The sequence below is a fragment of the Lepeophtheirus salmonis genome, chromosome 9 (assembly GCF_016086655.4).
Source record: "Lepeophtheirus salmonis chromosome 9, UVic_Lsal_1.4, whole genome shotgun sequence".
NCBI lineage: Eukaryota > Metazoa > Arthropoda > Copepoda > Siphonostomatoida > Caligidae > Lepeophtheirus > Lepeophtheirus salmonis.
This window is the reverse complement of record NC_052139.2, coordinates 12,649,080-12,721,168: the sequence shown is the minus strand read 5'-3', so window position 1 is coordinate 12,721,168 and position 72,089 is coordinate 12,649,080. Positions and strand designations below refer to the sequence as shown.

Below are 72,089 nucleotides of genomic sequence, written 5' to 3'. Positions count from 1 at the left end.
TGCTGCTTTAATGCAATACCCTGCTCCATTGGTAATGAAAAACTTCACTATTTTGTCACTGAAATCAGAAGCAAGAACGTTGCTCATAGTTATTGCAGCAACACATGTAATCATTAAATACATTGTATCGGATGGGTGTGATCCACCGCGTAAACCTTGTCACCCTTAAAAATTATAATTTCTGGCTTCAAGCACGATCCCTCATGCGGAACAACGTTACCTTCCTGGGATTTTATTGCCCTCCGGGTCAGGAAACTCACAATCATTCTTTGAATCAGATTGTGACTTTCTGTCGGCGCATTTTTTTTTTTTTTTTTTTGACATGTATGGAGGATATGAGCCAGGTTTTTTTCTTTTTCCGGGCATAAATTGAATTTATTGCCCCCTTCCAGTGTCCTGAATCTGGACTGTTTTGCTTTAGTGCTTACGGATCTGGGTATTATTTGTACAGCAGGGGCAAATTCTTTGTATGAAACATTCATATGCCGTGTCATCAAGAAAGATAACATATAATATTCATCACTGTTTATAACCCTACTTATACCTTCACCATGGCTCCTCATCGTTACTCTTCGTCATTTATGGGTACACATATTTGTTTTTACACTTCTTATTCATATTTTTTCTTCTCAAAGATGAACGAAAAATGTGAACAGCTTTAGAAAATAATAAAATTATGCTCAGGTTACCAACATCAACAGCAAAAACTTATACTCCTGTGTTACGGCTTTGCAGTGCTGGCTGACAGTTGGCATTGAGGGCCTTGGTATTTGGATGACGGAGACTGCAGGCCTCCCCTCGACATGCACTCAAAAGGTTTCGTACATGCTAACAGTGTAGACTGTGGTCCTGGAAATGCCCTAATGGTGTAGTCGAGGGGGTTAGCATCAGGACTGGAGGGGGGCAAAAGTATTAAAAAATGGTTCAAAGGAACTCTAAGGACTCATTCAAAAGAGTCTTGAAAGGCAGGAGATGGGTTTCTTTCATTACTGGTGTCAAAAGTGGTCTCTTTCCACCTGATCGCTCTCTGGACAGTCTGCTGGGAAAACCCGAGATCTCTTGCATGGGTCTCATGGACTTGAAGGGATTGGTCTGGGATGTTATTTTTTACTCCTATGGGTCCCATGGACTTGAGGGGATTGGTTTGGGATGTTATCTTTTACTCCTATGGGCCCAGTTGGTTTTTTTAACAGAACCCTTCTTCCTCTCCAAGGTTTCAGACTTGCTGACGTCGTAGACGGTGGTCCTGGAGACACCCGACTGCTTAGAGTGTGCAAATGAAAATTCGTTGATCACGTTCAAGTGTCATTTTCTGGAATTGTAGTAAGCTAGAGAGATCAAGTTTATTAATAACTCAATTACTAAGTGTTCAAATTTCAATGGACCACCCGGTATATGAGCCAACCAGTGGTAAATTTACTCCTGATCATGAAGAGAGAATAACTTTAATCATAATTATGATTAATACCATGATGTATCTTCTTGTCAAGTCCTAATGAATAAAAAGTTAAATATTATTGAAGTAAATCATTTTTGTTATTTGCTTATGTCATTCATAAGGCAACAGAATAGTTCATAAAGATCAGAATTGGCTAAAATTTTGGAATGGTATATCTTTACTTTTATGGAAATTATATCATTTAAAAATTTGAGTCATAAATTATGAGCAATAATATAATTATTGAAAATGTATTAGATATTTATTGATCATAATTCTTTCTACATACTCGTATGTAGACACTATATATAAATACTGGCTGAATAGAAGATAGTATTGTTTATTTAACGTCCATTTTAATCATATTCATTATGATACTGATGAGTGATGAATGAATGAATTATTATAATATATTGATTACTTGTTACAAAGAACAATGAAACTAAAAGGAAATATAGTATAAGTTTGTTGATTGGAAGTCTATTTTAATCCCATTCATTATAATACTGATGAGTGATTGAATCATTGTAATATGTCATAATTTATTTCTTATTACAATGATATAACAACTAAAAAAAGAAAAGTAGTGCAAGAAGAGATACGATATGACTTATGAGGTAGCCTATGGTTCATTTTATTCCCACCCACATAAAGCGTTGGGCTTTATTGACAATTTTTTAAATAGTTTTTCATTTATATATGCTCAATTTGACTAAGGACAGTTTTTTGGAAGAGACTAACATTTTCATTTAAATTTAGGAGTTACAATGTTTGGGATTTGACTAATTTTTTTTTTTGATAAAAGACAAATTGAAGAAATTTTTTAGTCGAAAATTATTATATTAAAATTTTTTTTTAGTAAATACATAATTCTTTATTGCAATAGGTATAAAAATTTTCCAAATTGAGGTATCAGTGGGCCCTATGGTTTTGTGGTTTCGGCTGAGGATGTCATGGAAGGGCTGTAGCCTTCCAAATCATGGAGTTTTTGCTTTGTAGTAGAATTTTTTTTTCGTTCAGGATGAAAAACTTTTAAGTCAAAAGAGTCATTCGATCAAATTATGCGCCAAAGAAAAATTAAAATTTCTAAAGTTTTTGCGGAAAAATTCCAAAAGCCAAGCTTCAATGCAAAATTGATGACATATTTTAGTATGGATCTTTGTTTTATTTATATACACTAAAAAGAGCCCACAACCTCTTTAGAATCTCGCAGAATGCAGTCCTGTGACATCTACATCATAAAGGTGCCATTTCTGGCGTTGGATTTACACAGGAGTTTGTGATGCAGTTGGTGAGTTATCTTAGGGTTGTTATCCGACAGTATCAAGCCATTCCAGTGCATGGACTCCAGAGGTAGAACTTGGCTTATTGATCCCCATATTTTGAAGTATAGCAGTTTATTGGGATATTTTCCTTGCCAACTTGATCTCTTAATCTCACAATCGCTCGAAAGGCTAGCTATTCCTCTTTCTAATCAAACGACAAACCCCACTGTTTCCTCACAAGTCCTCTAATCTCACCAACAGTCAAGGTAGAATAGCCTCGTGAGTCATAGTTTGTATGTATTTCTGGCATTTTTTTATTATTTTCTAGGAAAACTATTTGAAAAAAAAACACACCTATCTGAAATATAAGATTGTGTAAATATATTACCCCCCTGTTTTGTGTATTCAATGACGATGTTCAGTCATTTTTTGTTCTTAAAGCCATTTCATGGATATGTATTGGAAATTTGTCCATATCATGTTGTAAGCATATATACTTGGAGTCCCAAAATGGATTATCCTTCAATTATGATGCAATTTATTACCTCAATAAAAAACCCTCAATACAAAGAAAATATCCAAGAAATGATAATTTGATAAACATAAGAGTCTAAAACATGTGAGACAATTGATAATATCGTATCATATATACTAATTAATTAAATGTACAGAACAGGTTATGAAGATCATTTTAATCATTATCAAAAAAATGACTGCATATCACCATGCAACTGCATTTTTGCTCACAGGCTAAACCCCCCTTGTGTTATTGTTATTTAAGCCGTAGAACACGAAAATGACAAGTAAAACCTTCAACTTCTACAAGTTTGCCCTTTAAAACCTAAAGGCTTGCAGTGTCTTTCATCTAAACACAGAGTCCCTCAAAGCCACTGCTAGCTAGCAATGGGGCGCCATGAAAAAGGACTATATCTGCAGCAGATGCCAGGCCTTCCACTAACTCCATTTTCTCATTAGAGGAGCATAAGATTCAACCGCTTCAAAATGCAATTACCTTGGTTTCTCTGGAGGCAATGTGCGCTTCAAACAGCCACATTTAGCTCATTTTTTATGATTTTCCTTAACCATCACAGGGTTTACTGTACTTTGAAATGACCTTTCAATTACCTTCAGCTGCTTTAATACATCAGTTGATAAGTATAGACTCCTAGCTTTTGGACTTATAGGCAATTGCTCCACTGTTCCTACTCTTATCTTTACTCTCTATTGATATGCGAAGTAAAACAGCACCATCGATATTAATTTTTTCCCCATTCACTGTTAAAGCTTAATCCTGAACTTTTATAAGGTCTTGCATGCGTAAGCCCGCCTTGAAAAAATCTTTTCTGCCCCAAAGGCAAAGTTGAGCCTCCGTATCAGATATTGCATGGATCATCACTGGACCCATTTTATGATATTTGTGTGATACATTTTTGTAGTCCATTTTAAAGGTAAATACCTTTACTTGTACTCTCGGTTGCGACATGGGTTTTTTATTTATCCATATTTCGTTCCTGAATACGAGGTGGGCTTTTGATGTTGGAGAAGTAAAATCTTCCATATATGAGCCTCTTCTTTATTATCTTGGTTTTGTGAAATTCCTGACACGTCTTGCTTATCTTGGTTTCCAATTTTCCCCCGACATTCTTTGCACTCTTTCTGAGTTTTGACATAATCCTTCTGGCCATCAGTAAACAATTTAAAGAATTTCTACAATCTGTACATTTTCCTGTACTTGAATCTTCCTCCATTTATTGATTAATTCTGGACTTGTTTTAAGCAAATCCAGGTCCAGTGAAGCCTTACAGCATTCAAACAATTGGTCTACTCTTTCCCGAATTTCAACTTTCGTAGTTCTTGTAAACCATTCCCATCTAGCCATAAAATTATTACAGCCCTCTTCTGTTGTTTCAAAACCAATTTTGGGTCTCTCACTAGGCGGTGGATTAGACTTACGACCTTGTTCTAAGTTTTATGAAAGTGGTGAGTTATGAATCAAACTACGAGAATTTAATGAAACAATTGCCACTGCCTCTGAGTGGCTCTCGATAACATCATCACAATCTGGGAACGGGCATTTAACAGCTGTTTGTACTTTAGTCATTATGGGAGTACCATGATATCGATTAAATAATGTAAAATGTAATCTTATAATATATAAATATAATTCTTTTCAATTTCTAACATGTGTTATCTATATCACATAATTTAATATAATAGTAATACTGAGAGATGCTCTCTGATGTCATAGCATTGTTAGATTAGGATGAGCCGATAGCTCACTAACTGAGATCTTAACGTCTATCCTCACACCCCCTTTCGAACCCTTAGTCAATCTGATAGGGTAAATTTATTTGGAGACTTGTCAGTTTGGCTGTTATCCTTTAGGGTACTTTCCTAGTGAGGAGTCGTAATAATGTCCTCGCGATTTTTAAGGATACGGATGAAGCGTAGGTTTCTACATAGCGTTCTGCCTGATGGAAGGAGGAGAAGATATTCTCTATCTTGTTTCTTGATTGAACAGTGGCTGTCCGATCCCAGATTTTAGAAGTTGGATACTGGATCCAGACCTTGGAGCCAGTAGGGATGGGTTTGAGTTGATTTGCTGTCTTGTCGTCGTTGTTCTTTGCGTACTGATGCTGCTTGGTAATGCAGTGGTAATGTTCCTTGAGGCGTTCCTGCCAATCCTGGGCAAATGATAGGCTGTGAGAAGGGAGTCTTGATTTCATTGGTCTTCCGAAGACGATTTGGGATGGTTACAGTGAGCCATGTCTAGTGGTGTGTTTCTCAGTTCGAGTACCGCTCCTGAAAGGCTTCAGATTCTGTGTTCTCACTTTTAAGGAGCAAAGTCTTAATTGACTTAACGGCTGATTCTGCTAGTCCGTTTGAGGGAAGTGTGGTGATGATATTCTATGCGTGATGCTCCAGCGAGCAAAGAAGTTTTGAGTTTCTGCTGCTGTCCGTCTGAGAACATTCTTAATGGTCTACCGAAGGTGGCGATGTGGTAGAGGAGGCTGCTGATAAGGGACTTAGATGTTAGTGCTGACGAGAATTTCTCAACGAGAAGGAAGTTAGAGTATCGGTTCACTATTCCCAAATTGTGCTTGCCTCTAACTTCAAAAAATTGGTTGCAATCTCCTCGAGAACATCTATAGGGGTAGGGTCCGATTTCAGAGGTTCCTTGGGTAGGCTTGATCGACAACTTTGACATTCTTCAAAAGCTTTGATGAGGTTGTGTATATCTGCTGTAATTCCAGGCCAAAAAATAGTTTAGTGGGCCCGTTTCAGTGTCTTCTCTCTCTCCCCTGATGACTGTAGTGTAGTCGCTGGAGGATTTGGTCCTGTTTCAATCGTGAGATGATGATTATATCATCAAAGAGGATGAAATCGTCGTCAATGGTGAGATGGGGAAGAATCTTTGCGTATGGATTTAGTACAGGATTGATATTTTGTTGATCAATTTTTCTAAAATATTATATTTTAAAATTCGGAAGATGGGATCGTTCTGAGATGCTTGAGCAATTTTTTCAAAGATTAGCTCACGTGCAATGCCCTCGGGGGTGATGGGGTTACACTCGATTTGAGCTATATCTGAGTTGTTAAGAGTGTCTAGGAGATTTGCTTTTATTTTGTGGATTGATCAATACATATATTGGAGGAAGTCATAGTTCTTAATCCTAGCGATTTTATCTCTAGGGAATGTTGGAGGGCTCCTGTCCAACCTACCATACCTCTACGGAGTCCTTGAAGTCGTCCATCGGTTCTGTGACCGGCTCCATCGACCTTGCGGAGGTCTCAAAAAATACTAAACATGAAAAATATGAAATATTAATATAAACATAGAATGTTATATCAAACTCGTAGATGCAGGAACAGTGTATTTTTTTTATTTGTAGACAAACATATTAGTTCATTTTTTGGGTAAACTTTCTTTTTGATGACACCCTCTTATGTAGAGCATCTGAATGATCCCTCATCAAACTCCAGGAGTAATCAGCCATCATATGCAAGTCATCATAACCTCAGAAAGGTTGATCATTTGTATTGAAAACAATCACCATTGTGATCAAGAGCTTTTACAAACTACTTCATAATACCGAGTTTGATGTGCAATAGTGGAAGGATAATGTTTTTTCGATCAACTAGTGGTTCATTAATGACATTCTTCTCTCCAGGTACCAACGTATGCCTTGATGGCCATTCCATTCTAACCCAGTGATCCTTGTTAGCTCTACTGTCCCAGTAACAAAGGAAACAAGGGTATTTTGTGTAACCTCCTTGTTGACCCAAAATGTAGTTCACCATTTTTAAATCCACACAGATTAACCACTGGTGATCGAGGTATTTAAATTGTTCAAGTACTATCTTGATGTTTCCATACTCCTCCTTCATGGAGACTGAATGTCCAATAGGGATACATCCATATTTGTTATCATTGTGAAGTAAAAGACACTTTAAACTTCTTTTTGAGCTATCAATAAAGAGTCTCCACTCACTTGAATGATACACAGATAATCCCATAGCCACAAGAAGCCCTTCAATGCCACTACAGTACACAAAGTGATTGTCGGAATCAAAGAACTTCCTGAGTTCTGCATCTCTGTTACGATAGAATGTGACACTTGTGCCCTGAGCAAGCATGTTTCGCTCATGCAGTGTGGAAGCCAACAACTCAGCAGATTGTTTAGGTAAATACACATCCTGTATAAGGTCATTCAATTCAGGTTGACTATACAGAAAAGGTTGACCAAACAATGCAACCAATGGTGTGTAATTTGCATCTGTATCTTCTTCATCATCATCATCGACTGAAGTATGTGCTTCATCATCAATATCTGCTAACTTGGTGAAAACGGGTACAGTTATTTCGTCCGAATGAGGAACTGGCCGTATTGCAGAGGAGATGGTGGGGTATGTCATGTATCGCTTATTCTTTTTATTGAATCTTTTAACATTTACAAGGCAGAAGTAGCAATCATCTAGGTGGTTTGTTGGTTCTCTCCAAATCATTGGTACACCAAATTTGAGCTTAGCATTTTTTCCTTGAGACCAAGATCTCAGAGTTTTGTGACAAGTATTGCATACTATGTGAGGCGCCCATTTTTTGTTTTGGTCTCCAAGCGGTACTTTAAAACAAGCAAGGTCACACTCTTAACGAAGTGAGTTATGTTCCGTCTTGAGGTGATAAAGTGAAGCATCCACAGATGTAGCAGAATATATCTGGGTCGCTACAGCACTTTCTTCTCCGTGAGGATGTGGGTATGCCTAGCTTATGCACTTATACAGATGTGTTCGGATGTTATAAACAGCTATGATGGTGATTTAAAAAATATTTAGTATATAATCTGCAACGTTTACTAAATCCAAATGAGAGCAACACAGTAGAATATCCAATGAAAGTTTTACTGGTATAGATTGGATTAAATAAAGGATATATTGATTGCTAAAGGAAGAGCTGGTGGCACACATCAAGATATATATTCAAACACGTTAAGTACTCGAGTCAAAGAGAGAGAAAGATACATACATAACAGGAACACGTGGTATCATTATAGGCTTTTTTATGTAAACATCCACAAATATTAAATATCAGATATCACAAAAACTTGATGTGGTGTGGCAAATTTAAGCATATATTCGGAATCAACAGCTGCCCTGTGTTATTATTCTTTCATTCGTGAAAAGAGAACACGACATATGAATTGATATAAATATTGAGAAGTTACGTGTAAGTGTGTGTATGAAAAACGGAGAGTAACAATTAATATTTCTTCGGGAATTATCTTCTATATTATTAAAGCACAATTTGTCTCATAGCTGGCGCCTAATTACTCCAAGCAATGCTGGGTACCACTACAAGTGAAAATAGTCTCTATTATCAAAAAAAATATTAAAAAGAAGGATTAAATGCAAGAATTATCTGGTCAATATGTATTTAGAGATAAATATTAATACATTATTTCAGCATCGGAAATACCAGAGTTTACCTCATGATAATTTCAATCCTTTCAGCTTCAATAAGCTTTATATAATTCTGTCTAACAAACTCAAGAATAAATTATTTATTAGTAGAATAATAATAAAAATTGTGTTTCATGAAATTAAATTCTTGGTAGCATTCTTAATCAGTTCTCAATGCATTTAAATCTTAAATCCCATATTTAATTAGTGTTACATTGTGTTCATTTGTAAAACTTTTTTAAATTATATTCTTTTTTTTTCTTGGAGTATGTTTTTTATACTCAAAACATAGGAAAAATTTATAGAAAATTTTAAATTTCACCTATTTTTAATTTATGAGAGAAAGGGTTAAACCCGACACAAAACTAAATGTTATGTAGTGTTTTGCTTTTATACAATTTATTTATTTTCTTTATGTGTAAGTAATGTAATTTGTACAAATGGGATATACAAGTATAATTAGGTGGAAAATAAACACCAAAAGAAACCCTTGAAAAAGCTATTAATATTATTATCAAAAATTGTGGTTTTCTTTGTTATAATATAAGAAAATAAATAAATATACAGTCTTGTAAATAAATATATTCAGATAACTTACATACTTTTGAGTATGGATATTACACTCCATACGAAATTAAAGTATACATGGTACATTTGTTACCTTTTAGGAATATATAATTTTAAAAAATGAAAATTTATCATCACACGTATAAATTTTTTAATAAAGAATGGATCCACTTGTCAACTTATCATTAATTTATACAAGAAAGGGATGTCAAAGTCTGAAATTGTAAAATCCCTTAAAAATTTGAAGAAATCCTGTATGACGTCAAAGGGAATTGGGGATAATAATATTTCACTTTTCAGAGTATGCAAAATTATCAGGAATAATCTAAAAAACTAACAGTATCGTTTGCAGAAGCGTCATATCTTAACTACAAACATTAAACGAAAAAAAATGAAGGGAAAAAAAAAATCTTCTTTCTTGCATTAGAAATTACACACTCAAAAATCTCATTTTCTGTGATGGTAAATATTTCCCCATCCAAGTCACACTTAATCTCCAAAATGACCGTGGGATTGGAAAGACTTTGCATCAATGCCCGCAGCAGCAAGAACACGCTATCCTTGTATATGAGAATGCAAATTCTCCACTTATTTTCATTCCGCAAGGGATCAAACTCTATCCAGAGACATGCCGGCAGCTAATATTTGAATCTACATTGTTCCCTTGTGTTCAAGAGATATTTCATAATAAGAAATATGGCTTTACTTAAGATGGAGCAGGATTATATAGCTCAAGATCTACCAAGGCTTGTTGTGAAAATAGTATGAATTGATTTTTTTATTTAAATTGCTGGCCTGCTTCAAGCCCAGAATATATATACCTTGGATTTTTCACATATGTCATTACTTGAAGTAAAAGTTATTTGTAGGGATCATTTAAATATTAATTCATTTAAGTACAAAATTGTGAAGGAATGGCTTGTTATTCCACTAAATACTGTTCGTGCCCGTGTAAAAGCTATTGCGAGAAGTTTGAGAAATATTATTACTGCAAAAGGTGGTCAAATCGAGTAAAAGTGTTTATAATGATTAGTCACACTTAAGGATAATAAATATGAAATTGATTAAATATATTATTGTCATTATATCTCAATATAAACCTGTTACATAATTTAAGTTATCGTCCTGTAGAACTATATAAATAAACGAATAATTATTCAAGGAACAGTGAAAGGGATTGTTTTATTCCAGAGTCTTATTCGGAAGATATACATAATATCTATATTGGATCACAAAATAGAGTAACCAGGTACATCATTGAAAATAAAGAAATATTTAAAACATATAATTTTTTTTTTTTTTACACACAACATAATGTGTTTTACTATGCCTTATTTTATTTATCTCCATGAAATATTGTCATGGAAAATAATTTATTGAATTTTTGATGTTTATACCTCCCTTAAAGAAAATGTGTGACTAATTATATCTTGTATATTAATAAAGCCCTGTTTGTCTTTCTGTCCGTATGAATATATGACAAGTCAAATGGAATACACGAGTATATGATGTAAATCATATATATTTTGATCTAAGAAATAATGTAGTGTTCCACGAACACCACCAACAGACGGAAGTAACAGACCGGAGTAAAGCCAATAAGAAGACCTTTTGATTTGGGGTACAATCATACACTAAATATATATTCTATAAGGGATTACACTTAAAAGGATGTACATAGACAACTATTAAAATATATCAACTCGTAAAACAAAAGGTACATTACTATCTATTTAAATCAAATCCCTACGTCATGATCTAAAAGTATAAAAAAAGGCAATACATAACAAATAACAATCGTAATCGTATTAATGAAATATTGCAAGAGTGTCCATATACCATGGAACGTGTATACAGGCAAGGACTCCTTGATACAGGACACACAGTATACATATAGTTCTCCCTGATGTAATTAATAAATAAATTTAATATAAGAAATAATAATGTATTCGTATTAATGAAATATTGCAGGCGTGTGAATGTTTTTACAAGAGCACTGTTTTTTTTTCGTAATTAATCTCTTAGGTATATGTGCACTTTCACTATATCTTAATATTTGAACAAAATATAAATATTGATATGTTCAATTGAATTTTGTTTGTTTTATTAAGACTAAAGTACCCATAAGGCATCCCTACATATTAAAAAAAAATCCCAAGTTCATACCATTATTATTTCATTCTTTGGAAGAGAAGACGTCATATGAATTGATATAAGCATAAATGTAAATCCAGTGTGTTTTTTAGCTGGCCCGGTAATTTGTAATTGGTAGTTTATAGAACGAATTTTATTTTCCTCAGCAGTCTGATTATATATAAATTATATCATTATTATTTTCTTAGATCAAAATATATATGATTGCACTTAGGGGAGACAAAATTTGTAGATACTATAAAGTAATAAGAAATTGATAGATTTTATTTGAAAGGGGCGATATTGAGAGCAATATAAGTCCCTTAAATCATATTAAAGTTCCCAAGTATAACATTAGCTATTGAGTATGTTGACTTATCCCATAAATTTAAATAATAGGATAAAAAATGGCTCAATCAAACTTTGGCTGTTTGTTTGAAACACATGAGCTGAAAAGTCTGAGGCTTCACACATAAATGAGACTACTTTTTTAAATTCATTTCCTTGTAAGTTAGGACCAATTTTCAAAAGACTGCTCTCCAAATTTCATGGCAATTTGTTCTTTAGTTTGTGAGTTATTGTACTATGTAAGATTTTTGTTATTTCCAAAACAATGAACCAAAAACAATTTTACGTTTAAATTTTACACTGCTTCTTAATGGGAAAACTACCCTTCCAGCTAAGCAATGGCTCGTAAAGTGTTATGGAAACCTATGATAGTTAAAAAAGACAATTAGAAATGGACAAGGGACATTTCAGACCATATATGAAGTAATAAAATTCGAGTTGAATGATCCACCTTTCTTGATTTTTGATCAAGATTGGTTTTATGTTGACGCTTTCTACATTTTGTATATTTTTATTGATATTTTTTTTTAAATTGAGGTTTTCATTTTATATGACAAATGATATAAGAAATAAATGAAGGATCACGTAAAAAAAGAACATAAATAAACACTTTAATTTATAATCATCCATCTCCTAAAAAGCTTATTCATCATTATACAAATATTACAGATAAAAAACAACTAAATAAAATACAGAATTTGGAACACACATACAAGTAAATAACAAAAAGCCTCTACAACACACATTACAGAGTCCAAATACTTTGCCAATATCGAAGGTCAATTCATAATAACATCTGTACCATAGTTCCATCCACATCCATAGGTGTCCGGAACCAACAAAGAGTAGGCAGAATATCTTGCAATAGTGGAGATGGTAACAGCTCTTATTTCCTCAGATGCTAAGGGTTAATCATTCGTAAGTTTGCAGCAACAAGAGCAGTGTAATTGAACGACGCTAATCCCAACGCCTTCGTCTTTCCTGAGGAACCCTTTCATTTTGAATGTAAAAAACAAACTGTGCTTTTGTATATTTTGATTCTGGATTATCCCGTCCCTTTACGTTTAAGGCAATATATTCGTTTAGAATTCAAAAACTAGGACAATCTACGAAAACATGTATGGAGGAGTTAAAAGTTTTTCTACAGTCCTCACATTCAACGTTATAAAAAATAAGGCTAACCAAGATTTGAAACTGTCCTGTAAATTTTTTGTCCACACAAATATATTGCACGAATCTTTTTCTATTTTTATCCCAAGATTTCGGGAGATCTAAATCTTTTCTTACGTTTTGGCATACTTCAGTAACATTATTATTAATCTCCCTCTAATATAACATTTTCGAATGCCATGGTGTAAGAAGAATTCTTAGCTGTCCTAAAAAGCGGAAAGCAAAATTTACCTTTCACAAATACTGAATCAGGGTATTTCATAAGGTCATGAAGAGTCAAAACAGAATTGCAAATAGTCTTTCTAGCTCCATATTTCTCAAAAAAAAAAAAAATAATAATAATAATTTCTCCTTTATTCACATCTTCATGAGGCCAATAAATGGTAACATTTTTCTCATAAAGAACCGGATTTCCAGAAGCATGTCTACGTTGAGTATATAATAATATAATATAAATTCAATATAAATTCATCCTCTACGTGAGACAAAACAAAATCAATAATCAATATCTAGCTCCTTATTAAAGACTAAAACGATAATATTTCTGGAGCTTGGACAAACGTGAATACCCTGAAAAAATGAATGGTTCAATTTCAGTGTTCCAAAGAGTATATCTGCTAATTCTATATAAGTGGCCGTTTAGGAGACTGATCGCCCTCAATCTTACTCTTCAAGGCTTTTGAAGCAAGATTTTTCCTTAGTTCATTAAGATAATTGCATTCAGGATAAGACACAGTTGATAATTCATTCGTAATTGTTTCTTATTATTCGGAATGAATTAAAATATTAAAAAAACAACAAACCTCCTGTAAAAAACGTAACACGATGCTAAAATTAAAAAAAGAAGAAGACAGAAGAGATCCATTAAATAATGCTCCTGAGTAGTATCTCTTAGATTTCTTCCACAAAAGAACATCCACGAACGTTAATGAAATACCAAAATAATTCAAAAAAGCACATAATTTCACTCATGTAAAAACTTTAACATAATCACAAGCACAACTGCCCTTATCAAAGCCTAGAGAAGGACGGCTGTCAACAAAAAGTATTCTTCTCTTTTCTGTGTAATTTTGTCCTTCTTTATTTTATATTCAAATTGATTTTTAACATCGCCATTTGTCCCTCAGAAAATAAGATATTTCATTAATTTATATTAAGTTCTCGGACACCCGGACAGGTTGTACAAAATCATATATCCAGGCAAAAGAGAATGGCTGGTTACTTTAATATAAATACAATCAAAAATATTTCTTGATAGTGTCTTCTCTATCTATTATTTGTTAAACTACTTCTTTGTGAAGATAGCTAGCAGGTACTGATTGGATATACATTATTTTTTCTGTATCATGAAAGATTAATGAAGTGTGTTCCTGCTGAAACACCTGGAGATTTATAGAGTATTCATTTATATTTATTTTATATTAATTATTCAAAAGACATATATTCGAATAATAATGGAAAAAACCTTATGATATCAAGGAAGCGAGAAAAGACTCTTGTTTAATATAATTTTAGGTGCTTCAAATGTTGTCCAATACATGCATTCGTTCGTCCCTTCCATACTGTTCTTAAAACTTTACAAAAGTGTTGACTCATATGTACATATTTACTAAAGTTAATAGAAATAGTGTTTCTATTAACATTGCATAAATACTAGTGTTGAAACTCGGTCCGAGACCGAATTTTTACCGGTTCGGTCTGAATTGATTTTTTCTTTACTGATATTTCCGTCTACCCCGTAATCCCAGACAAAAATTCAATCGTTTCCAAAACGTAGACCGATTTTTTTGTTTCCAAGATTTTGACCAAGATTTTTCGGACTCCATCTATGAACCAATTTTCTCTCCATTCCAGATTTATGAGTAGTATAAAGTACTTTATTGTAGTTGATTAAAAAATAAATAATTACGTCATGAACAATTCTTCTATAGAATCGGTCTGTAGCTAATTTTTTTTATGAAATCAATCAAGATAAAATATTCAATGGGACTTTTCTTCAAATCTAGTCCAGACTGAAATTTGTAAAATGACTGTATTAAAAATTATAAACGTCTTAGACCGGTCCAGGATTTTCTGATCAAAATCCAAGACTAATTTCTACGTACTTTTGTATGTACGTAGTGAACAATTTAAGGCGGATGATCCAAACTATCATTTGATATTTCGGTCCCTGATCTCAGACAGTCGAATGAAATTTAATAATTGACTGATTTTTTGAGTTGTACATGATGATTTATGCAACCCATTTCCCTTGATACGACATGTTTGTGCCGATGTTTACAATTTTAAAAAGGAAATGACATCATCAATAGTTCATCTTTCGACCCTACTAAACTAAATTTGAAATGAGATAGATGCAGACTGAATTTCTCATTTGAACCAATCAATACCATTTTTTCTTTGAGATACTTCTTTATAGAAGAACCAAATTAGCTTGGTCCACTAAAAACAGTAACGGTCTTTGACTTGTCTAGGATTCATATACCGAAGCCCAACAATAGTACGAGTATATACATACACAGTAAGGAATTACATATCAAGTACATAGTTTATATAAATAGAACATTTATGTAAGGTAATTTGCGTTCTATTTGCAGCCAAATAAAGTCAATGTTCTTGAAATTTCCCTATGAAATATGTAAAAAATAATAATTAATCTCAAGTTTTCTAATCTGAAATATATCAAAAATTATACTCACATGAAATTGTCACCAACTGAACAGTAAATAAGAATATTTATAGATGAATTAACAACTAATGCAAAATGATTGATAGGTAACATAATCATGAACCATACTGGTGGACAAAAATAGTCTCCGCATTCTTGTATATCTGATAACATCATGAATTCGTGTAGGTTTAGGATGAGCCTATAATTAAAAGTAAAAAACAAAAAAACAAAAAAAAAACAAGATACATTAAGTTTACTGAGTATATATTTTTGTAAATACACTCTTTATCAATGTATATAAATAATTTTGATGGTTATAGTGTGAGAAAGCAAAGTGTGAAAATTTTCAACGGCGCAAATCACAGCCTTAATCCAGGGCCTGAATCCCCTACACGTGTTTTTGACAAAGTCCACGAACATTACCTCTCATTCTTTCTTAATAGAAGCCTTCAAGTATTCAACAGTTGAGTGCGGGGTCGTACTCGCATTCTTCTCGAGACTATGTTGTAAAATGGGCTGTAGTCTGGGCTGGAGAGTGCCCACATTGTAGAAGGCCTAAAGTTGACCAAGTTGCTGGCCCACCATGTCTGGATTGTCCTTTCCTTTTGCTCAGGTTCCAAGTACTTTTGCCAGACATTGGTGTCCTGAGGATGTTTTCAGTGCAGTAAAGTAAATACCACCATTATTAGGATATCCAAGGTATTTTGTACCGATCCAGAGGTCCTTAGGGAACCAATAACGTGGTAATTTTTTGTATAAGATGCAACGACCCCAAGTATCGTGAGCGAGGCAGGTTGCTTTGTGGCATTGATGGTGCACCTCATAAGCACGGTAGCCAAGTAGCGGTCGTTTTGGGTGTTTTGGGACTGGCCCACTGTCCAGGGCTTCATGTAAGAGAAGTTACGTCCAATTGAGGAGAAACTTGCCCCTCAACGACCTTAAACCTTTTGCCTGTAGCTGAGAAAAGCTGGTGCTTTTTACAGACACAGGATAACGCCCCTAAGTCCTTCACGGCTATACTGATGATTTTTCGGTCAATACGGAAATTCTTTTCAAGGCTCCTCATACTGGTTGTGGGAGAATTCGGAATGGCAGCCTTGATGTCGTCCATGATCTCTGAAGTACTCTTTTAATTGTGGTCACCTGAACCATACTTTCTCTTAAGCCCTCGGTCCTCATGGTTCAGCGTCTTGATTTTGGATACGAGGGCGAAGGAGCAGAGGACGAGCTGAGCCATTTCAAGAGGGTCCCATTTCGGCATCAAGAAGAGATGATTCCATGCTTCTTTTGGCTGTCATCTCAGAAATAGTTGGTAATTTTTTTTTTTACAAATGCAGTTCGTTTATATTTGTAGATAAGCCCTAAACAAGGAAATTCTTCGGAACATTTTAATTTCTCTTATTAGAAACCTTTGAATTAATTATAACGATTTGCTTCCTCACACAGTAGATTCATAGTTTGTTAATATTTAGGGAAAGGATTGCTCATATTCAATTTGGATAATGAAAGTATACTTTTCTAAGTCTTTTATAATAATGCAAAAAACCATTATTGCAATGAAATATAGTTAAGTTATTTTTTAAGCAGTCAGATTTTTCTTTGTCTTTGATTCAGAGTATATTGTACTGAGGAAAGGAGATTCAGTTTACAATAAGCCAAAGTCTATTAAATAATTGCTTATATTTACGAGTTAAAATTTGATACATGTCTCATAGATATAAGGTTTTGTACCAAAAGTACTTCAACTTTATTAAGATTCTAAATAAACATGTATATTTACCTCCACCAGTTTGTCTCTTTAAAAGCGGAACTATGGAAAAAGTTACTAATGAATTTTGCCGAAACTTTGTATGAAGGTTAAAAAGTCAGAAAAAATGAAATTTTAGCTGATTTAAGTAAAGGTTAGTTCAGGGGTGGGCAACTTTTTGGAGAGAAGGGACCAAACAGCTATCGCTGCAGAGTCATGGCGGATTAGTATGCCTATATTTAGATGATTGGCCATGATAAGATGACGGGCCCGTCAAAATTCCCTTGCGGGTCGGAGGTTGCCGACTGCTGGGTTAAGATCCTACAAAATCTTAAAAACGTGAAATTGACCTTAATTTTGAACAAATTGAAATGCGTAACTCAAATTAAATCTAGATAGGTCAAAGGTTAAGGTTACACAAAATGCGTAATTCAAATGAATGTTAATTCATAGAGAGACCAAATTTTGGTGGAGGTTTGAGTATAGTTTGTAGTGGTTTTGTTAAGTTTTTATGGACAGTTAGTGATCCAAGATGAAGTCTACATTGTCAGTGCATCACTACGCAAACGTGTTAAGTTATCCAAATCTCACCGTTAATGTGAGTTTCATTGTCCAGAGATAAAGCAAAATAACTTTGTTCGGACTATTCAAAAATTGTTATAGCATGGTTTAATTGCCCCATTTCTAGTTATCCATTATGTTAGTGAGGAATGGAGTCTCTTGTGCGATAATGGCAATACATTAGGTGACACAACGGATAAATGGAAATGAATATAAGGGAAAATGTGATTTTAAAAAATTGAGATTTAATCCAGACATTTTCAAAAACAAAAAAAATCTACTCCCGTTCATATTTATCACAGTGGATCTGTATTTTTTAACTCATTATATGATCTTCTTATAAGTCGCTACCTTTTCTGTATTATGCAACATTTCATATGAAAATAAACAGAAAAAGGCCCAAAATCAGTTGGTTGTTGAGGAGACAAATAGGGGATTTAAGAAATTTCCCCTTGAATGGGAACACAAAGTGCTATTGATGTCTAAAAAATTATGAAAATTTATATTTTATACGTGATCACTGAGATAGCTCTTGATATATTCTTTACTTGTTTTAATCACGTATCGTTTGAGTTTGTCAGTGGAGCATTGTTACCGGACGCTAAATCATTATATGTGTTCCCCTGTTATGAGGTTTAAAAAAATGTGTTTTTTTGTTTCCTTTGTGAAGGCTTGTTTTTTCTTTCCGGGCATGCAAAACTGATAATGCGTATCTAACTGATTTGTTCTGTAAATTTAATAATTTAAATTTGCAATTACAAGGAGGTGATAAGGCAAAATCTTAAATCTGTACTTTCATAGAAAAGCTTTGTTTCTTCTGAAAAAACATTGGTCGTCAGAATATGTCTCATTTTCCAAGTCTTAAACTACTAACTGATGCACGGGCCTTTAGTGAAGTTGTCTTGATTCTTTCAAAGCAAAGGAACAAGTTTAGAATTACCAAACGTAGCAATATACGTGTTCTTATTAGTGAGTTTAAGCCTGCTGTGGAAAAAACTAATATCCCTAGACCAAGTACACCAGCCACATAAGCAGCAGTAGTAAAACCTAGGGTTAATTATGTACTGTTTTCATTATGGAAGAAATGTGTTTAGGGGGGGGGGCAGTAGAAGTTTATATGGAAGGGAGGGCAGCGCCAGTCTGAAATAGTTTGAGAAACCTTACTCTAGACTATTCCATCTAGGTGCACGTGTAGTCCAAGTTCTACAGGAGACACCACAACAGCAATTGCCCCTTAAAAGATCTTAAGCTTCTGCCACTGTTTGGAGCTCACCATAAATTCAGAGGGTGGATAACATTGATTAAAACATTTAATTTGGGTTTCAATTATAACTAATAGTTAATAAACTTGTTTCCTAATCTACCCAGGATCATGCCATGGACTGCAATACTTTGTGTGTTAAAATCGGTAAATAATAACGGCTGTCCCGGTATATATAAATAATTTAATTATGTAGTTTACCAAATTGCGCTATTTTTACAAAAAATAAATTCATATCTCCTTGTAACGATTTTAACTAAAGTCAAATCCATCAATTGGTATTGTACAACAACGTCACCGAAATAAATTTACAAATGGGGGCCAAATTATATACGGCTAAGATCGTAGTCACGAAGCATTACAATTTGATAGACAAAAATATTATACTTTGTCAAAAAAGAAAGGGGCATTGGTCCCTATGATTCCAGTACCTCTATTGTACAGAAACAATTTACAACCTTTAACTCTTCAAAAATAAAAAGTTGTGGCAGCTGCACACATCTATAACTAAAAAAAGTGTACCATTAAATAATTACCTCGGTAGATGGCATACAATAAATAAGATGACTATTAGAGAAAGAACTAATGCCATTTTCATATCTCTTTTCGTTGGAACTATGATCGTTGCCGACTTGGAGACAACTTTTCCACTATCCAAAGAGTGAAGAGCCATGCTATCGCCTTGTCTTCGACTCGCCTTTGCTCTCTTTGTGGATCGTATTTTAAAGTATATATTCATATTTAAGAATAAAAGCACAATCATTGGTATAACCCCAGTTCCAAACAGTCGTCCCCAGTGAATGTAGAAATATATATAATTTTCATTTGCTCGAAGTTCTGTTATTTCAAAATCGATTTCTGTTTTATTATCAATCCCAGTGGACACCTAAAAATAAAATAAAAAAATATTGACAAGCCCTTACTTCAACACATATAATAACCAAATTATAAGGTAGGAACATAATTTCTTGAGTAATTCTATTACATTAGCAGCTGAGATTCGTGTATACAGGGGAGAGAATAAGATTTTGATCCCCAGCCAATTCTGCACTTTTCCCTCTGACAAGGAACAGAACAGTCTATAATTTCAAGGGTAGGTTCATTTTGGCACTGAGTGGTATTATATGAACGAAAAAAGTGTTTTGAGGAAGAAAAAATCTTAGTATAATCCCAAGAACACCATCTGCAATGACAAGCATTGTGTCGGTACCTATTAATTCAGTGCAGTCCAGTCCAGTTTTATGGAAGGGTCCTATCGGCTATTGAATTTTTTTATAATTGGGAAGATAGTTTTTTTATCCCAAATAATATACAGGAGGGTCTATTGAAATATGAGCAATTACTAATTAAATAGTTACAAAAAAAAAATCTGAACTCTCTAGCTTACAAACAAGTCGAAAAAATGGCAATTGAACGTGATCGACGAACAATTGGAGAGGAAGGAGGGATCTATCTAAAAGGCCGAACTGGGCTCGGAGGAGTTAAAGAGAACAGCTTAGGCCAATCCTCCAAGTCCATGACTGTCCATGCACGAGATCTTGGGGTTCACAACAAATTGTCCATAGCGCTATCAAAAAGTGTGTGGAAAGGATCTAGGGAGGTTGCAGAGGGCAATTTTGACACCCCCAATGAAAGAAACTCATTACTCCTGTTGCAAGACTCTATTGAGTTCTTTTGAACTCTTTTTGTCCTTTTTGGAATCCGAGATGCCAACCCCTTGGACTACACCTCTTGGGTGCATGTACCTGGAGTGCCTGTCATTCAAACACCGTGGCCTCAAAGCCACTGTCAGCCAGAATTGGGACGCCATGACAGAGTAGTCTATCTCCAGTATGTACCAGGCCTTCCACCGACGCCTGAAAGCCATCATTGCCACAAAGGGTGTTACATTTATGATACTCAGGCTATTGATATTATTAGTTTTGTTGATATTATATTGTTAATTAATAAATTATATCTTGTTGAAGTTTAAAATTCAAAGTTTTCAGATTTTATTGGACCACTTGGTATATAATTTCTGTATTAAGAGCGTTGTGTATATTTGGTGTAAAATATCCATTGTATCTATGTAAGGACCGACAAAACAATAAAAAGGGTTATTTACTCGAATTGAGGAGGTCCATCCTGATCTTAGGGACAACCTCCTTCCCCCAGGGCAGGTCGCTAAAACTGGGTCGTGTAATACATCTTCCAGAACGATAACATCATATACACTGCATTAACCTGTCCGATCGAACAATTTGCTAGTCTCGGATGGTTGGAAAACTGTCAATGTACAGACCTGCAGTTAGTAAACATACAAAAATCGGAAAGGGATTGAATAATTATTGCCTCCAATTTACTATGGAGTTCTAGACACGTAAAAAAATGAGACATGAAGCTAAGCTTATTTTTTTTATTTCCCCTCCTGAAGGAACGAGGGAAAAATGAAGTTGACACTTTCACTCTTTTTTTCACCAGCCAATCACTCTTTTTATATTTCCCTCATGTAGGAATAAATAGTCAGCTTAGGCATTCCATTACGTTGTGTAAGATAATTTTTTCTGTGCTCAAAATTGAATTAATAAATTCTACTCATTATTTAAACAAAATCTAGCGAAATTCTAATTTTTTTTACAAGTTAATATTTTAAATTGGAAATGAAACATAAAATGAATTCATAATGTGAATATATTTATGTTACGAAATAGTGAATATGTAGATTAGTTATATTTCTAATGAAATATATTTTCCTCAAAAACGAATATGGGCCTTTTGTAATATTCAACAAACTAAGGATCTTTCATTTCTCTTGATACATTACAATATTCTGTGCTAAGATTTGGGGTTTTATTATTCTTTTGGAATTTCAGACTGATCCTTTACTTTTTTCGACTCTGACATGAAAAAATTGGGCGTAGTCAATTTATTTAATAAAATACCTTTTAGATAAATAAATAATTATCTTCATTTTTGACCCTTTTTATTCGACCTTTTTCATCTTTTGGGTCCATTTCCTTATACTTTTAGTTTTTTAGTTTGAGACGTTTTTTCATAATCTTTTTTTCAATTTCTGAGAAGTAATTTTATATTTTATAAGGGCCCTCATTTCATGTCTTTGAATTCACTATCTCAATAATCCAAAGTTTTGAGTGATATCCCATTGTTTTCCATGAGGAGAGGAAGGGGGTCAATTACAATTGTTAAAGGTGTTAACATTAAAGAAAAATAAAAAGATATTTGATGACATTATTAGTGTCATATACAGGGTGGGGATTTTAAAACTGGAAAGTTTGAGTATAATGTATTTTATAATTAAGTTCCTAAAATTAATTCAGCAATATACTAATATTTTTCTCTTACATGACAGGGTTCATAGTTAAGCAAATCATTCGAACAAACTGCCTCGAGAATGGAAGCCCGCAATGAGTCAAAAGTGTTATGTACACGTCATTCACAAAGGATACATTTTGGGACAAAATCTGACATATTTTTGGACTTCTCTTGTACTCAAAGTACTTAATCTCCATGGAACATACACGTATATTTTGTATCGGTCCAACAAAGAAGCTATGTCTAGACCGCTCTTATATAAAAATTCGGTCTAGATTAAAAAAGGGGAAAAACAATTGTTACATGACAAATCATCAATAATTAGCGTGCAAAAAGTGTTTGGGAGAGTATCGAGTATCAGGGGCGTCCACAGTATTATATATAGATATTTTATTTTTTTATGGAGGGGGGGGATTTGGATTTTTAAATATACTGGTCGTGAATTCAAAAAATCAAAGATACAAAATTTGGAGTCAAATCTCACTTTTCTAGCAGATATTCAAAAGCTTGTTCACAAAAAAAAGTCAAAGCTATCATATTAGTGATATTAAATTTTCTCTACATAAATGAAAAAATGGTAGAAAAGTAACAACTTACCTCAGCTAGCCTTGTTTCAAAAAACTTTGGAAGGTTTATAAGTACGGATATGACAATCACGGGAGTCATGTGTTTGGCAACTCTTAGATTAACAGACTCTGTACAGGATATTGATCGATACTTGATTGGAAAACAAACCGCCATAAAGCGTTCAAAGGCTATGGCAATGACGGTGAAAACGGAGACACAGAGTACCATATTGGAAACTGGATTCACAAAATATGGGAAGGCATAGTTGTACAATTGAAGCTTGACACCAAATGCCTTGATTATGCTGTAATAAAAGTGATTTAATAGAACTGTATAAAAAATGACCTGCCGTTATGTAAAAATAAAAATCCTCGAAAAATAATTTAGTAATCCTGACAATTTGAAGAATGTTTGGGAGGATAGCAGCTAAGCTGTCATGACGTTTCAAGAACAGCTGTAAGAAGCCGTGAGAGAACAACAAATCTCTCTCCTTATATAGCAAGGACTTAAGTGTAGGAATTACTCAATTCTACCCTAATTCTAACATGGATCTACTCGTGTTACTCCAAAGCATCCCCACATGAGCAGAATTAACATTTTAGTTATGAAAAAAACTACGTTTAGGTATAAAAAAAAGGGTAAAACGCTTTTTGCGTGTGCTCTTTTTTTTTTTCTTTTTTTTTTCATTATTTAATAAGTGGTCGTGGTGTTAACTTCTCCTTCCTATCTTTAATGTAAATGGTTTTAAAAATCCACAATAAAATAAATGTATATGAATTTTAATATAATTACAATATTTTCCCAGCACGAATGCTACTTAAAATGTTAAAAAGTTCTCCTCTGATTAATAATAATTCATTTTGACTTCCCCCATCATATAACAGGCAGGTGATATTAACAAGGGTCTTAATTCTATGATACCAAACGTCTTGCTCCTGCCTTCTCCTCGCATTTCCCCCCTTACAAAGATATCGACTCCCATCATAATTTATATCATATTAATTTGTTAACTTTTTAAAAATAATAAATTATGAAATGTCCATGACGAATTAAATCTGACAAAGGAATCGACAACAAAATACACAGGGTATTTTTTTGTTGGCGAAATAAGGCCCTGCAGAATGACTTAGTGAAGAAAAAAGAGAAGAAAAAAATGTGTTTTTCAGTCAGCCGTCGCAGATAGTATGTCTTTTATCATAGTTTTTAGTAAATAAAACAAAGTTAGACCTTAAAAAGGTTGAATATTATAAATATCCTAACCTGAAATGGGGTCAAGTACCTTATATCCAAGCAGAAGTACTTCATTGAAATTATGAGTCATATTTTTTGCACTATTCAAGTAATTAAGAAGTGACTGCTACGTAATCAAGTACATGTGTAAGCACTATGAATAGTTATGGAAATCGTGTGCATAATGAGCATGTTAAAAAAAGAAACAGAAAATCAACAGGGTAACCCTGATATTTTTAAGAATATTTTGGAGAAGAGCAGCTACAATCAGCGGTGACTAGGGATGAGGGGAGAAGGAAATAAACAGAAACCTTGACAAGAAAGTCTTCAGTCTTGAATCCAAGAAGAACTTTTAATCATAGCCCTGCAACAAATCCTCAGGGTTACGCTCCGTTTTTTATGAGGACATAGGAATGTTCAATCAGGTTGGGAAGGTAATGAATCTATTTAGAAAGAAAGTTCACTGCTCAATAATTAAATATGAATGAGAACTGCTAAAGGACAGAAAATTCATACTTCAGATTACCAATTAAAAAAAAAAGAAAAAAAGACTGGTATACACATGATTAACATGACTGACTCTAAACAATATATTTACTGATTATTTTGTCTCTATCCTATTTAGCCTAATTGTATACTACTTTTTTCTTTACAAAAATATCAACTCTCCTTATGATCACACGTACGAGTGAGTACATTATTCTAAATGTTCTCTCTTCTAGAACTAAATAAAAAATCATGTTCAGTTTGATTTTACAAAAAGTCTAGCAGGCGTTCTAGGTCATATTATAGACTATGTATAACATTATATAAAAGAAGGTTTCATGTATATATATATTCATGATATATGAGGCAAACAATAATCCAATAATCGATTGCAGTAAAGGGTATTTACGACATATTAGTTTCAAAAAAGAATATTCATTATAATTGTATTACATCAGTTTGTTATTTCGAGTAGTAATTGTTCTTTATAGACCTAACTTAATCCCTCTCAAACATTTACCGTTAGTTTGATTCCATGAATTTTTTCATATCTTTATGTTTTGACATTAATTGTACATAGACTCACGTATATCTATATAACAACAAATAAATGAAAGAAGGGAATCTTTGAGATTCATTAATCAATAATTAATTCACTCTAATTAAAAAGGGTATTTCAATGGAAACACCTTTTTTTTATTCAATTTAATTAGTTTACAAAATGATGGACGGATTCGTAATATGTACAATTCTAGAGGACATAAAAAATCAAATTTTAAAGTATAGATACTTTCCAATCGTGATATGATACAGATGCTTTTGGTTAAAAAAAATGTGAATCAATAGATTTTGGTCAAAAACCACTGGAATGAATAAATATGATATTGGTCGCTCGTGAAATTTACTATAGAACAGTCTCGTATAAAAAAATCACTTATGAATTTATGTAAGGTTGCGATTCTGTTCACAGAAAGTATTTAATTATTATTATATTATTGTGTATAGTATAGATATATGATTTTAAATTTTAATGTTTTTATTTTATGTGAATGTTTGGGAATTTAAGATTTTTCCGATATTATTAGAGACAAAATCGATTAAATGATAGTGATCCTCTAAATATCTTCATTTTATTGTGTTGGTTGAGTCAAGTTCCTCTTCTTCAGAATATGTACAGGACTTTGAATTTTTGAAATGTAATTGATATTTTAAAAGTAGGAAGTTAAACCCCAACTTAAACACTCTATACGTCATATTTAAGTTGAAATGAAGATTGTTTTTCAAACTTTATTAAAAACTAGTTCAGGAATACGGTTAGAACAAAATTAAGTTTATTTCCTGTGAATTCTTACTGAAATTGACATTTTTATTCGATTTAGCATCCCTCAGCCTTAATGACGGCATCCCCCTTCTTTCTTGAATGTAGTTCATGACAAGTCAGCCCATGTGGCTTTGATAGCCAAAAGATTTAAATTGCAAATTTTTCTGATTCAATATTTTATTAATAAGCAATATAAGTTTGCATTAAAAATGATTTATTTTATCGAGTAATTAATATTTTAGAGGCAAGGAGATTAATTTCGATTTAAATATGCTTCATATGCAATGTATTTGATAAGTATACATATATTATAAATTTAGTCTGCTTGCAATATTTATTTTTTAACTATTTCATGAGAAAATTAAAAGTTAAACTTAAAAGCAATCAATCAAAAATGAACTCGTTTAATTGCAAATTTTTTGAAATTCCAATATATTTTTTATTCTTCATTTTAGCTACGAGTGCAATAAGAAGCAATTGAAAAAAACAAATAGGAAACAAATATTTTTTTCCGTATTAGATCCTTTCTGATTCGACACATTTTTTTAATTTTTTCAAATGTTATTGCTTTTCATTGTATGTTAAATATAGTCATTTCACGTTGAAATATGGCTCTAAATCGTGACAATACTCTAAAAATCCTGATTTAAAATAAAAACATAACGGCCAAACTATTATCATTGAATATTTCAATGGTCATTTTCTTGTTTAAGGCTGAAGTAAAAATAATAAAAGCAAGATTCCAGCAGGTGAGCAAAAATGCTGTTGCATAGTAATCATCACCCTAACTCCCAAAATACATGTCCGATGAGTTATGAAATTCTAACCAAACGAATAGAATTGAAAATTTTGTAAGAGAAAAAAGAGTGCAAAGGAGAATACAGGAGCGAGACAAATAATTAAAGATGGAACGATTAATCGGAATTGGAGAATCGGATATTTTTTCTGCCATCGGTATTGGGACATACATCGGGAAAATAATGTTTAGTTTGCAATCCCAATTCTTATTTATTAATGGTATTTAACAATTGATTACTTTTCTAAGTTATCCAAAAGAATTAGCCGCCAAAATCGTATATTCGAAACCAACCAATATTGAGTGTGTTTTTTTTAGACATGACTAGGTTCAGAATCTTGTACAAAACATACTTTTTATTTCTTGTTGTATTTTTCACGAAACAAGGGTACACTAGCTACTCCAGGATGGTGTCATTGTAGGTAAGATAATTGATTTTTACTCCTTGATCGAGTGGAAATCAGTGAAAGCATCTTCCCTTTGGATGTAACTGCTGCCAGACCATGACAGACGGAGGTTTGACATGTATAGTTACTATATTCTGGAACCATAGATGTATCTTTGGCAAAGATTCCATGTCCTTGATTATTTTTAATAGCCTTCAAAGTGAAAAGCTTCTTATCACAGAATACCAATTACCCACCGCACTTTTAAAGGTGGTGTGGAATTATTTATCTTCTTTTTCTTGTGGAATCGTCAGAAAGTTGATTTCGGTGTTTGAGTTATCCGATTCATTGACTGAACAGTTTCAATAGATTCTTATTCTTACTGATTTAATATCTTCAGGGGTTTTCTTAAGGCAAATTCTCTTTTTTACGAGGCTTAGATTGAGCACATACAGAGTCTCGATAACGTTTAAGGATTTTACAAATGTCCTTTATACTTATACTTCCGTCTAAGATCAAAAAAATAAAAATAGTAAGCTTATTTTCTTCTTGATATAAGGTAATGACAGCTTCCATTTGATTTCCAATCATGATTGACAAAGTATTCTTCATGGTCAAATCTTTTTGTGGAATTTAATCGGGATAGAATTACTTAATTTTTTGGACATTTTTTTTTTTTTTTGCCCTAACTCAAGATTTGCCACCTATTTAAAAATTTTTGCATGCTTACTTTTTCCAGGATTAAGCATATATTTTATGTATTTCTGTTCATCAGATCTATTATCTAACCGCAATTAAATAAAAATCCGTACACAGAAAGTAAGTAATGAATAAATTAGGTGATGATTCATATTAGAGGGTCGATTATTTCAATTTGAATGTGAGAGGTTGTTATTTGCGCAACTTTTAATTCAATACAAGTATCATCGATATAGGAGACCCGGAGGAACACCATGATCGAGTTTGTTTGCGCTGGACACAGATCATACTCAAACGTAGTTATTCAATACATAGAACAGGGATGGCAATTTTTTTTAGTTGGTGTGTCAAAAACTTTTTTTTTGTCACATGTTACTTCTTAATTCAAAATAATTTTTGCTATGTATACTTTTCTTTTATTACACAACCTAAGGTGAAATCGTTTATTAATATGACATAATGATTCATAACTATAAAATTATTCATCGAAGTCTTTTTTTTTCTCGGCCTTTATTAAGATACATTCTGTATGTAATTAAAAATTATTCAACAATATTAAAAACAAAAACCCCTAAACAACGAAATCATATCAAATATATTATAATGAAACATATCAGGTAGAAGGCTAAAAAAAATATTAAATTAAAATTTCAAATTAAATGTAATTTAAAGTACTAGAGTACAAAGTTAAAATAGGAAATATTCAATTTAAATCATTGTCTTTTATAGTCCTTAGCTTATATAGAATATACTGTCCCTTGGTTATCATGGCGTCAATTTTAGCGTTTTTACTATTTGTCAGAAAGTCGATCCTTACAAGTTTCTTATCATGTCGATCTCAATGAGTTGCATAATACCCATGAAGTTCGGATATATTTGGACGCATTCTAACATGATGAGATCTGTCGTTTCAGGTATTTCTTTTGTCTTTAAAAAACTTGTCAGCGTTTTCAAGTGTGCCTGTTAGTAAACGATATTTAAACCATTATTCAGGAAAAATTAGGAATTTAATTCTTATAGCATTTATAAAATCTGCTAGGCTTCTTTGGGATATATTTTGCCTTTTTAAATCAATTGGAAAGGGCAGAAGAGAAGGAGTTTTGGAACAGCTCCTTAGGAAGGCCGTTGAAATTTATTAAATTATCAACTTGAAAGGGACAATTGGTCTTTGAAAATTCGCATAAGAGGCGAAGATCGATGATAGGACTTAGACGATATGACATTCCCTTTGATATCGGAGTATATGGTTGTTATGGTCATCTTATTTAAACTTTCCCTCATCGGCATCTCCCATTTCAATGAAAGTTCATATTTCTAAAGAATGCTTCTATATCCATCCGAAGTGCGTTTTTTTCGAGCTGAAAATCTTGACAATATTGCTAATATTTTTGAGAGACCATACTGTGGGTTATCTAAAAAACCACTACTTTCCCGTATCAAAAATCAGTTGGATAGGTTTGGCCTCGTTACATGTTCATCGACTACCTTGAAAAGGGAAATACCGTCAACAATGAATATCAAATACCGTTATTAAAGCGCTTGAAGGACAAAATAATAGTGGCAACTTATATTCCTAGTCAATCATCTTCTAACAGCCACTTGTTTTAAGCCTGCCACCTTAATAAGTGGTCATACCCAGTTTTCAGATTTAAAAACCTTGTTTTTTAAGATGTCACATACACAAAGTGGTCTTTTTTTCAGTTTCCTTTGCCATGTTCCTTAATACAGGTTTGACTGTATTTACTTTTAAATAAAGTTCCCATATTGAATAGAAAAAAACCTACTTACAAGCTATACAATTTACTATCAAAAAACATTTTATTTGTTCAGATTAGAATATTGGTGCAGAATATATCAATATTTGAAGCTCTAGGTAATAAAATAAGAACTCATAATTATGTAGTTGGTCATCTTATGTAAGACATAAACCAATCAAATTAATATCCATCAAGCAGGGTTTTCACATATATTATGTGTGTACGCGTAATACGTGACTAAACAATTTATTTCTAAAGAAATTACATGTTATAGTCTTAAACCCTTAACAATTTTATTATTTTCAAAATGAAAAAGTTCTCTAAATTAAAAATTTATGCCATGATAAATTGAATTTCAAGAGAGAATGAGAAAGGTCACAAAACCTCCTACATACAGCGTTAAATGAAAATGATATAAAAATTCGTGTGATAAACTTTAGTAATCAAATTAATTACTTCTAAGACAATAATGATGGTTTGAATGGGTCTTTTTCGCGGTACATCTGGATATATGGATCTAACTTTACTTATAATTAAATAGAGCTCAAATGTGTTTATGCCTGATGACATTGGGATACCCATTATGTTCAGGGGTATCATCTCTTTAGAAAAGGTACTTCCGCCTTACTCGATGGATATCATCTCATTTAATTATTCACCCATACGTCCCTCTATATCTTGTATGGAATCGTTGTATTCTTATATAATAACTGAGGATATGTTTAATTAAGAGGAGTAGTACTGGAATGAAATGTAGAGTGAGAAACAAAGAGACTTATCATCCTTCAACTGCATCTCTTACATTGAAACTCCTCCCAAAGTTTTCTCTATTTCGTTTCCTAATATTCTTAGAAAACTCTTTCATTTATTTGAATTCTCAAATGGCATTTACGTACATAACAAACGAACAACTCCTATTTATGATACTAAGTACATTTATATGTCTGTATTATTTCTGTAATTCTAGACACTTCATCCTCGCTTACGATTCCATTATTACTTGTGAGTCTTTTCTTTCATTGAAAAAAAGTAAAAGACGATTTTTGAGCATAGATTTAATGTAGTCCTAGATATATTTATCAGCAAACCTACAAAACATATTCAACTCTCCTTATTATCTACATATGTATATGTATAAATAGTTCATGGGAACTCTTACGTGATAAATATGTTACTAAATTATCGATGATTTTATAACTTTAGTAGAGTTATATTGGAAAATATGAATTTCGCCTTACATATTCTAAAAGTTAGTGAGTCGGAAGTCATTTTCTGAATTACTAAATGACTTGTAATTATATTAAAATATCATTCGATCGTTAGGATTTAGGATCTTCACATCAATACTCAATAAATACATTATGGATTACACTAAATGCTTACAATGTAACAAAACTGTATACAATAAAGATTATTTCCGTATTCATTGACACTAACTAATAGATTATGTTCCTTGACAATTGTAAATCATATTAATATGATATTAAACATTAAAATGATTAGTATTAAGTTCCGGTCTTTAAATCCTAGCCCGGTCTGAGACCCTTCTGATTTTTAATGAACCGAACTAATTCGCTTTCAGTCTAGATCCGTCCAAAAGCAAAATTAAAAAAAAATAGTATAGGCCCATCCATAGATAAACTGTTGGTGACGTCATGTGTCTTTCAAAATTGGGAGAAGTATCAACACATGAACATCATATCAGAGGGGGTTTGCAGTGGGTGGGTGCACAAATTAAGGAATTTTTACTCTTTACTAGAAAATTTAATATTTGATTTTTTTTTCCAAAAATATATGAAACTAAATTTTTCATCTTTTATTCCAAAAGAATTTAATTTTGTATGAATACCTATAAATTTTTAAAATATTTTTCCAGAAAATTTAATATTTGAAATTTTTTCCAATTTTTTTTTTTAACAGTTGTAAACTTTTGAATACTTGGAGTTTTCTGAACAGCTGTGAATTTTTGGTTATTTTTTCACAAAAATTTAATAATTAAAATTTGATTCTATGTTAAATGCTGTAGATTCTTCAATTTTTCTTCAAATTTTTGAAATTTATTTCTAAATATTTAGTTAAGAGCTGTGGATAATTTTTGGAAAAAATAAACTATTGGAATTTTTAATTTTAATTTCAACCCCTCTTCCCCCTCAAAAAAAAATATACATATATATAATCCTACACACACTTTGACGTTATATGAAGTTGTATGTGTTGCATGAATCATATTTTTACAAATTTTTCATCAGCAAAAGGGAGAAAATCGTTCTATACATTTTACTATGTTAATACCTATTTCCACAACGTTTGGTTGAAATGTTCATTTGTTTTTGACATATAAACAAGTTAGACGTCTTTTGGTGAGGCCTGCGGTTTTTAACTTTTCAAAAAATAAAAATGGAAAAAACAAATTAAAAACTAAACTTATAAATTAGAAAAGGAAAAACAGTGGTTGCGTGTGTACTCTTTCTTTTTTTTCTTTTTTTTTGTTCATTATGAATAGGTATGGTGCTGTTTTAAATTCTCCCTCTGAAGTAACTATTTTAGCCCATTTATGACGTAAACGACTTTAAAAATGCATAATAATGGATATATGAATGTAATTAAATTATAATATTTTAGATGCACTAATGCTATTTAAAGTGTGGAAAGTTCTCCTCTATCACCGAAATCTTATAACATGCAGCGGATAATAACAAGGGTCTTAATTAGAGTTTGTGTTTGGAAATCTTAGACCGGTCTGAGACTATTACAACATTTTTTGGACCCAAAATAAAAGTTGGGTCTAGATCATATAAAAGAACCAAATCTATTTAGATTGATCCAAAGGAACAATTCGGTCTAGTTCCATCCCAAAAAAATTCTTCATATTTATTACTTGGTCCAGAACCATTTTACATATAAATTGGATATAATATCTTATGTGTTTTCAAATGATGAACACGCTACACATAACGTCATTTGAAGTTTAAACAAAGATAGTTTGAAGGAATTTTCGCTTCCGCCTTCTCATAATTTATGAGTAGATATGTAAAAAAGGTACATCTTGGTATCCTGTATAAATTGCCCTACGTGTTTCACATATTAAACAAAAACCACTACTGGTGTTATGAAAAAAAAAAAAATACGAGATTGAAAAAAAATTAATTAAAAAAGTTAGGAGTTTTTGTTATTTGAGAACTTTTGTTTATAAATTTGTATGTAAATTCAATTATTTTATATCTATGTACTTAAAAATATTTTTGTTGTTTTGAATACCCAACAACAGCTTGGTTTATCCCTCTGATCTTTCGCTGGCTTTACTTAATTAATTTCTATGTCAAAAACGACATAATATAGCCAAATAGTTTTTGGAAAATTATTGAGGAATTATATATGAATATAGAGGAAATTGACATTTTAGTTACAATAAGTGATATCCGGCACTGACTGGATTAATAAGGCGCCGGCTCAAAATCAAATTTGGCTTTAATAATGTTGAAAATAAATCCCCAAGAAATCCTCCGCTTTACTCAATGTTTTTCATTAATACGCTCGAATAAGAGCTTGATAATTTTTTTTTTGATATAATGGGATGACTGATGAGTACTTTAGTCTTTAGAATGTAAACTAATAAAATGAGAAAAATTTTTTTATTTTAAAATACCAGAGTTTATATTTTATTCAAATCTTAACATACATATACTCAAAATTCACTTGGATTATGATGTACATAAAATACCAATTACAAAAACAAATAGCAATAGTACCCTTGTTATAGATGTGCACGAATGACTTACATCAGGCAGTACAATATAGAGTGCACCTAGTATAAATGATATATGCACATTGCACACGCCTGCATTATTTCATAAATACGACTACATTATTTTTTTCTTATATCAATTTTTTTTTATATGATTTACATCAGGGAGCACTGTATACACGTTCGATACCATATGCGCACGCCTGCAATATTTCATTTATACGTCTACATTACTTTTTCTTTGATCAATATTTCATATATTAATATATTTAGAAAGATGGAAAGACAATCCTTGCTTATTAATAAAAAACGATTATGCTTTTTTGACCTTTTTGTTTGACTTTGCCGTTTAATCTTGAGCTTGGTTTTTTTGCTATATGAAGCAATGTTATTTATTCTACATAAGGACTCCAATTAGAACTATGTACCTTAACATGTTTATTATGATTATCCTTGGATCCCAAGATTATGTCTTTTATTTAATTTAGTGTAGATTATATTTGTATTCTTCGGCAAATTATTCTCCATTATTAACAAATATTCTTATTAACCCTGTGTGTGTACCGCTTATTACACTTAAATAATACAAAATTCATTGTCAAAGTGACAGAATCAAAAATTGACAGACTTAAGAAGTCAATTAAATCAAATAAAGGCTCTATACTGTAGCTAAAGTTATTGGATATCTTAACTCATTCCACAAAATTTGAATACAAAATCTATGCTTCAAATATATTTATGATAAATTGGGCTGTATTATATATGAAATAAAAAATTAATTGGAATTTTCTAATTTTCTTGATTTTCAACCAAAATTTTTCTTTTTTTTTAGTAAACAAAAAATTAACATCATAACGTTCACTTAATAAAATTTCAAGAAAGCTTCCCTGAAAGAATAGTTTTAATTCATTTATCTTTTTTTTTTTCATTTAAGTTTTTAATAATTAAAGTATCTTAATTAAATAATAATACTTTGATTATTAACTTCTTGTTGAGTCATCAGCTTAATTATAAGTTTGATGGATTGATCAAAAAGATCCAACATGGGATTTGTTTGCATGGTAAATTTGAAAACAAAAAAATAGATTAAAAGTGTATTTTTGTTGGATATCCTATATAAATTCTATAGTGAGCAGTATTTCATATGAGTAGGTATCGATCATAAAAAAAATTGTTATCCTTTTTGTGTACACTGTATAACTTTGCCTGCACGTCATACTTTCTCTTTCTATCTTGAAATAGGAGAGTGCTCAAGCGGAAAGTTGAAAGTCAACTATTGCAAACTTTTTATAATAAGAAAATAACTTTGATAAGTGAGGCGACGATAAAAATATAAAATTGTCATGGAAATGGGGTTTGTGTAGGAGCAAAAGGAGAGCTAGACATATGGTATTACTGAAATAAGGCCCCCAGTTAATAGTAGCTTCCTGTTAACTCATTTTGTGTGTGTGTTGGGTGGGGGGGGAGAATGTATTACTGTTATAACAAATTGAACCTGGTACATTTAAAAATAAATTAGTAAAAGGAAAAATTATAACTATATTTAAAATCTTATATATTTATTTTTATTTTGGATTTCTAGATCAATTTACACCAAGGATAGGCAATAATTCTTCTTTTAGAAGGAGATATTAACACATCATCGATTTAAAAAAATAGTGAAGAAAAACGAAGAAATAGCTCACACATCAACAGTTTTTTCTTTTCTAACCTCTAAGCACTATGCCTTTGTTTACTATCTACTATTAATCCTGATAACATCATTATTTTCTACCTTCAGGTATTCTTAAAAGGATCCAAGGGACTGAGATGTAATAAAACGTATATACTGATAAAGACTCATTAATTCCAATGAAAACGAGAACACAAATCCAGAGATTCAAATCCGTGTTTCTGACTCGTCTTTGGAAAGAATAAAATGTAGTTGGTGTCTGGAGATCCCATTAATCCCACAGATTTCTCCAATATCTGACTAATTGTAAGTAGCGGTTATTTCTTATTTCCGGATAATAATCCAGGACATGGGATTGAATGGGGCTGTCCAAGTCAGTGGTGTTTGAACCAAAGGGGGCAAAGGTGTCATTCCGACTCCACTTTAGAAGATTTTTTTAGTAAATCACGAAGAAAATTACGTTCTGAGCAAAAAAAAAAAAAAATAGTCTCTGCCGAAAAATATGTTATTAAAGTTTTGTGTCAAATTTGGCATTAAAAAAATTACTTTGTTTAAAAATTGTCGACCCCAAAAAAAAAAAAAAATCAATCTGAGTAACCCCCTCTCCCTGTAGACACCCCACATGACATAACCATTTTATGTATATAATTTTTCTCTTTTTTCTTAAAAATACAATACGAAGCCTGTAATCCGAGTTCAAGGCGCTCCAAATCGTCATGAAGAAGAATTATCAACTATGGTTTGCGCCGATCGTCCACTCCCAAATTCCTTATTTTCAAATGTCCAATCCTAATTTCCACTGCCATCCCATTTTATGCACTATATTCAGGACATTTTCATTTCAAAATAATGCATAATGATAAATTAATTATTAAGAAACGACGTCGACATACAATTATATTCTTATCATATTATTCAAGATTACTCCTTCCTCCCCCATTCTTGGACGCACCCATTATTGCTGAAAATACCTTCCTCTTTTCAGCAATAATAAAAAAAGAAGAATAAAACCTTCCCTTCCCTATGTTTGGACGAGTTCATTTTGAGCATCTTTTTTTTCTTCCTTTACAATAATAAGTGACGTATATATACATATATCTGTATTAAATTACTTTTCATGAGGAACCCCTCATCTCCTATGCGGGAACTCCCATTCAATGTTGTTATTATGATATGTCAAATAACCCTCCATTGCCATGCTGCAGGAGGGATGGATTCATCTTGAAGGGGAGGAAGGGAAAAAGTAGAAGGGAAAAGAGAGAAGGAACATCTCAAGTTGAGGGGAAGAGGGGAGGGAAGGAGCTAACGGATGTGTCGATGACTCGGAATAAGAGGGGAGATATTCATCCCCTCTTGTTTTTAGTCTTTACACATGGGGGAGTATTTTCGGCGTCTCCTCTTCAAAGAAAAAACTGGTAGGGGAGACTGCTCTTTACATACAACCATACAACCACCTAGGGTACTGCGCTCTTACGTATAAATGGGTCATTATTGTAGACTAAGAAAAGAAAAATAAAAAATAAAAAAAATATCTTAATGTTTTTTATATGTCGTGCTATTTTTAGTTTATAGTATACATAACAAGTACAAGTCTTGATTCGTTCATTTCAAGTTCAGTATATTCAAGTTTCAATTATTTTCACTTCAGACATATTCCAAATCCCCAGCACAAAGCTCTTCATGAGTCATTTTTACGAGTTAGGATTCAAGTATCGAATTTTTGAACTCGAATTCGACCAAGTCTAGTCGTGAGTCTTTTTATCTGGAGTCTAAAAGCCTCAATTTATTAATCTAATATTGTTTGAGATTTAGAGGGAAATAAGGGATTTTGAAGAACATAATGTGGCCAGAAACCTGTATCATATTTTGTTGAAATAAAATAGATTCACAAATTTTGTCTCTTGGTCAAAAGGTGAATGTTTTTTTACCTTCATATTTTTATAATATTATTTTCTTCTTCAGACTCTTCAGTATAATTTTCTTGACAGTGTTTGCGAAGAATGACATGGTTTCTTTTGATTTTTCATGGAAACGTAAAACCTTTAGGGAGCTGATCATTAGGATGATGCAGTTTCCCTGAAATTATGAATCATTTTCAGAATCAACGGAACCTAATTTTGTTACTGCAGTTAAGTAAGTAGAACAAAATATAAAATCTTATCAATTTTAGTTAACGTTTACCTCTAGCACAATTGTAATTTCTAAACACGTATGAAGCAATACTTTTTTGTGTGTGCTATTTTAAAAACGTTTTAAAATAAAATATTTTAATGAACAAAAAAAAGATTATGATGTTTCGTAAATTTTTTTGTGACTCTAACTTCCTTGATTGTACAGAGCAATAAGTAATCACGCCTAGACCGTTTATCAAAAAAAAAAATAACTAAAAAGGAAAAACTAATAATATTTTTTTTTCTTTTCTCAACTGAAGTTTGATAAAGTCTTCTTTATTTAATAAACGGTCTAGACGCAATCACGTATTACCTCTTACAATTAAGGCAAGTGAAGTGACAAAAAAAGAAAAAAGATTATCTTATTTTGATTAGTATTTGTGTTCTATTTACCTACCTAAAGTACCTAAATTAGGTTGTCCTGATTCTGATATTGTTGGGGTAATTGCATCAGCCTACTGATCATCTATCCAGAAGAATTTTAAAACAATTTTTTTAGTCATTGTGAGGTAAGCATTTAACTTTTCTTATGATTCCTTTTTAGGTAATTTTCGGTATTATTACTTTATCGTAGACCCATTGAATCTGATTCGTAACACATAAAGCTGTTTCTTATATCATTTCTTCGTTCACTGAAGGGAAGTTGTTATCAACTTTGAGATGTTTTACACTGGATAAATATCCTACAAAACGTTTTTATACCCTGGTAATTTTGATCATTTTAGAAATAAATGGTCTTAACTAGGACACTTTAATAAAAAAAATTGTGAGTTAACACTTTCATTTTCATTTTGTACAATATGATTCTCGGATCACTAATTCTGATATTCCTTTGTTATTTGAAAAAAATAAGACAAAGAGAAAACGAAGAACAAATGATTTTTTGGTGTAATAACACTGATTGAAAATAAGAATGTCCCAACCATTTGTATTCAGCAATATCAATGAGGTTCGGTCTAAGCAATCCCCGTCATGTTACTCAAATAGAGGGCGCTATGAAAATCATTTATAATATGCCCCAATTTTTTTTAAACAAAAGGCTACAGACTCTCACATCTACATGCGGATAATATATATATTTTATTTGGCTTATGATCCTATTACTTTTTTAATCCCTTTCATTTTTTGAAAACTTACCCAAATTCCGGCAATCACTTTTGGAGTCTGATCATATAAGGAAGTTTGAAATAAATTAAATATGTGGAAATAGAAGCACAAGTCACTACAATTGCACATTTTCAAAAATATTACATGCTCAATATTTTCTACTAATTGTAATTATTTTTTCTGTACAAAATTGGGTTTTTAATAATTTTTTGAGTATCAAAATGTACGAGTAATCTGCATGAAAATAAACTGACTCTCCACATAATAATATTTTAAATTCAAATAACGGCTTTTACTTTATTTGGCATTATATTTGACAGAAAAACTCATTTAATAGTTGTAAGCCCACTGTTTTATGGGTTTTTCATTTTTTTTCATTCTAAGGAGTTTTTATGCTCGTATGGAAGTTAAAGATTTAGTATTTCAATTACAAAATAATGTTGGCTTTGAGTATATTTAGTTCAGCAGCAATATTGGTTGAGTTTTTATTAAATTTCGTTATAATGTAGATATTATATAAAAAAACGAAATGTCACCACACTTTTTAATAGTGGTGTCATATTGTATGAGTGATTGTGTGTTTGTCAAAATCTGTCTTTCCTGCACAGCAGTCGGTACGATACATCAAATTGAAAAATTAGCAAAAGTGACGTCATAACTATGATTGGTTGCGTGCTTTGTCAAAATCTTTGTGTTTTGCCTACAAGTTTGTACAATACATCCAATTAAAAATTCTAGCAAGTCCGATTACGTGATGGTCTAACCTTGCATTTCTATTAACCTTGGTATACCAAATTGGTATTTAACTATGATATCTTAACATTGCCAAAAATACAGACCTGGGATAAAGTATTTATTCGTCCTAGAACCCTATCTATTTTTACTCCTACCCTGTAAACCTGTACGAAGACAGCAATACCTTTGGTCATTTAAAATCTGCACTCTTTGAATTTTAAACTTTAACAAGATATAATTTAGCAATTAACAATAGAATTCAACAAAATTAATGTTATAAATAGATGTGTGTCTGGGCTGTCTTAGTCATTAATGTAACCGCCCTCAGCAGTTATGATGGCTTCCGGGCGGTGGCAGAATGCCTGGTACCCACTGCGAATGTAGTCCTCTGTTATGACGTCCCAGTGCTGGTTGACAGTGACTTTGAGGGTCTGTGTGTTTGGATGATGGGCACAGCAGGCCTGTCCCCCGACATGCACACAAAAGGTTCGGAATTATCAACGTTGTAGACGGTGGTTCTGGGGACGCCCAACTGTTTTTTTTTTTTTTTTTTTTTTTTTATGGGGGGTGAATGGAAATTCTCAGTTTCTCGACTTATAGATCAGCTAGAGAGCTCAGGTTTGTTTTGTTTTGTATCTAATTGTTTATGCTTTAATATATCGGAATATGAATTAATTTTAATCACTCAACCTTCAGTAATTATTGGCTTAGTAAGTGTTCGGATTTCAATGGATCACTCAGTAGGTAAAAATGTGTATTCTTATTATTTGAGCTCTAGTTAAACTTAAACACACTTATATAAAATTTGAAGATAAGAACGTCACTAAGTTTAGCTGGGATAGCTTTAGTCGCGTCACTAGCTCCCGTCCCTAAACTTTTTATCATGTAAAAAAATATAAATAAAAAATAAATCTGTTTAAATAAGTAGTTATACCCCCAAAATGACGAAAGTTAGAATTCCCCTGGAGCCTTTTCTTAAAGTGTATTCGTGAACTCGATGTTGAATTAAGTAACTTAAAGCTACTTTTATTATTTTTGACTTATTGTACAATCAATTATTTCTGACACATAATATTTTATATAATTAATTATTTTAAGGGTGGGTTAAAATAATACAAATAGTATTCAATAGTAAGTCAGGATACTTCGAAAATATTAGTAATTAGTCCAAACTGTTCATCACTCTCTTAGGGGATAATTCGTTATTGAGATATTTATTCAACTTTTCATTGATAATTTAAAAAAAATTATTAATGTTTTTAAGATGTGTTATGTTTAGTAATGATTAATTTCGAGTAATGGCTAGTCTTTATATATTAAGCTGAATAATTTTAATATTAACTAGTTTAAGCTGACATTTATTGAGTATTTATACGAAATATTAATACTTACTTTATCCTACTTTTTCTTACTTTATTATATTACATATATTCAATACATTCATTGTTTGTATATATTCCTAAGTATAGTGTTTCTCAAGCTGTACACCTAGGTGTAGTAGTGCATCCCAGAAGATAGTCAGGTGCGTTTCATAATATATGTTTCTATTATTTATTTGTAAAATTAAAAATAAAAAATAGTTCAAAATTTAATATTAAGAGTTTGGTATTTTTAATAATAAACCCTCAGAATAAAACAACTTTTAGAAGCACTGGGGTTGTTATAGTTCTATAAAATATGGCATTAGATTAGATTAAGACTTCAAATTTGTCGGCAAGTTATACGTGTAAGTCTGGTTGGATTCGCAGTAGAATTAAAGATTGGTATTGGAGTAATTCCTATCATGATATGGAGTATGATTTAAACTTTTTATTTCCTTTCTTTGATAGCTGATCGAAGGAATAATGGTAAAACAGCAGCACAGCTCAACTATTTTTCTAAATATTTTTCAAATTTTCAAAGTGACCATTTTTTTTTTTTTTTTTTTTTTTTTTGAATATTCATTTAATTGGTCAGAGGGAGTTGCACTGATCAAGTATAAGTAAACATTATATTATTACATTTACTCCATCTGACCCAGGAATCTTCTTTGAAGTCCATATACATAACTTATATTTCCTTTTCTAGGAACGACCAAGGTGCAAATTTACGAACATTGAGTTCAAGGGAATAATTTCTCCCGAGGGTGTTGTCCATTGAGCTACGTCGTTCCATGGTTTAACAAACTGGCAGGTCATATTTTTTAAAACTGCTATGATAGTAAATAGTTTCATGTGAAATCCGATTCAAAAAAATATAAACAATACCTATAATTAAGTTTTATTAAATTAAATGCAAGCATCTTTGAGATGAAGGAAATAAACACAATCTTTACACATTATGTAGCAAGGATATAAACCTTAATTACTCTAATGTCGGCTTTCAATTCTACTCTATGTATTCACCGTCCTATCAAACCAACTTAAGCCAAACACAAATCTTATATCACCACTTCATGAATTTAGGTATTTGTAAGAATACAACGGAATTTTTGTTTGTGCTGGCAGAATTTGAAGTGATCCATCCAGTAAAAGCTTCCCGCCATTAATAAAACTCCTCAAAAAAAAAAAAAAAAAAAAATAGTACGAAAAAAAAGGTTATGAAAAGAAGAACATATTTTTTTTTTAAATTTCGATTGTTTAGTTAAAAAAATGTCAGTTCTTAAATTTATGGAGTCCATGTAAAGTAGAAAATATAATAATACAATGCACGTTGTGAGCAATTTTTTTTTTTTTTTTTTTGACAGAAGAGAACGGAATACTAACGCTGTTATTTTTCTTGTACAAAATACATAGCGTTACTTGGCAGGTAGTCAGAACATGTTCAAGAGCGAATAGGAACTTCATAAGATTTTATTAGTTCTGCCTTCAAACTAAAAAATGAATCATGTATTTTCTATTTAGGATATTGCACCGAAATATCCACTTTAATCCTTGCATATAAAGCATTATACTAATCGCAAGCAGTTTCTAAACTCAAAAATACGTATAACTATATCATTAATTACTTATTGTAAAATTAAAAATATATTATTTGTTGGATGAAACTTGTAGATTCTTCCTTATTGATACATCTTTGAACGCAAATAATCTACTTATTTCATAGCTTCAGGAACAAGGACTACCCTTGAGCATTTTTTTGTGTATACCCTTGAATATTGTTATTTTATAAAATTGTACTCTTCTTATAAAGCATTCAGCAAAATACTAAAGGAGTAGTTAATTTTCTACATGGATCAGAACAATTCAAAAGAAGCTCAGGACTCATTCCTGAGCTGACAAGAAAACAAGTAAATCAATTAGAGAATCGTCTCACAAATTTTGTTCGAAATCAAGAAGGGAAAGAGACTAAACAAAACAGATCAGGAAAATGAAAGAAAGCAAACTTCGAGAAGTTTGCATTACGAAGATTAGCAAGCTATCTCAAAAATATGGAACTAAAATTCACAAAATATATAAAGAAAAAATTGGAATTCGTACCTATCAAGTTTTATGGTTGCAAAGACCTTACCAAATATCTACCGGGATCCGAAAAGCTTGAAATCATGGAGAATCATACTACAGTGATTGTAAAAACTGGAACTAAATACCTACATAATTCCCGACTATTTCTGGAAAGGAACAACATATTGCAAATGAACTGTTTACATGAATAACTGAATCTGGAAGTTTTGATTCAATCAGAGTAATTGGTAGTTGTGGGATCGCAGTTAATACATGGGACAAAGGTGGTATTTTTTGACTTCCATAACATATATTAAGTACTACATTAGAATGCTTTATTTTTTTTTCTTTATTTCAATTAATTGCAATTTAAAAATCTTTTTTGAATTTTATAATGAATGGTTAAGTAGACTAAGAACTTTTAAAAGAGTAGAAGGAATCCTTGTATCAAATTATCTTGTCATAGGGATACTAATCAAGAACTTTGTAGGAGGAGAAAATTTAGATCTATCTGATATATTTAATTCGATTTTGATCATTTTTGGAGAAGTTTTTTGACTCCCCGGAGGCCTTGAACAGATGGAACCCTTCGAATTCCGCAAAAAAATATTGCTGGGTATTCTTACGGATCCCTAAAATTCATGTCGTGCTCAGTTCGGATTATGGGTTGGTTTAAGTTGGTTTTATAGCACACACTCTATTCTCCGTCATTTCTGAGCGCTCACGCTCATGGCTACACAGTTTTTCAGAAGTCAAATAATGGTGGTGAGTAATGTAAATCCTCTTAATTTTGTAGCTGGTCCGTTTTTATGGTTTTATTGGGGGGAATTGCTAATATGAAAAGTGAATTTACTTTTCCATATCAATTGTCATTATTTAATTCCTGAGTAGTGGACATCCTATCCGAAATAGATTTCGTTATAATCAAAACCTAATTAAACATTCGAATGTACTCAAAAATTGACGGAGCGTAACCCTGATGATTTGATGCGAAGTTATAATTGTAAGTGTTTGTCGAACTCAGACTAGAATCGGGGATCGATATCCGAACAATTCTAGTAAATATCCTAGTTTATTAGCATATCCCCTTCCTCCCTTGTCTGAGCTATTTGTAGCTGATCTAATGAAACGTTCTATCCTCCCAAACATTCTTCAAATTGTCAGGGTTACCTTGTTAATTTTCGCTTCTTTTTTTTAATATCCCCATTGCCCATTCATTGTACACACGTTTTCATCACTAATAATGATAGCGGCTATAGAAAACACTGTGTAAGTTGCTATAAATAACTAATTCGCACGCAAAAAATGTTTAGGAATTACAACCCTAAATTGAAAGCAAGGAACCGATTACTCAGGAAGATAAACTCATGGTATTTGTAAGTATAGAAAACTAGTTAAAAATGATTAATAAGCTGATTTATGATCCCTTCGGAGTGGGAAAAATGCTATAGTCTCCGTTTTGTACTGTGAAAAAATACTATATAAATCTTCCGTAGCAATCGTGTTACATATAACCTATTTATTTGGTTTTTTCTTACCTATAATTCACGATCGCAAAAAGTATAAGAATTGAGTCAATTATGGATAAAAATATTAGGAGTCGATTAAAAACATTTTTCATTTCTTTCCTTGAAAGAACAGCAATTGAAGTTGCATTTCCAAGTAGACCAAACATTCCAACCAGTACAATGAGTACACCTTCAAACCAAAATTCCACATTTGCAATGATGGTGTTGGTAAATTGAGTTCGGTAACAGCAATTACTTTGATTGATAATCATTTGATATGCTATGTAGATGGTTTTACCAAATCAAGAGCAACAAGAAAAACAGCAAGCTCTTATTCAAGCAATACTTTAAAACGTAATGAAAAAAAAAGGGAATGAAAATATATGAAACGAAGAGAGAAGAGCTAAAGGGGAAATCTTTTTGTTTGTTATATATACATAAAAAGCGCGTTCTAAGATATTGATAGAGAGTTGTAGAAAATATGATTTGTCGACAAGCTAGAAAAAAGAAAGCGAAAATCAACATGGTAATCTTGACCATTTGAAAAATATTTTGGAGGAGAGAGGCTTAGCTGTCAAGATGCATTAGATGCAAGAAGCTATGGGATGAATGAAATAAACATTCCTCCCATATAACAACGGCAAAAAAATAACAAAAAAAGGGCAATTCGAAGTCTTCCTTCACGTCCCTCCTGATGGTCCTACCAGCCACGGAGAAGTCGTTGGCGAGGTGATTCATCGATTTGTTGGGATCCTCCTCGATCTTCTTCTCATAGTTGGAGAGGAACTCCGCATCCCTCTTTAAATTGGGCCCTCTTCTTCCTGATTTCCAGGAAAGATCTTTTCCATCATTCTATATTGTGGTCACATTGAAACCCGGGCTCTTGAGCACTTCACAATGTCCATAAACCTCGCCAACTCAACTTTAGCATCTAAGAGATCTGAGATGGGCTCCCTTCTGGCTTCTTGCTCACTCATGATGACGAAATGTTTATTATAATTTTTTTTATGCAGAAAGGATGGTTGAACCATAAATCCAAAAAATAGTCTAAATTTTGCTGGCCAATATATATATTGCTATATGGAAGTAACAAATCTTTAGTCTTAAAATCGTTTATTTAAGACGATATCACCAACCATTATAATTACCAGTTATTTATGGATGCTGTCATTACATTTTATGGATCAAATTAATTTATTTACTATATATTTATACGCAGATAACTTAAATTATTTGAGTCATATAATTTGTTACATATAAGGTACTTTTCAATTAATAATGTTAAAAAAGCAATAAATGCATTGCAAACATCTATTGAGAACCCAAGTATTAAAATATGGTTATTCAAAATTGATTAACTTATTTTTGGACCTAAATAGTTCTATTGATTTATTTCGATATCGGAGTTTAAAATATATACAGGCAAAGAATTTGAAACCAAACACTAAAACCTCAAGTTACTTAAACGCATGTTTCCCTCCCCTTTCAATGAAAGAGAAGCCTGAATCATGTTCCAATATCAATTCTTAAGCGCCCATTTTTTCTCGTTTTTGAAAGTCTTCAGGATTTTTTTATACTGTACACCTCAAACCAGAAATGGGGACTTGAACTTAATATTATGTAGGAATGATCTTATCTAGTGGTACAAATTTTATTATATTCAATCTGGAATGGCATTAGTGCAAAATTAAAGAGGAGGACAACAAGACATCTGATCTCCGAACAGAGTCAGCCGAGACAAAGAAAGAGCAAATAATATTCTTAACTTTATCAAGACCAAGAAAAATTTAATTCAAAGTTTTGCTCTTCTTTGATGATTTTTTTCCCGCTGTTGATGCCACTAAGAATAAGCAGAAGAGCCGCTACATCCCACCCGAACATCCTGACAATGTCTCAGATTCAGTGATATATGTCCTCAGAAAAAAAAAATCTAGCTCGTATAAAGACCTATAAACCATGGTCTTGAGCTTTGTGGAGAGAAAGAAGCGGCTCAATGCAAATGCATAAATCGAACTTTTTGATAAGGAAAGTGCTACCAGAATGTAGAAAAAATTATGAGAGATAACTTTTTATTCACTGCTGACGGAGTTCCGTGTTATTGCAGGACTAATACCCAGGTCTTCCTAAAAGACAACATTTCGGACTTTTGGCACCTTAACATGTGGCTGCCCTGCTCTGCAAACACTCCTCCTAGGTTTGTATAGTCTCTAGAGACTTCAATCGAAAAGGAGTAGACCAAGCTCGGCCCGGGACCGACTACATAGTCAAGGTTTGCAAGGGATTTAAGGATCGTATTAAGGAAATTATTTAGAGATAAGGGCATACCTTAGTGTCCATCAGACCCCCAGGTAAAAATATTGGCTTGGTGGTATGATGGAAATATTTTACCTATGATAAAAACACACTATATTAAATATTTTTAACTTATAAATTTTACCTGTGCTGCATTTTGAAATGAGAATACTATAGTATATGTTTATATTACTATGGCAACCAACCTTTAACATTCATTTTCGTTCTTTTCAAGAATTATATTTTTAATATCATTATTGTTAATTTGCACTTCCTCGAAAATATGTTGTTTTAAGTTTAGTTAGTAAAAAATACATGGTTACAAATCGAAAAATAGTGAAGGAAAAAACATCAATTCAGTGGGATACAAAACTTATGAATACTAGGGTGCGTCAAGCCCCCATATTTTTAGCATTGTTTTTATTTTGTTATGGTGGTATAGTAATAGTGTGTTAACTCATAAAACAAATAATTTTCGAGAAATTTCATAAATTTAAGTTAACATTAATCGGTCCACATCAATGGTAAAAAATGAAAATGTTACAGGATTCATTTCCATAAACTAAATAAATGAGACTAAAGTAATTTAAATCATAACAAATACAATTTCCGTTTATACTTTCTTACACAATATATAAGACATCAAATAGTATTATTTATTTTCGATGTTAATAAAAAAATAGTAGAATTTCGATTTTTGATGGCCAAAGTTCGAAATAAACAAATCCAAGGTAAATACAAAATCTTCAAATTGATAATTCCCCAACTACTCATGTTTACTAACTATTAAATTAGTTTTCTATTGCAATATTTTATCTGCTACTACTAATTTCAAAATATTCTTCTAATTTAGCAACACGAGTTAAGTCCAAATTTAATTTTACAACTCTTTCTGAAAAGTCATGAATGACGTTCATGGAATTAATCTTTGATTTGAAAGACATATTTGACGACAAATTTTTCCATTATGTGACTTTTTTATTCAGGAAATTAGTCTCCAATCCCAGCAATGTAAAGATGAGCATAAAATCGCATGAAAATAAATCTGCAAGTCTCGTAAACTGTGTTATGTGAATTGGAAATGTGGCTTCCCGAAACTTATACTAAACCGATAAGTATGTACCTTTTACCAAATTCAAATTTAATTACTACGAACCTCTTAGCAAAATTGTCTCTCTCCACTTTGGAATGAAGCACTGAAGAGCGCAAGAGGTATCATTTATGCAGTTAAATATCACATATGACGAAATAGAGGAGATATAACACTCTTAACATGGCTACATTGATTATCTTATATTGCAAGAATCTTTTATAAAGACACAATTCATGCCTAAGAGTATCCACGGCTGATTTTGTTACATTTATGTACTCACAAAACCTTTTTTTTAGATTTTATTCATATAGGTAAATAACCATATATTTTCTATTTATTCAGTAATTTATACATTTTTTTTTCAAGATCTAGATAGAAATGGATTGATTCATATATAGTTTTTAAATCATTTAACACTCTGAAAAATTAACTCATGAAATCAGTATTTTGAAATTTTTTATTCAATTTTGATCTTGAGTGATGTTGAGTGAAATTTGATTATTAATCAAATTTTTGTCTCTTTTCTTTTAATCATATGTTTTTTGAGATTCCCATGTTAAAGATACAACATATCTTTCAACGTTTTGAGAATGACTAAGAATATCTGGTGAAGTTAAATCTTCAACTTGTGCACATTTTAATAGTTCATCATTTGTTGTATCAAATGTTAGATGAGGTTAAGTTTTGTAATTTTCAAGATTTGTATTCAAGTTAATTAAATATAGGTAATTTAAAAAATCTTTTTTTTTGAGAAAGTTGTCTGACTTGACCCTTTTGTCTTCTTTTACGATCTTCTAAGAAGATGCCAACTGGGTTTTTTTTCTTGTTATAAGGTTTTAATCGAAAAAAGAACGTAAAATGACACTTTAGGATGTGCAAAGAAAAAAATTGTCTTAAATGAGACCGAGGTTTTCATTTATTTCTTCAGAATTGTGGTGTTAATTTGCTTATTTATTGGAAAAAAAGTATTCCGATCCGTGTTTGATATGAGATAATCTTTTATATTTAGTAATGAAGGACCACAGAGATAACAAGTCTTTTAAGCTCTATTGATGATTTTTTTAAATCTATAATCTTAAAAGAGTAGAAGCAGTGATAATCCACCTTGTATCTTGCACTATTCCATTATATTTTCAAGAAATTTTTTAGGTGTATAATGTGGACTCTTTTTTACAATCTGACAAATCTGTACAAAGTACTGTTGATCTCTGCTCAAACATTAATATAACTATTCATCTATGTCTGATATACTTCCGTTAATAGTCACAAATGTTATAGTGTACATTTTACACAAAAAATTTGGGAGCTGTATAAGATTTTGGCCCTCTTGCTTTCGTTTCATAGTATTCAAATATTTTTTTTTAAAGTAGTTCATTCGTGTGAAGTGAACAAATAATCCATTGCATAATAAGATTATTTCTTTTTAAAAGCTTTGTAAGGCATTACAATATACTTTAAAGAGTTTTTCAAAAGATTTTAGCATTACTTTTAACAAACTGGCACTCAATAATGCCTTTGCAAACTAATAGGACATCATCCGATTGAGTATCAAATAAATGGTTCTAGGCCAATTGGCAAAAAACATTTAAAAAAAAAGTTGAATTTGCCGAATAAAATTTCAATGAAGGACAATTGGTCAAATGGACATTTTGATAAAGGACAATTTGCCGAATAGACTTCTTAGACCATATGTCGAACGGAGATTTTGTTGAAGTACAATTTACCAAATGGAAATTTTGGCGAACACACATTTTGCAAAAGGACCATTTTGGATATTTGGTCGAAAAATGAAATTTAATCAATTGAAATATGTGATTGTATATTCTAATTCAATTTAAATTGGTAGTTTGACAATACATATTGTTCATATGCTCTATATGTCATCTCTACAATGTAAGTTAATGAGGGTTTTTGTCCGGAAAATACTTTTTTTTTACTAATCATATTTATTAGTGATCATTATACAAACATAACATAGTGACATTTGGTTTGTAATTAGTTTGAATCTTTACAATTATAGGACTTTGAATAAATTAAAACAATATTACAACTCAATTTATTAATTCAATTCTATTTTGAATAAGAATTCAACACCAACTTCATTAACATGTAAAACAAATATGAATTTGAAATCCTTTGTCAGTGTTTTATTCTATTAGTTAACTTATTTATTGAATAATCTAGATACATATTTAATGACTAAGGAAAATCTCAAAAAAATGTATTCAACACTTCATACAATAATGTATTTTGATTAATTGCGGTACGTGTGGTTGGGGAATTTCTATACGTTTGCATGATATTTTCATTGATTGTCAAGGTTTGAGTTTTTCCCGATATTAATAATCCATCATATCCAATGATAATTAATTGATAATAGATAAGTGGTTTGTACGTTTTCCATTCAAATTGCTGTCTTGTTTGTATATTATGTAATTTATTTAAAATGATGTAACGGTAGAGATTCGAATTAGATACTAATGGGGAATATGATTATGAAAAAAAGATTTTTGTGCAAAATAATTAATTTACCTATATGACATATATAGTATATGGGCCATACCCATTTATAATACTATCAAATTGTCTTTTCGCTAAAAACAAAATTCGGCTAAAAGACTGCTCATGTAAATAAATGTTTAGAATCAGCTAAGAAAATTCTAAATTCTTCATTTGTGGCAATAAATAACAGAGCTACTGAGAAACATCTTTGCCTGTATCTTGAAAAATAGGGTCACTTCTACAGCCATTGATTTCTATAGTAGATAATCCAATAAAAAAGTCAAAACTTGACTTGGAATCAAAAGCTAAGACTCACGCCTCTACTTGAACTCAAAGTCCCTTTAAATGCTATCTTTGGATATAACTAAACGTATTCTTTTAAAGTATTTTTTATTTTCTTAGTATTTGAACTATACTCGTTGAAAATATTTATTGACATGGATTCCTCCACAAAGACTTGAGCCTCGACTCGGACTTTCAGTAGAAGGACTTTTCCCAACTAGTGTACTCCAACAAATCTTCATTTTATTTTTATTTTTGGTATTTCCCCGTATTTGTATATATTTGGGTTGAATCCTTGATTATTCACTCCATATCAAGGAATATTTTAATAATCTTGATACACATATTTTTGAGACTGAAATTTAAGGAAGCCTGTAAGAAAATTGATATAATTTGATTAAACTGACTACATAATTAATTTTCTGAACGATTATTACATTAGTCATAATAATTAATACAGTAAACAATTATTTTATCGTATTAATAAAATATATGCACTTAATGAATTTGAAATCATGTTTTAGATGTTTATAACGCCAGCCTTCTGTTGTGCACCAAACTATCGCAGTGGATATAAAAATGCACCAAAGGACCCTAGTGTGTCTCTATGTTCTTTCCCTCATGATGAATGCTTATAAGCTAAATGGCTTAGAGCAATTCCTAGGCAAGCTGGCGGATTTTAGGTACTTTCTAAGAATTCACAAGTTTGCTCTCTTCATTTTCAATATATTGATTTTGTTGTAGAAAGTCGAGATAAGGTCCAGAAGAGTAAAAAAACAATTAAAATCGATGGTTATTAATCTCAAGAAATGTTGGTATTTGAAACCATCCCCTATTCCGAAACATTTCCCAAATCTTCCTAAGTACTTTTCTAATCACAAACTTTAAGGTCTTATTAAATGAAGTTTATGGTTCTCAAATAAACATCCCATTATTTATCTCAAAAAAATGCAATTTTTCTTTGAATATCCAAATAACATCTGTTATTGGAGAACCCTATAGAAATAAACCCTGATCGGATTTAATGTTATAGCCATTTTTATGGAAAATGCATGTGCCAACAGGAAATACTACTTAAACAAATTCTGTAAAGGATCTTGGAAATCAATATACCTAATCCAGCTGCTCTAGAACTTCTCCTTCTTCTCGTTGGTATTAGCCACAATTTCAAATACTAGTATAACTGTTTCCAACGGAGAAAAATATTGAAATGGCCTAATTTTGGGGGTATTGACCTATAAACATATCATTGTATGAGTGAATGACTTGTATGAGATGGAAAAACATAAGGGTGTCAAAATTGCTCACAAGTTAACCTCAAAAATGAGTATATACAACACTTATTGAAAAAACCAACTTTTTTTCGGGGTGACAGCATTTTACATAATAGCACTACTATAGCTACTTTTCAATAATACTCCTCATCCCACCCTACCTGGAAAATAACTGGAAACTTTCCCTACATTGTAAGATCTTATTGAAACATTGTCAATTGCAAAATACATTCAGTGGGGATTAGAAAATGAAATACTTCTAAAGAACCACATAGTTCAGAACATCAAAATTTGGAGTAACTCCAAAAACTAAACCTTCACTGCAGTGATACAGTCTTCTTAACAAAATGCAACTTTAAGTACGTTCTTCTAGGGAAATATAGAGTGATTTTATCAAGGTTTAGCTGGTACTGTCAGCTCTCTGGAGCCAACTATTGTGTTTCTGTAAGACGAGTACTTGATGCAGAAAGGAAAATATGAGTAGTTTCACTTGCAAAATTTGATGGTCTTAATATGTGAGAAATAAAGGGAATTCATACGGCTAGTATTGAAGTCTAACATTCCCAAGACATTGACCCGTTCAAATTCAAAAAAAAATTATTCATGAATGAAGGTGAAATGGATGATGAGGTAGAAAAAAGTAACGAAGCCCTTCTTTTTGTGATTTCTGTATATATTGACAAGGCACAAACATCAAATGCAATTATTGTTTTGGCCTCCTTCTATCTTCAAAATAATTTCCTTCAGTTACTTTTACTGAATCTGGTAACAACAATTCCAATTTCGAACTTTTTGAGCAAATAAATAGATGAGGTCTCTCTTACACACTTCTATTTTTCTCTGGTTATTAATATGTACATTGAGTATCAAATTATAATGAAAAATCAAAATTGTTGTTTTCTAATGCCTAAATTTAGGAAGACTATTATTTTTTATATGTTCGGAGAAAAAATTATGGCTTCAATAAATACTTGGGTTATAATTGTGCATCTAACCTTTACTTGAAAAGTTTATTTCATCACTGTTCCATTCAATTACTAAATATTATGGCAAAAAATGATTCAAGAAAACTTATTAATCGTATCAATATGGAAAGGCCTGCTGTAAACTGAAAAAAAGATTCTAAAAAAACTATGATAATTATTAAAATATCTTCTAATTAATAAAATTTATACTATTATAAAATGCTTATTTATTTTTGTATATCATTTTATTATAAAGAGGCAATGAAACAAATAATATTCATGTTAAATTATATAAAAGGTTGATTGTACACATAAATAAATTATTGTTAACCTCTAAAAAAAAAAAAAAAATATGAAAATATATGTCTGGAATTCTGTGGTAAATCAAATGGTAAGGTAGAAGAAAAGTTACCTTATCAGATGATTGGCTAAATAAACCTTCCTTTTACCCATCAATCTCTGCTCATTTTTGTGAAAAAAAAACGAAAAACGATAGGGGCAAAAGAAGAGACAATAGGGAAATGCACCTGACTCTACTTCACCATTTACTAAACCAAAAATTAACCGATTATATGAGTAAAAATAAATTGAATGGAGTAAAATGGAGAGTTTAACCCCCAGAAGGTCATTCCCACTATCAAGTACAGGGTACAATTTTACAATTAAGAATTTTTGAGACCAGGACATAAAATTTTTATTTTATTTGATTAGTAGAGATATTTACAAATCAATTTATGTACAAATGTGGGAACATCCATGAATCTAATAATTCAATCCAACCACCCTCAGCCTCAACCACGGCCTCCAACCTGGCGCGGAACCTGCTGCACACCAAGATGTAGTGATCTTATTCATAGTCTCAATAATGGAGGATCTCAGCGAAGCCAAATTGTTGGGAGCACGCTTGTTGGACTCCCTCTCCAAAACGCCCCACAAAAAATAATCCAAAGGATTGTAGTCCGGGAGCTAGGAAGCCACATTTCCTTAGACCAGAACATCTCCAAATTGATCGAAAGCCAATTTTGTACCAGTAGGCTTTAGAGGGTTTATAAACGTCTCTCATGACCTCTAAGTAGACCTCCTTTGTGGTATTTTGGTCATTTGCAAAGAAGTGAGGGGCATGACGTCTCCCACATTGGAAACAAGGAGGAGGACGTGTTAGGATAATCATAGAATGATGCCTTGGGACCAGAAAAGCTTTAATTCAATTTGATCTGATTATTAATATATAAATTACACTACAAATTTTTCTTCAATTCCCAAAGCCTATTATTTACTCTATTAATGAACAATAATGAAACTAGTTACAAAAAAAGAACTTTATATCATTGGTTTCCAATTGAATTTACAGGCGACAGTGTGTTGTATTTTACACATATTTTCAGGGCTGCAGAGTCGTAGCTTTTTTTCATAGTCTGGCTACAAACTTATTATAATTTATATAAATAAAATTAATTTATAATCTAAGGCTTACAATGATTGTTAAGAGAGTTTTTTGTTTTGTTTTTCGAAATGCTTATAAATTGAGTGTTTTGCCCGATGGGAGTAGCTCATATTGGGTGATTCCTTTCCAATCCCACCAAACACATAGTATAATCTTCTTGGCAGTTAATCTGGGCTTGGCGATCGTTTGAGCTGTTTTACCTTGATTTGACCACGATCTTTTTCGGCTGACGTTTTTGTATGTAACCCATTTTTTATCACCAGTCACCCAACACTTCATAAATTGATTGATTACTTTACTTTTTAGAAAGAGTTGCAAACATCAATTCAGTCCTAAAGGTTATTTTGCGTCAATTCGTGTGACACTCCTGGATCGAGCTTCTTCTTTGACCAGCCTTATGCAAATGAATTCAAACAGTTTTCTGGCTAATCTTCAGTTAGTGAAATATTGAATAAGAGCTAACATGCCCGTACATGATAAGCTGAATATGCACACTAAACCTCTTCAAATTATGACTTTTTTATAAAATATGTGGTAATCGGGCCTTTACGAGAATTATATTAAATTAAAGTAAACCCACTTAGTTATTATAGATCTTCCTTTGTTAAGTATCTCACTCCCTTTTCAGATCAGGGGTGCCATCTACCTAGGTTACTACACTTCCTCCTTACACTCCTTACGAAGAGTGTTTCAGTATTTACGTTGTACAAATAACGAAAGGAAAAAAAGGATTATCTCTGGTTAAGAACATGCTTCACCAACTAAAATTGATTATGTTGATAATATCAAAATTTGATGTCAAGTTCAAATACTGCACGATCAAATTGACTTAATTTGTATATAATATGTTCATATAAAAATTGAAATAAATAGCATTCACATTAATAACTTTTTGGGACAGTTTTTCAGTGGTTCAATATTATATTATTATATTTTAAAAATTCCTCTTTGGTTTTTCATTGAAGTAAAAAACTTATATTATGTTTTTCTCTGTTTTATCTTACAAAAATCTTACCTTTTTTTATGTTATCGCTACACATATATATATAAATATTGAGGATCTTGGGGCCTGGCCTCCGGCAAACTCCTAATATTTCCTTAACCAATTTTAGAATCAAGTATAGCTATTTTACCATCCCACGCTCTTTGGTTATATTTTTGTGGGAGATGTCTTAGCGAGATTTATTTTGAGTTCCATAAATAAATCTTCAGAAAATAAAGAAAGTGTGTGTTTGATGTTTGTACAAGTTAAAATCCGCGAATTTTGAAGGGTGCAAGGATACAAATGTATAAGTTGCTTGCACAAGTTACATCTAGGATATAATAATTAGCAAAATTTTATCTTTGCAAATGTGTAAAAAATGAAAACAAATAAAAAATGATGTTGTTTCTTTAAAATTATTAATATAAATCAATTTACAGGGTCTTGATTTTATTAAGTATTTGAGACGATACACTTTTTTTTCAACAATGTTTTAATAACACTTCTCTAATTTGGCTCGTGGTATGAGTATTTTAATGCCAAATATGTCGACAGTAAATAAATATTCTCTTATGGTACACATTTATTTTGATGCTACTAGTCCCATTTGGGCTATTTACACCTAAGATGGGCAGGAATACTTACTTCAAAGGGAGAAGTGAACACAACGACGTCATTAAATAATAATTTAAAAAAATAAGGAGCACACGCAACAACCGTTTTTCCCTTTTGGATTTTTATAGGTAGTTTTTTTCGTTACAAACATGTCAACTATACTCATATCGTATTATCAGCAATACGCCAGCGATGATGGTTTATAGTTGAAAAAAATATCTGCTGGTTTGATTTCTCAATTATTTTATTATAAGATCTACAAGTTATCAAAATAGAACTACTGTTTCATTTCGCCCCCTCTGCTTCTATTAAATAGTTGATGTAATTACACTATTAATTGAAGTAGATACATTTTTTATAATAATTTAAAACCATAATATCTTAAAAACTAAGGGAATGAAACTCCAAGAAACTCTTCTCCCCACATTAATTACTCAAGTATGTTGAAGTGTAAGATATTTAAGTAGTACTTGTTACATTTTTAACTTTAGCTGTAAATACGATGAGTAGATTGTTTGTCAAGTAGCTCGTTTGCACTTTGAAATACTTGACATTTTTTATTATTATTCTATTTGAAATATCCTTTAAAATGTTTGAACTATTTCAATAATATTAATCTTTGTTCATTTTATTAAATTTATGCAAATAAATTCAAAACACTTCTTCGTCAAAAAAAAACCAACTGAATTTCAACTTCACAATTATCATTCTTTTACAGGTATATCGGATGTCATGGATTTATTTGATGCATATATGTAGGTATATATAGTTATTAATATGTAGGTATTTGCTGGAATTTATGCCAACTATTAGATAATATTTTTTGTTTGAAAGAGATATCAATTTTTAAAAGCGAATACAATAATAAAATATACCAACTTCTAGAGAGATAAAACAAACACGTAATGGTTCAAATTACATTATAAATCAAAATTCACATAACACCGAGTAACATACACAAATCAGCCACAACTTAAAAACTAGATTTAAAATAATAACATAACCACCAAAACAAATTGATCATCTCATTCTTTACTTTTCCAGAATCTATCTATTATAGTCTTTAGTTTATGATAATATCTAACCGACCAAGAAGGAAAATCCGAGGTAAAGTACTAATCCAATGAATTTCACCTAAGAATACTCAAAGAAAAGCAGCATATCTATCTGCAGATGCAATAATACTTTCCTAATTTCCCCGAATGGCAGTTCATTGCCAGAAGTAAGTCGACTTACTATAAGTACTTCAAAACTTATGAATACATAATTTACTGCACGGACTATAGGGCTGGAATTCCTTTGAAGAGAAATAAAGAAAAAAAAGAAAGAAAAAAAGTGGGGTTTCATGTGGATTGAAGGCATACCCACCAAACTTAATAACTGAGCATTATGCCTTAATAAATATAACAGCTCCTATACCACGTGAGATTTTGTTTTTATGGGTAACTTGAACACTGGCATTTTTTTGCTATTTCCCTTTTCATTTTTGCACTTTAGATAGCTTTTTAGGACTCAACAAATCAATTATAAATAGCAACAATTTAGAATGGGATGAAATGTATGTAAGCTTTTAACTGCAAACTACATAACGAAATATTTTTATTCAATCAGATGATTGGTTCCAAATCCATGCAATTCTTTATTTTAGGGGGGCTGTGTTGTATACCAAATTTTAAATATCCTTATCTTTTGAATCCAGGGTTCAACTTCAACAAATAAAGTATTTCTGAAAAGTAAAAATACATGAAAAAGGTTTAATTTCGTACTTTTTTTCTTACATTAGATCGTTTTGGGGACATTAACCGTATGGGGTTTACTATAGCATGATCTGTCAACTAAAAATAATATGCTTCTGGAACATTCTTATATTTTGGGCAAAAGATATATTGTTGTTTGTAGAATTCCTCATTTTTACTTAACACATTTTATCTTACAATTGACATTGTAGACAGTGCCGTATGTCAGGAAGATTTTTCGGTCCGCTTTACAAGGGTGAACGGTTGATTTTCAGTGGTGAACGTGGGATATTTAAACAGGGCAACTGCTACAGCATAAATTAAATCTTGCAAGAATATCGTCCAATGGACTGTCTGACCATTATTTTCTTCAGGCAAACATTGGGAAAAATAAAATGAAAAGGAAAAACTCTAGACAGAAAGTCTATGTCGACCTATTCATAAAGGAAGGAGTATAATGGAGTATGAAATGCACGGTGCAAGAATGAGAGAAATTTTTTGAACTATACAATTAAGTCAAACAATTTAAACCTCCTTAAATATTTTTAAAATAATAACAGATAAAGATAATGAACGAGATTATAATATACCATGAAACGGTTACATCGACAGAAAATAAATTATGTTCACAAGTCTTGATGTTCTTAACTTGCATGTATACTTGGTGATGGGTTTGAAAAAAATGAAGAAAAAATGCATGTGTTTTTTATCATGATTAGAACAAGAATTTTTTCTCTCTTTCCTTGACGCAAAGGTGTCAATCAAACTGTCCATGTCCACCATCGCCCTGTCCATGTTCAAGAGGGTGAGGGAGAAGAGCCTCTCCTGGTCCATGGTGGTTCTTCTGAGACAGGGGAATGACCGCTCCGCCTCACAGCTGCTGATGGACATTGAGGCCAGGATAAAGATCACCTTGTATAGCTCCGGCATCAGGCGGAACACTTCCGAGCTTATTAACTCCGCAGCAATTTGTGACGAAACCATGTCTTCTGTGTCAATATCTGCCTAGAGAAACATAAATTTTAAACATATAATGCAAAATGAAACATTATAACATTAACCTTGAATTGCTGGAAGATTGCATGGTCTGACTGGAGCTGCTCGAGTTCAAGTCTGTAGTGCTTGGCGACACGCTCAATGACACAGGTCTCCACTTCACTGTCATTGACGATTGCAATGAGATCCATTGTGATGTTTGTATCGTCGGTGGCAAATCTGCTCTCAAGCTCAAATACAATCTTTTTGTTTGCAACATCGAAATGTGTTTCACGGAAGTAGGGTTCAGTTGTTCCTTTCCACTTTATTCTCCTTGGAATCTTCGCCTCCTTGAATTCCAAATCAATTGAGTCCTCCTGGTCAAATACTGATTTCATCTCAGACGACTTCAACTCAGCAAGTTTCCAGATTGATTCAAAGATTTTCTCATTCTTAAGATCTTCAAGAGTCCTAATCACTAGGTTGACGTGTTTCCGGGCCTTTGTTAGGTCAACCTTTCTGCCTTGAAGTTCATCTGACAAGCTAGATGTGTGTCTGAGGAGTGTCTTCAACAGTTCAATGCCGAAACCAAATTCGTGACTAAAGATGCTGTTGAGCAGAGAAGTTGCTGTTGAACTCGACAATGTATCTTTATCTTTTCTCATTATTATGAGGGTCTTCATGATTCTGACCATCCCTAGAGATACAGCGTGTACAGCATCGTAGCGGAGACTCCAGCGGGTAGCAGACTGGTTCTTCAGGGTCATCACCTTGGCCTGCTCCTCATCTTTACTTGTTATCTTCACCGACTTGTAGATTGCTGACCTCTTTGGTGAACCTTCAATGAAGTTGTAAAAAATTTGTACTGTCCCCATTGTATTTCTCAAAAGGGTTATATCTGAGAGAAGATCCTTGACTACAAGATTGAGGACATGGGCGTAGCAGTGGAATGTAGACACACAGTGGGGCTGCTTCCTTCCACCTGGCGGCAAGACCCTGCTTGATGCCGGATATGTTGGAGGCACCGTCCGTGGCCAGGGAGACAGTGCGGCCGGGGTGAAGGCCGAGATCCTCGACAGCCTCGTGAAGCTTCTCAAACAAATATTTGCCGTCATTCTGGGTAACTTTTACAAACTTGAGGAAGCTCTCTTTCTTGATGCCTTCACTGGTCAGATATCCCAGTGACAGACTGAACTGTTCCGTGTTTGACATATCTGATGTCTCATCAACAATCACAGAGAACCAGTAGTCATCATCGTTGGCACAAGTCTTGACATCTTCAATTATATTTTCCGTCACTTTGGATGCTATAATCTCTATCAGCTCATTTTGGATGTCAGGTGAAGTCCATTTGGCAAAACCTGCCCCAGCTGAACCAAATTTTTTGACTTCGGTCTCCAGTTTATCTTTGAAAATTTGATTGTCGTGTGAACGCAGGGACAAAAGCGCCAAGAAGTTTCCTCAATTGTTTTCATTAGATTCCGTCAACTTTGTTCTTGTTTGGGAATCGCCCCTAAAAGCCAATCCTTGCATTGCGAGGAACCCAACAGTTTGGAAAAGATACCTCAAATAAGCTCGCCACTTCACGACTTCCTCAGCATGTTGAGACTGAACATGGCCGAGCACCGAGGTATGATGTGAGGAAATTGATCCACTTTTCCATCGACAGTTTGTGTTTTTTGTTGTTAGAATGAACTTTCAAGGAGGAACTGTTTTTTTCATGTTTTGAACTCAAATTTCCCAAGGTTGGAAATGGAAAATTTGGAACACGTGAAACACTTGGATGACTTTTCAACCTTGTCATATTCTAGCCACGGGAACTTACGGAACCAATCATATTGAAAGTCTCTGGAGTATTTGTCATCTATCTGAGGACTGTATGTATGTAACTTGGGCTGTAGAGGATGATCTCTCTCGACCTTAGGCACAGTTTCCCGCTCAGTCTCTACTCTGGTTCTGGTCTGGATGTCCTTCCGCTTAGGCTCCCGCCCGATAAGTTTCGGGTCTCCCAGCTGGCTCGTGAAGACGACAGGGTACTCTGGGCCTCCGTCCACAAACTCCATCTCCTCAGTCTTGCTCTTCCCACCTCCCTGGACATTGTCGCTAGTCTCAGAGTCCTCTGCAGAGGGAATATTGTTGTTGTTGACTACAGAGAGCTGCTCGGGAGAGAAGATTGGTCCGATATCGAGATTAGGAAGTCTTATTCCATGAGAAATCCGTCCGCTGGGGTAATTTGATGAGTCGCCATTATTTTCTGTGTTTGCAGTAACTTTCTCTTCAGCAGAAACGGACTTTTCAGATCTTGGTTCAGGCAGTAAGGCCCCAACTGGAGCAGGGTCATCGGGACAGGAGGAGGCAGTGATTGAGGATGAGGATGTAGCAGAGGAAGTTTTCTTAACAGCAAAGTTTTCTGCTTCTTATGATCAATTTTCACTTGATACTTGCAGCTGGGGTCATTCTTATGGAGTTTAACTTTGTGACCATTAAAGTTGTCCTTCTGTATTTCCTTCTGATAGATAGAACAAATCACCAACTCTCTGTTAAAATGCGTTTTCCGCTTCCCGTGATACATTTCTGATAATTAATAAATTACTGCAACAATCCACTTTAAAAAGTACATAACTATTATTTATGTCCCTTTTAAGCAGTAACAATTTAATTTATCTTGTATTCAATGAATCAAATTCTCATGCTCTTAAATATTTCAAGAGTACTCTATACGAAAAATGTTGTGTGCGTCTTTTTTTTTTTTTTTTTTTTTGGCTGTAAAGTACTACACATTTGCAACCAGTAACGTTAAACGTAAGATCTAACTCGAATATCCACTCAATGTGAAGTACTTTAAATCCATACGAAAAATGTTGTGTGCGTCTTTGTTTTTTATTTTTGGCTGTAAAGTACTCTTGAAATAATTGCAGTAATTTATTAATTATCAGAAATGTATCACGGGAAGCGGAAAACGCGTTTTATATTGAAAGGTTCAATCATTTATATTTATAAAATGACAGGCAATATTTGAAAGATATATTACGGTAAATTAAAGGATTTGAATTCAAATTTCTGCGATGAATTGAGATACACGAGAATGTGAACTGTAGTTTAAAACCTCCGTTTTATCTATCTGACTTAATTTGGCCCCAATATTGTCTTAGAGATATAATTTATTAATTTACTAATTCTATAAATGTGCCGGTGAATTTTGGCTACTTTAAGTACAATTTGTGGTGCCTCCAAAGGATTAATCAGAATCATTTTTTCATTTAAATGAACTATAATTTGTTGGAAAATGTATTCCGTGTTCAATTTTGAGAAAAATTATCTAGCTTCCTTTTGGGTGGACGTGCTACAAATATGTAATTTTATTATAATGACTCAGTACTATTATGAGTTGGTCATAAGTTACATATATATAATGGATTTTAATAATTAATTATGACTTAATTTATCTATATTTACATACCTAAATGATTGGTGGACGGTTGAGTAAGGTTGTTTTTTTTGGTCCGCTGAATCGGACAAAGCGCAATACTGACGTACGGCCCTGATTGTGGATCAAACATTATTTTGGTTAACTCTAAATGTTCTTTATAATAAATATTACATCTAAAATGTGTTGTCTTTATGAAAAATCTTAGAATAGAGTTCCAACATTTTTATGACACTCTAAGTCTATACGTACTTTAGTTGATTTTAAATAGCATGCCCTTTTTTCAGATTCAACTAAACCTTCAAGTTGTCCCAAGTAAATAACACACGGGCTGAAAATTCCCAGGCTTCTAACATAGATGGTGCTATTTTATAACTCCCCTCATTTTCAGTTAAAACCCACCTCTTAGGACAGAAAATCATAAATAAAAATTTCATAATATTTTGTTCTTTAGTTTGTGAGTTATTTTGTAAAGTGTGATGCTACTATTGTTATTTCCAAAACAATGGATCATTAACAATTTCGGGTTTTAATTTTACAATGCTTCTTGATGGGAAAAGCTTAGCAATGTTTTGGAAAGTGTTATGGGAACTCTTCTCTATAAAGTAAATAAATAAAAATTATAATAGTTTAAAAAAGTCAATTTGAACGAACAAAAAACGTGTTTTCTTTGTTAAACCTGGGAATTTTCAGCCAATATGTTATCAGTTTATTTTTCCCCTTCAAAAAGTAGTTATCACATTGAGTTAATCAATTTATTTCTTTATTCAACACTTTACTAAAAACCACATTTATCGTTTCAAACCGACGCTCACTCTTTTGAATGAAGAACTCTTCAATGAGTCTCTTTTGAGTATAATTTATAAAAATAATTTTGCAATGCAACTTTTTTTTAGAAATACTTTGTTAATTGAAGTTGAACCCCAGATTGAAAAGATATGAATATTTGAAATTTGGTGTACAACACAAATCCCACTCTGTATTTAAAAAGAAACATAAGCAAGAATAACTTCAAAGTCGATCTTAAACTCTATTCTTAGCTCAACTAAGACGTATAAAATACCATATTCATAACTTCCAATGAATGTTGTGTAGCCAACAATGGTAACGATATTCATCCATTATCTTAGTCAGTTTTTATCAAGGTTGAAGGTCCTACCAAATGTTCAAATTTGAAGAAAACGATCCAGTCATGAATCATTTGTGTCCTAATGTGGTAATGCTATCAATCAAGGCATTCCAAGATTGGACAATTTGGATTCTTGATATATTTTATAAATATACTTTAAAAAATTAAAACAACCTATAATATACGCTTTATTTTCTAAAAATAGGAAATAATTTTTCATTTATGTTACATTAAGGTAGACTAATGGCAACAAAATTAATAAAGAATTAATTTCTAAATTGAACATCACTTTTACTTAATTTTTAATCAAATTTGGTAATATCTATCACTATTATACATTTCAAGAATTTGGATTGTCTTTTTTCTTTTGGTCTTAATCATACAATGGAGTTGTTCTTTGACGTCCTAAATAATACGATATTCACTACTCGCTCAGTAAGGAATTTAAGTTTGCTTCCTTAAAATATACATTTTTTCCAATGTGTGCATATTTTTTTTTATGTCATTTATTTAGATATAAGTGATTTAAGTTGCTTGTAAACAGGACAAGAGAAAATTATTTGCATCTCCATTATTCACAGATATGACAGTTTTGGAGATATTTTTTTCCATTCCCAGTTCTTACGTGAAAAAATAAACTTTAGGAGGTTTTAACTGTTTAATTTTTAATGCTGAATGTACATCACTCAGAATTATTTCACCAATATGATGACGACATTGTATACCATAAAAGAGCACCTTAGATTTTGGACTTAATTATGATACAAGCAGCTCTAATATGTCCAGTATTTGATATTGTAGTGTGGAAAAAACTAGTGAAAAAAAAACTGATAACCATTTACAAAAAAATCAAGAGCGTATTTAGTAATGATTTCAGCAGATAAACGACCCATTCTGAAGAATCAATATTATGAGAGCTTTGAAAACCTTAAACAACAAGAGAACTACGTGTTTGATAACGTTTTATTCTATCAATATCTTCTTCAAAGCGTTTATCTTTTCTATTTTGAGTTGCATGATGAGACCATGGAATTTGATTTAATTTTTGATTGTCATTGAGAATGTCAACTATTTGTGTGCAACACTGTTAGTCTGATATTATAGGAATATTTGCTTTGTCATAGAAAATTTATAACTAAATAAGGCTAGCGTAAGCAGATTTTCTATTTCGTTGGTAATTTTTTCTTCCTTTGGCAACTTTTTCTATATATGCCATAAAATATATCTTACAGCTGGAAAGTGGACTCATGTCAATCTACGATCTAATGTTATAACAACATTTCCTAAATCAAAGATAACACCTGCAGATCAAGTTTTTGTAAATATACTAGGTATATCACTATCAGAGACTGTAAAATACTACGCAGTCTATTAAAATACAATTCAATAGTGAAATAATTTTTTGTTTAGTGCATCAAAATGCATGTGTGGCTATTTTTCCACAGGACTTTCCAGAATACTCCAAATATAAAATTCTATAGTGTTGTTTATGTGATTTTTCTAAGTTTTACAGATTTTTTTTTCTACATATTATTTATATTTTATATTATGTGCGTCAAAACCTTTAATTTGATGTCTTAGATGACTAGTCTTGAGTAAAAAACAGGACACCTGAGATTTTTGTATCTATTAAATGGCTCAATAATATATATAAGTGCATCGTCACCCTTATAGACCACCTCCGATTCAGAACATTTAAAAAAAAAAAAACACTCGGGAGACTGAGTTTTACATTTGATAGAATGATAAACAAAATCCAAGAAAAACTTTTATGCATACTAACTTATATCTAATCTATAGTTCCTAATCAAATAGATTCAATATAAAGTATATTTTAATTTTGGATTAATCTTCCCTCATAAATAAATTTTTGATAACAATTCCTCGAAATATTTGTGAAATAATTATCAGAACTATAAATTCTTATCAAAAACTATAGCAATATAAATGTAGGATAAATTGGAATTATTTGTGTTAGTTTTCATTTACACTTGTTTACAAAATGTTGAAAAATAGTTTAATAATTGTAATAATTTCTTGTGCATATTTTGCTGAAGGTGTAAGGGATTGTCCTGGAGGAACAGAGTGTCCAAGTGGATGTTGTCCTTTTGAAAATGCATTCTGCTGTCCGGATAATATCTACTGTTCCCTTTCTGCAAAATTTTGTCCCAAAAAAGATAGCACAAAAGTATTGGTTCAATCTCTACCAAAAAGTAAAGATAATTGCCCTGGTGGAACAGATTGTCCAAGTGGATGCTGTCCTATAGAAAATGCATTCTGCTGTCCAGACGGAATTTACTGTGCCAAAACAGAAGACAAATGCCCCAGAAGAGAGTCGGCTCAAAGAATTGTACCTTCAACGAAAAAAGGATCTGACAACTGTCCAGGAGGAACAGACTGTCCAAGTGGTTGTTGCCCAATTGCAGACGCTTTCTGCTGTCCTGATAACATTTACTGTGCCACAAGTGCTAGTAAATGTCCAAAAAGAAACCTTGTCAAAAAGATAACATCACTTCTCAAAAATACGATCAAGAATTGTCCAAATGGAACAGAGTGTCCAAGTGGTTGCTGCAATATTCTTAACGCTTTCTGCTGTCCTGATAATATTTACTGTGCGACTTCACCAGAAAATTGTCCAAACTCTTCATTTGTCAATAAAATTAAACCTTATAATTAAGGATGTGTAGATTTCATCTTTACTTACGATTTCGTCTGATGTAGGAAGGAATTTCATAAATTAATATCAAAAGTTTAATTTTTTTTTAATTTTCAACTTTTTATTAATTACGACTGGCAAATAAATATATCATTCAAAATTAGTTATTGATAAGTTTAAATTTGAAAAAAAATAATTCCCCTCCGTGCTCAAGCCTCAATTTATTTCTGTTTGGTTCATCCATATTACACGCACTACTTAAAAGTATTTTATTTTCAATGGATGAAAGTGAGCATAAATATTTACAAACAAGTGTAAATAATTTAGGAAGCTCTAAAATATGATCTTGAAAAGGGAATTGATCTGTTATACTCCATTTTATATTTCAAATAAATTGGTAATTCACTTCTTTGCATTTTAAAGAGTAATGACATTCTTTTTTAAAGTAAATAATATCATTACATACATCAATTTTATTTTGATTTATTTATATGCGAGTATACATTTATAATTATAAAAAAAACAGTTCAACTATTTTACACCAATATTTTAGTCCTGATTTGAACTATAAATCATGGAAGCAATTCATAGGCATTGGATCATAATTCAGCGATATTATTTTTTTCAAATCTGTATATATAGTCATTTTACTCGAAATATGGGCGATGTACAAAAAGTTTTGCTTGCATTGTTATTAGAGGGAGTCATTTCTTTCTAAATTTATCGAATAGTGACATGCATTGTTAAACATCTATTTATTATAATCTTCGCTACGATAGATATTCCTGCAAATGTGTGACACAACCAATTAGTACTTAAAATGAAGGAACTTCATCTTGATTTGTATACAACAAATCCTTGCGATATCCTTAATATTTCCCAGTCAGCCTTTCAACTAATTCAAACAATTTTGTAAAAGAGATTTGATCATCTTAAACTAACGAATGGATTCCATTGACAGAGGACCTATGTCTTTGGATTTTGAGATTTTGATTTAATCGGAAAATTGATCATATCTAACCAAAAGAAGTTCAGAATTGTATTAAATGATTCCTTAGACAAATAACTTGAGGCATCAATAAATACAATCGTAAAAGCTCTTTGCGTATATCCTACAAAAAGAAACTTTTCATAAAATGGGGACTTTTGTTGATAATATTTATCTTCTGTAAATGAAAATGTGAATATAATTCAACTGAAAAAATAAATAATTCTGAATCATATTCCTATGTTCAATAGGACTTCTTTTAAAAGGAAAGTATATGCTAAATAAGTTAAAATTCATTGTATTGTACTATAGAAGGAGATTTCTGACAGCATATATATGTACATTGTACACCCTCACACATAATTAATTTGGATTCCATCTGGGAAACATATTTATTCACAGGTACATCAATCCAAAAATATCTTAAATATGCATTACAAATACCATTAAAATACTTTTAATGGTATTTGCATGGAAGTTTGAATTCCCTCAGCAATATTATGTTAATTTATTTTTTATTCTTATTTTCATAAAAAGTTTCCTTTTGACTAGCAATGTGTATATTTAATTTCCACATTTCTGGCTCAAAATATGCTTGATATGAAGCATAAAATACATAGATAATAAATAGGAGGAAAATTAGAGCAATTGTTACAATTGTCCTCCATGTCCTCGTACTAAGTGTTACAATATAGTATTTAATACAAACATTTATAATTGTAAATATTTAGTATTGTTTAATTACTAGCTCGGTGGTTCTCAACCTTTTAAATATACCGACTCATTTTAAAAACAAGCAATGAGTAAACGACTCAATTTTATAAAATTTCTTATATTTATAATTATTTTTTGTGCAAGAAACTGCCATACATTTCGATTATGAAATATATATTATTTTTTTGTTAAGTAACTTTATATTGCGTAAGTTATTCAACGGAGAAGGAAATCATCCGGTAGTCATTGATGTTTGATATCATTAAAAGGACTCCTAAAACGCTCCTTACGGAGTTGTTAATACTTTTGGGTCAATAATTGCCTCTCCTAAAACCTCTTTGACTTATACCGAGCCACCTTGAATACCAGCGATTGATATTCTTACTATTTTTACAATTATGACAAAAAATATAAAAGCTAAGTTATAATAAATTCTGCCAGATGCTGTCAAATTTGTTCAATATAGTCTGAAATCGGCTAATTTGGCAATACTGGTGAGAGGAACAACAGTGGTGGCAAAACCCAAGCAAGACAGAAACTGTACATTTTAAATGCTCAGACCTTGCTTTGAGTGACATAAGGGGGAACTGTTACATTTAGTGTCATAGTATAAACTGTCTTTAAATGTTATTCACCGTGTTATACATAATATTCACATTCGTCTTAAAATCAATTATCACCCCCTCGGGAATGACTATACTAGATAGCCATTTTGTTATAATTAGTAATCTTATCAGTTAGTTTGATTCTTAGTTGCAACGGTAAATGTTTAACCTTACCCTTTAAATTCAATCAATCTTAGGAAACTGAAATAGTAAATTGATGATTCCTCAAACAAGGTTATCATTTTGTTGAAGAGTGTAATTTAAATTTTTGATCAGTTTCTTTTGATAATTGCAATGTATTTTGGATTCTCCCAAGTCAACAAATGTTTGCACTTGGATTGAGATAGTATGTTCAGAAGATAAATTTGACCCCTCGTAACCTCTATCAGGTTATTTTTCCTTTTTTAAACTATTCTGAGATTTAATAGAATAAATGATATAATTAAGTAACAATATAATATGTTCCTATTATATTTTGTCATAATGAAAAATATAATATTTTTTGGACGATATGTGCAATAATCTTAATACATATGTCATATATCTTATTTGGTTTAATAAACCATCGTTATTTGTATGAAAAATTCCGAGGACTGAAGATTTTCACAGTTAATCGATTCCACAACTCCCAGAACTACCACTGGCTTGCAGAAACAAAAGAAGAGGTCCAAGGGATTTTCCGTGCTTTTCTTTTTAACATGACGTGCTGAGCTTTAGCTACAAAAACTCGTTGCTTAACAAGTTTAAAGTCACATTCATTAATTTTTCTATGTATTCCCATCTTCTTTTCTTTTTAATACGACACCCTGAGCTTTAACTATAAACACTCGTTGTTAAAATTGAATCATTCACAAACAGACAAATATTACTATATGAATATAAGATAGTATATATATTGTATATGCCAAGATACTTAGAGACAAAATATAGTCAGCTGGTTTTGTATACAAGTTCATTAATGATATAAAATAAATTATAATTATTAAGTATGTTATTAGCCAGGAGATGTTAGAAAGATATTATAATATCAAATATGTCCAATAGTTGGCTAAGTTGTGATATTTACTCGTAGTTAAAAACTCAACGAGTGTTACTAAGAGAACCATGAACCTTATAGAGCCATTTCCTTTGTTATAGCAATATTTAGAAAAATATGTATCCTTATGGTAGTCAATCGTTGGAGTGATAAAGTTGACAAACGTTACTCCTTGTTCTTAACTAATGATAATTACTCACATATAATTTTCCTTCCAGTGATAATAAGATGGATAACTAAGACAGAATTATTCATTCGGATTGGATCTATCACCTTTAATGAACTAGATTCCAATAATTTTTTTTATCGAATCTGGAAGCATATTTACTTGGAATATTTGCACTCATACTCGGATATAGGTTTGGTTCATCTCACGTTCACTATGAAGAGCCTTCAGGGAATAAAAATCATCAATTGTTCAAAAATATTTACACAGTTATCCATAATCCTCTATTTATAACTCTTGAAGGATGAGATTTCTCTGCTTATTAATAATATATGTCACATATGCCATGCGTAGGTATGTCAATGAATAGGAAATAGCTGCCGGGCCGCTTCTTCATCCATAGTATATCCATCCTAAAAGCTCATTTATTTCATTTAAAAGTGCACAAGATTCAACAACTATCTTAAAATTATACGGAGGAAATAATGATGCTTTTACTTTTTAATATATATTTACAATATAAATCAATATCATAATCAATTACATATATTAATAGAGGAGAATAATAATAATTTTTTTCTAAACTTCAAAGAGTTCTATGCGCTAGATTTTTTGAAGAGTTATATATATATATTTTTCATGTTTCCATGATCTGATCTAATCAATGAATAATCTGGGCCTCGTAGAAATACTGAAAATCAAGAAGATTGTTTATGTATATTAGATTTAGATATATTACGTCACAGAGATGAGCGTGTGTATCCATGAAATTTTCAGGAAAATAGCGTCTCTGATATATATTTTCTCTAAGTATCTTGGTCTTCGTCAGAAAGAAGAAAAACAAACGCCCTGTGCCTAAAATTTAATGGGGCCTGTGTATTAAAAATCTAAGCTCCCTTTTGACTACATTTGACGTAAGACTATCTAGCTTTAAAAAATGGATTATTATCATGAATTTGTTGAGTAAGAAACCTAGTGATTCATTTGTACTTTATAGGACAAAGCCCCACTCTAAACTCAATATTAAAAAGTTTTTATATTTTTAGAATAGGAAATTATGAATTGGTATTGATATTAATTAAAAGAGGATAGTTATTTTTATTAATTGTTTAATCAAACAGTAAACTAAAGATGTATGTACAATGTATATATTTCAAAAAACATGATTTGTTATAAATAGATAAACAAGTACAGATAAAATGAAAATAATTAATAACAAGACGATAAGAATAGTTTTGCTAGGTTAACTGATTTCCAGCTAGATCTAGCTGGGAAAAATATCATCTAGCTAATGGCTGGTTATAGTAGCTAATTTTTTTTAAAAATATTTTAGCCGATTTTTATCTGATTTTGGGTCTATAGAAAACTAACAGAAGAGCTCCTACATTAGTGCATATTCGCGTGTGTATTTCATTCAGCACAGTTTAAAGAACTTCAAAATGGTTTTCAGACAATGTGAAAATATTAAAAACAATGTCAATGTTTAATGTTGGAAATATATAATGGGTAGTGAAAAAGTCCATAGTACCCTTACTAAAATCTTTGGAGATACATTGAAAGGACATCACAAAAATAGAAATTCAGTTGTCTATATAACCCTTGTCAAATGGCTAGAAACAAAAGCCGAAGTAAATTTTTGTCAGAGGTGTACATATACAATAATGCCTCTATTCTAAATGATTTTATTGAGCTTAAGTCGATAGTAAATACACTATTTCATTTAAGAAATGATAATATATTTATTAAAAAAATATATAGCTGATTTTTCATCTGTTTTTGTTGAAACTAGCTGTTTTTTAGCAGATTTTAGAATTAGATATAGCTTATTTTGTTTCAACCCACTGCAATACTGGATGAGAAAATAACTCGATAAACTATGGAATTCTAGACACATTAAATCCATGGATAAACTAAGCATTAAAAGGAGTTACTAATGAACTGTACCATGATCTTAATTCAAGTGACTCGTTCTTGGAATGATCTATTCAAATAAATCTGACTAGTTGTAATAAGTAATTAGTATTTTAAAGGCAATTCAATGTAAATTCAATTTAAATATAATTCCTATCAAATTTATTGGATTATTGGTTGGATACAATTAATCTAATTGACTTAATTGTATTTAATTTCTGAAATTTCCCTGCCGCTAAAATATTCTTTACTTTTTATAATTAGTCAAATAATTGACTTAAATATAGTTAATGTCGAAACATTTTCATTCAATCTTACATGGTATATTTTTTAAATTCCTTATTTAAAAATTGGAATGTTAAACTGAAAAAATGGATTAAATCAAACAATTTTTTTTAATTCACCGTTCCTTTAAATTGTACAAAGTAATTATGTAAATAAATATACATCAATAAACATTATAGTTGAAAATTATTGCTTGATATAAAAACTTTGAAATTTTTTTATTTAAAAGGACAGATAAAAAAGAAAAATTTCCTGAAAAAAAAGTTTGTATTATAAATTTAGTCTAGACGTTTTTTTGTTTGTTGTATAAATTAAATTCGGATTTAGTCAGTTCAAAGAATATTTTTGCCTTTTTATATATGTTACAAGTGTTTTAAGTGCTGGAAGTCCTTGTTTTCGTTTTTTTTTTTTGGGGACTACAGTGTACTGGAGGTCAGTTTTTGAGAGTTGAAAGTTGTAAGTTGAGATTCCTTGGAAAAAACATTTCATTTGTGTTATTGTTCTTCTTCTCTTTGGGAGTGTTTATATTTTATTTAAAATATATACATTTAAGTATAAAGAAATAGTCGGAGCTTTTAAAAAAAATATGCTCATTAAACCTCCCGATTATAATTTCAGGAAATTATCAAGGATTGATGGAAGAGGTTACTCTAATATCTAGAAGGAAAATATAAGCATTCATAGAGATGTAGCAGTTTGGGTGAACTTGGATAATAACTTTAAATAGGAGACTTTTGTGATCACAATGGAAACTGTAGAAGGTTTGTGCTTTGGAGGAGAAGATGTTTTTAACGATATAACAATGAAATAGGGTTTTAATGTACTTAAAGTTGCAGGTGGTAATCCTAAATTTAGCCTAAGTCAAGTTAGTTTTTTATAGTAGATACTAGAGAATGGAAAATATTAGGGTTATAAGCAAATTTGGCGAGACAGTGACTACATAGTGGAAATTTTAGCTGATCCTTTGTCTTTACCTCAA

General features: G+C 31.8%; 3 protein-coding genes across 3 annotated transcripts; 1 reads left to right on the top strand and 2 right to left on the bottom strand.

The window, feature by feature from the left end:
- Positions 1 to 14,268: 14,268 nt before the first annotated feature.
- On the bottom strand, positions 14,269 to 44,392 carry LOC121124466 (FMRFamide receptor-like). The gene is made up of 5 exons (XM_040719620.2): positions 44,064 to 44,392; positions 23,029 to 23,302; positions 19,656 to 20,005; positions 15,579 to 15,749; positions 14,269 to 15,506 (listed from the first exon to the last, which is right to left on the bottom strand). Exons 1-5 carry the CDS (start codon positions 44,303 to 44,305, stop codon positions 15,467 to 15,469), a joined length of 1,077 nt encoding a protein of 358 aa, XP_040575554.2. The 5' UTR covers positions 44,306 to 44,392; the 3' UTR covers positions 14,269 to 15,466.
- A 12,798-nt stretch (positions 44,393 to 57,190) lies between these two features.
- Positions 57,191 to 59,207, bottom strand: LOC139906389 (uncharacterized). Its single transcript, XM_071891171.1, has 3 exons — positions 58,280 to 59,207; positions 58,131 to 58,223; positions 57,191 to 57,208 (listed from the first exon to the last, which is right to left on the bottom strand). The coding sequence occupies exons 1-3, from the start codon at positions 59,066 to 59,068 to the stop codon at positions 57,191 to 57,193; spliced, it is 900 nt and encodes a 299-aa protein (XP_071747272.1). The 5' UTR covers positions 59,069 to 59,207.
- A 5,544-nt stretch (positions 59,208 to 64,751) lies between these two features.
- LOC121124332 (progranulin) lies at positions 64,752 to 65,426 on the top strand. Its single transcript, XM_040719484.2, has one exon. The coding sequence runs from the start codon at positions 64,752 to 64,754 to the stop codon at positions 65,424 to 65,426; it is 675 nt and encodes a 224-aa protein (XP_040575418.1).
- Positions 65,427 to 72,089: the final 6,663 nt, after the last annotated feature.

Bases quoted from the DNA above. Each gene is read 5' to 3' on its own strand.
- LOC121124466 (XM_040719620.2), bottom strand. From the start codon at position 44,305: ATGATTATCAATCAAAGTAATTGCTGTTACCGAACTCAATTTACCAAC. The intron at 23,303-44,063 runs GTAAGAAAAAAC...CTTTTATTACAG, and splicing joins TTTGCGATCGTGAATTATAG to CATAATCAAGGCATTTGGTG. The intron at 15,750-19,655 runs GTAATTATTTAA...TTTTAATTATAG, and splicing joins ATTGTATGCCATCTACCGAG to GCTCATCCTAAACCTACACG.
- LOC139906389 (XM_071891171.1), bottom strand. From the start codon at position 59,068: ATGGGGACAGTACAAATTTTTTACAACTTCATTGAAGGTTCACCAAAG. The intron at 58,224-58,279 runs GTTAATGTTATA...ATGTTTCTCTAG, and splicing joins CAATCTTCCAGCAATTCAAG to GCAGATATTGACACAGAAGA.
- LOC121124332 (XM_040719484.2), top strand. From the start codon at position 64,752: ATGTTGAAAAATAGTTTAATAATTGTAATAATTTCTTGTGCATATTTT.